The sequence below is a fragment of the Capsicum annuum genome, chromosome 7 (genome assembly GCF_002878395.1).
Source record: "Capsicum annuum cultivar UCD-10X-F1 chromosome 7, UCD10Xv1.1, whole genome shotgun sequence".
Lineage (NCBI taxonomy): Eukaryota > Viridiplantae > Streptophyta > Magnoliopsida > Solanales > Solanaceae > Capsicum > Capsicum annuum.
In genome coordinates, this window is record NC_061117.1 from 111,324,598 (window position 1) to 111,396,686 (window position 72,089).

General features: G+C 37.2%; 1 long non-coding RNA gene across 3 annotated transcripts; it reads left to right on the forward strand.

The window, feature by feature from the left end:
- Positions 1–23,797: 23,797 nt before the first annotated feature.
- On the forward strand, positions 23,798–31,140 carry LOC107876574. Of its 3 annotated transcripts, none has more exons than XR_007042868.1 (3): positions 23,798–23,906; positions 25,523–27,282; positions 27,368–31,140. It is a non-coding gene; the product is annotated as an uncharacterized LOC107876574 (long non-coding RNA). The 3 variants fall into 3 exon arrangements; XR_007042866.1 differs by lacking the exon at positions 23,798–23,906 and adding an exon at positions 24,278–24,432; XR_007042867.1 differs by lacking the exon at positions 23,798–23,906 and adding an exon at positions 24,278–24,432 and having other exon boundaries at positions 27,387–31,140.
- The last annotated feature ends 40,949 nt before the right edge of the window (positions 31,141–72,089 follow it).

The following is a 72,089-nucleotide window of genomic DNA, read 5'->3' on the forward strand; positions in this document are numbered from 1 at the left end:
CCCTACACCCCAGAAATACCACAATGCTACCACTGGGAGGGTTAAAATGGTCAAATCACACATAAATAAATATTTCATGCAATATTACCAAATGTCAGGTAATTACATCATCAACTATAAAGGATCTAGTTCATCTATAAACTAAAGGCAAGTGAAATACCTAAATCTGCAAAAAGCTGGGGATAACTACTATACATATCAGAATTGATCTCCCAAGCAGCCTCATCTACAGGTCGATGTATCCACTTGTCCTTAACCACTGGAATATCTCTAGAACTCAATCGCCTAACATCTCGGGCTAAAATAAAGACCGACTCTTCAACAAAAGAAAATCGCTCATCTAACTGAACTGAATCCCAATGAATGACATGAGACTCATGTAGAACATAACACCAAAGCATAGAGACATGAAAACTTTGATGAATAACTGAAAGATCTAGGGTAATACTAACTCATATGCCATATCCCCAATAGTCCAAAGAATCTTAAATGAGCCGATATACCTAGGGCTAAGCTTGACCCTCTTTCCAAACATCAACACAATCTTAATGGGAAAAAACAAAGAATGAAATGATCACAACATTGAATCTCAAGAAACAAAGTCTACGATCCGTATAACACTTCTGCCTACTCAAAGCCGCTCAAAGTCAATGCTTAATGAAGCAAACCATATCCATGGGATCACGAAGCAAGTTCGTACCTCAAGGTCTAATCACTAAAACATAAAATTAACAAACTAGAGAGTAACAACGCCTACTATACAAAGCCTAAAAAGTATCCATCTTGATACTGGAATGATAGTTATTACTATACGTAAACTCTACCAAAGCTAGATATTGCTCCCACTGATTGCCAAAGTCTATCATACAAGAGCAGAGCATATCCTCCAAAACATAGATAGTCCACTTAGTGTAACCTTCAGTTTAGGGTAAAAAGTTATACTAAGATCAACTCGAGTACCCAAATCCTCTTAAAAGGTCTTCTAAATATGAGGTGTTAACCTCAATCTAAGATGATAGACATTGGCATGCCATGAAGATGCACTATATCACAAAAATTTATATGGGTCAACCAATACGCAATGACCAAAACACAATCAAAACCATTAGACGTATGAGGTAACCTAGTCACAAAGTCCACAGTGATCCATTCCGATTTCCATTCAAGAATGAGTAACCTCTGAAGTAAACCACTCAGTCTCAAATGATCGGGCTGTAGCTACTGTCAACATAGACAATGAGCTATAAAATTGGCTACATCCTTCCTCATACCACCCCTACCAGTAATGTTATCTCAAATCACAGTACATATTAGTACCTCCTGGATGAATGGAAAACCTAGAACAATAAGTATTCTTAAATATCAATCTAATCCAATCACCCATTCTCGGCACACAATTTTGGTTTCTAATCCTAAGAACACTATTTATGTCGAGAGAGGATTCCTTAGCCTCATCACTTAACACTTTATCATGAATTACTCTCAGCCTAACATCATAAAATTGATGAGCCCAAATCTTCTCCATAAAAAAAGACCTAGCCTCCACAAATGCAAAAATACACACAAGTGTTAAAATATCAAGCCTAACCATCTTGTTAGCAAAAGATTGAACCTCAAAGGCCAAATGTCTGTCTTGAGTCAAAAGATGTGTCAAGCCACCCATGCTAGTTGACTTTTAGCTCCTTGCACAGATTATAAAGAATAGTCAAGTCATAATCCTTAGTCAACTAAAGAAAACAGTGCTACCTCTTGTTAAGATCTCGATGGGTGAAGAAATATTGAAGGCTTTGATAATCTGAGAAAATCTCACAACAGACTCTATATAAGTAGTGACTCCATAATTTCAAAGCAAAAACAACCATGCACAAGCCCAAATCATAGTTAGGATAATTTCTCTCATGAGGCTTTAACTAACAGGAAGCATCCACAATCATCTTGCCCTCTTGCATCAACGTAGCACCTAAACCAACACATGAAGCATCACAAAAGATAGTAAAACCTATGCCCTCCTTGGTCAGGGTCCAGATAGGAGCTCAAGTCAACAATTCCTTGAGCTTTTGAAAGCTCACCTCATACGCATCAAACCACCGAAAGAAAATATTCTTATGAGTCAACTCGGTCAATGAATCTATAATTGCTGAAAAACCCTCAACAATATACGATAATAACCCGCTAAATGAATAAAACTCCAAATCTTAGTAGGAAAACAAAACCTAGACCTATCACGAACCAGTGCAATCTTGGTCAGACAAACCATAATACCATCCTTGGTCATCACGTGACCCAAGAAAGAGATAGACTCTAACTAAAACTCATAGTTAGAGAACTAAGCATACAATTTCTCATCCCTCAATTTTTGAAGCATAATCTGCAAATGCTCTTCGTGATCGAGCTTATTCTTTGAATAAACTAAGATATCATCTATAAATATAACAACAAAGGAGTCGAGATAGGATCGAAATACCTAATTTATCAACTCTTGAACACGGCTGAGGCATTAGTTAACCCAAAGGATATGACCAAGGACTCAAAAAGACCAGAGTTCAAAAGGTTGTCTTCAGACTATCCGAAGCACTAATCCTCAAAGATCAAATTAATCTTTGAAAACACCAAAACACCCTAAAGCTAGTATAATAAATCATCCATACAAGGAAGAGGATACTTATTCTTAACCTTCACATTGGTAAACTATCGATAATAAAGAGACATTCGCATCAACCCATCTATTTTCTTCACAAATAATATAGGTACACCCTAAGGTGATACACTAGGTTGGATAAATCTCTTATCCAACAACTCCTGTAACTGATCCTTCAATTCCTTTAAGTCGACTGGGGCGATCCTATAAGGAGGAATAGAAATGGGCTTGGTGCCTAGCTCAACATTAATAGCAAAGTCGATATCATGATCCGTAGGCATATAAGAAAAATCTGTAGGGAAAACATCCATAAAATCACGAACAATCTGAATAAAATCCAAAGAAGAGCAACACTAGTATCATAAATATGATCCAAATAAGATAGTCACCCTCTTTCAACAAAGTAACGAGCTTGAATAAAAGATATAACTCTCTTGGAACCCAAATAAAGCGCATCCTCCCAAGCTATCCTCGGTACACCTAACGAAGCTAAGCTCATGGTCTTAGAATGACAATCTAGAACAACATTATAAGAGGTGAACCAATCCATACCCAAGATAACATCAAAATATGCCATATATAATACAATCAAATCTAACTAGGTATCATGCCCAGCTAAAGTCATAACACAAAACTGGTACACCTGATCCACCACTAAAGTGTTTTCTATGGGGATAGATACATTAATAGGCATATCAAAGGGCTCATATGAAAAATTTAAACCCAAAGAAAAATATGTAGTCAGATAGGAGAAAGTCGTCCCTAGAACAAAAGTCGTCCCTAGAACAAAAAAGATAGATGCAAATCTAAAAAAAATAGGGATGGTACTTCTGATGATAGTATTAGAGGCCTCTGCCTCGGCCTGGAAGGTATAGCATAGCACTAACCACATCCACTACTTGACAGGATAGTAGCTCGACCACCAGCACAGGTACCACTACCTCTGCCTGTTGCAGCCCTAGTAGAATATCTACCTCTCACAGCTTATATGAGAGTATCTCTGAAGACACGGTAGGGACAGTCCCTGGCCCAATTGTCATTCTCATCATATATATACCAAACCATGTGGCTTGTCTCAATGGAAGGAGGTACGACTGAACTAGGACAGCTACCTAAAGTTGTCGAACAAGAAGACCCACTACCTGAGCTTTGCAAGGCTACCTGCACTGGTTTACTATTGTACCTATTAAAACTTCTAAAATCTCTACCTCAAGAGATGTGACCTCTAAACTCACCCTAACAACATATCTTCTTGGCACTTCCTTGAGATTCTCAAAGAATAGATTCATTCATCTTAGCATGATCCATAATACTCTAAAATGATGCTCTGTATACTACCATCTGAGTTGTAGTAATCTTAAGAGAAACGTCCAACCCCTTCATGAACATATGAATCTTCTCAGATTCGATGGAAATACCGTTATAAGAATACTTATACAAGGCATGGAATCATTCCTCCTACACCAAAATTGTCATAGAGAAATACTCCAAGTGATCAATCTTATCTCTCATATGATCCCTCAAATTGGAAGGCACAAATTTATCCAAAATAACCTTTTGTATATTAATCCCAAGTCTTCTCTTGTGAACCAAGAGGTTGGTTACTAATAAGTGACCTCAACCAATATCTGGTTGCATCTCTTAATTGGTAAGTAGTATAAGCAGCCCCATGCAACTCAAACGAGCAAAGTTTACGCAACTTCAAACGATAATCTATCAAGAATTCATAGGCATCCATGCTTACAGTGCCACTAAACCTAGGAGGACCCAAATGATTAAACTTCGCAAACCACTTCTTATCCTCAAAAAACATAGCTACACTCACAACAATAAAAAACATAGTAAATTTGGCTGGATGAGAACCCATCTGAAGAGGCATCATAGAAGAAGGCTAAACCCCAGATCTTGAAAAATCATACACAAATACCGAAACTAAAGGAACCACATTTGAGGTCTGTGGAGTACCACAAGAAGATATCAGTACAATAACAGAATCTAATCTTTAGATTAAAGGAATACAATAAGCAGATCTAGCACACACAGAGGTGCAATACTTGAAGCAAGAGCAACACCAATGGCACTATAGCACCCCAATAATGCTTCCTGAGATGTCATATGGTGGTTAGGGTCACAAGTGATCCCAAGCTAACCCTTCTACTAGCATACTTATAAGCAACTGAATTAAATATATACATCTAAACAAAATTAGTAGAAATATAAAAAAAACTCTTCTGAACTGGATCAATACAAATCTAATTTTTATAAGATTACAACTCTGCTGTTACAAACAAAACAAAAATTAAAAACATTAACACTACTAACTGTCTATGAAGCCTCTACTAGTACTGACTATAGGTAGCTATAGCCGGGTCATGGCTTCGAACTAGCCCAACTCAATATGGCTGAATAAAGAAAATACAATACTTCTCAAGTATATAACTAACTTGAGCCCTTGAATTAAAAGGACTCATCAACTACTGACTGGAAGCTGCGAACTGACTAAATATTGTGTATGCACTACAATTTATACCTACATTATGAGATAATGTATCACACATACGTATATGTAGATCAGTACTTTGAGGATGTACTAAGTATATGGGGGTGTATGAAATAGTTAAACAATATCATCAATCTTTATAGAAATCATGCATGCCATTATAGATGACTCACATAGCTTGAATAAAAACTGAAATCTGAATCTCATGAATCATGAATATAGAAGCATGTAATATAAATTTCATGAGTCATTACACTTTATTCTATAATCTGTATTCTCAAAACTTGTAGGCTCAAGGAAAATTTAAATAATATTTTCAAGACTCATGCTTTTATATTGAGGAGAGTAGAACTTCTTTAAAAGTTAAGGACTTAGAACTTCAGGAACTTTAACACTTGGGAACTCTGGGACTTTTTTGGAATCGGGACACTTGGGAGTTTCTTCTAACCAACATAAACCATATGAGCTACATGGAGTCCAACGTCTCGTCCACATTGGGGAGAGTTGTTCTACCCTTTCCATCGGAATAGGACCTCAACTTTAGTGATCACTATCTCGACCTTGGGCCCACAAATCTCAATCCTACGGTGGCATGTAGTTCTGGAGCATGAAACCTTGGAATCATACCCAACTCGGTGTTAAATACTACTCCCATACTCAACTCAGAAAGCTTAGGAAATCCATCTCAAAATAACTCAAGGGTCTATAATGAAGACCAAACCATGTTTTTCTTGCTTTAAATCATAATTAATGTGGATTCCTTTCTTAACTCAGGTTCAAAACTATCTTTCTTTAAAGTCAAAATGCTTGCTTATTGAATCATGCTAAATGACATAACCTTCAAGAAAACACCAAAACTTATACTTGGTTTAAAGTTTATACACATGCTTAAATAATCTCAATTTCACAATAAAGCTTAAATCATGACATAAATCTTGGAAACATATGAAAACATCAATTCAATTTATAGCATGAATTCTCAATTCAAAATATAACATAGGTGAAATATCACACAATTCAAGACTTGAACACTTTATAACTTCATAAATTCAATTTAAAGTAAATTGGGTACAACCCACTTGCAAAAACAAAATCAGTTGATAAAAATTAAAGCTTTGGGCATAAGAACGAAAGGATTGTTCTCGTTCAAACCCCACATACCTTAATGGTGATGAAATTGTTGAAAGATTGGACCTTCAAGCTTGATTGAAAGAATCCTTGTAGAGAACTTTGGATTCGAAGCTTAACTTCTTGATTCTTCAGAGGTAAACTTAGATTTTGTTCTTGGGAAGATTGGAAGGGATTTGTATTGTAACTTGACTTTTTTAGGGCTTAGGAATTGTAAATAATGTGTTTAAAAATCCCTTAAAATGATTTATCGTGATTAGGGATGGTTTAGGGGTGTGAAAGGACTTCAACACACTTGATATAAGTTAAAACAGAGTGGTTTTGGCACTTAGAACTGACTTAGGTGGTTCCCAACTAATAGCACAAGCTATGTTGGTCGGTGCCTAACCAATCGCCTAAGTTTGGTTGGGCGGCGCCTAACCAATCGCATACCCTTACTGCCTTTCACGAAAATAGGTATAAATTTTCGCTCGGGTATTGGATTAAGGTGAAATTGGTATCATTGGAAAGCTAATTTGATTCTTTATAATTTTTTGGGTCTAAATATGCTAAAATACCACTTATACATCAAGTTATGCTCATTCAAAGATGACCATTGAAAATCAAACACTAAAAATTGATGGATTCAGAAGCTCTTAGCTTGCATTACCTTAAGTGACTCCAATGAACATGTTTAACACATCATAAGCTCTCTTCTCACTAGGATACTCATTGTAAGTCATGTACGCAAATATGAATTACAAGATTAGAGGTTTCACTTGTAGGAAGAATAGTTTGTTTTCTAGTTTCAAAGTATACGAGGTATTACAATATCTCCCCCTTGGAATCATTCATCCTCGAATGATGGATAGGAACTTATTAAAACATTAAAGTATGGAATAATGTGTCTTCTATCAAAGAATATTGTTGAGCTGAAACTTTAGAAATTCTATCATGTAGCTAAATTCTGAGCTGACTTGACTTACTGACCATCAGGAAACTGATTCATGCTAGGAGTTTAGAACTCACTTGAGATTTCCATGATACAATCATCAATATAGAAGTGCGAAGTGATAAATTATTCAGGTACAAATCATGAGACAATGAGACTAAGATTGTACAAGGGGTGCTACACTATCTGAGCTGGTATACTTGGAAAACTGAAGTTATGCTCTGAGCACTTACGAACTGAGTCATGACTAAATAACTAAATCTTAAACATGATGCTTGGACTAAACTAAATTTGCAACTTGCATGGACGTGAATGAATTACCTCAAGAATAGGAAAGATAGAAAAACCATGGGAACTTGTCTGTCTGATTACTAAACTAAATTGCTGGCTATACAGATTGAATTATATTGAAAGCTTATACTCAACTGGAATATTTCTTCAGCACTCTTAGCAAGAAGTTATGATAACATTAGGAAAAAAAGAATCTAGGGTATGATCTGAGTGAGATATCTGAAGAAGGAATTCTCAGTATAGATATAACTTTGTAACATGGAACGTAGGATTCTTAAACATAAACTAGTTTAGAATTTCTAGGCCTTAGACAATGCAACTGCTAGTTTTTCAACCTTAGAAACACATCTCAAATACTCTTTTCAACTACACTTTCTCCTCTTTAATACCATGCTCACATGGGTTCATATAACTTCATATACTAATGTCTGATCTGAACTAAATTCTCTCATCATGTTCAAGCCTAACTTGAATCACAACTTACTACACATAACATTATAACACTAGTATGAACCATGAATTCAATACCCCAAGCATTTGCACAACTTTTACTCTCTAAGATGATTCTTCTTATCACTTCAATGTCTAACTCTAAACTCTTACTATGAATTCACTAGCGTTTATTGTATTCCTACACTTATATGCCAACACGACATTCAATCCTATCATTATAACCATGTATGAACTTCAAGGCAAACACCCATAAAGGCTTGCTCCTCCTAGTCTCTAAACCTCTATCAACAACAATATTCTTGCATTATTCTTAACAACATACACATAAATTTCAACTAACCACAACATGTGTTAAAGACTTGGCCTCAATCTTACTTCACACTTATAGCCTTAGCTAAAATGGGCATACGACGATCTTTTCTCAACAATAAATATTTACTCTCTCCCATCTAAATAACTGTTCATCATCACTATCTTAATGTAGGAAGAGGTCACAGAAGGGCTAACACATAAGGACCTAAAGCACGAAAGAATACTATACATAACTTTAACACTTAACTGTGGCCTGAGGAATAGAAGGTATAGATTCATTAAAGAGATCTAAACTAAGGGCATACATGATATAAACTGGATTTCACTACGATCATGAATTTTTAAGAATTTTCATACTCTGTAACATGAGTTCATACTTATCATGAGTGGTTCAACATAAGATTCGAGTTCATAGATTTCTGAGGAATGACTCGAATCGTAGACTGAAGCTGTTACTTACTTACTAGAAACCAATAATGGATTTGAGTACACATGAAGTGTATAAGCATTGGCCTTTGGCATAGATCTATCACGTATGACATGAATCTGATGTGATAAATATTGAAATCCAAGGAATACTCTAGTGGAAGAAAGGATCAGTATCTCATCGCAACTCTTATTGACATATAACACAATCTAACTCTCAAAACTTGGTTTGGTTCTTCACTCTACCATCTTCCCCTCAGATCAAAGATGACATTCTAAGTCTATGGAACCCTTTAATAACTCTAATCTAAACTGTACCCCTTTTACTCTAGAGTCTAGGGCATAATAATACCCACAAATAATAAATTTACCCTGAAAGTCTACACCTTAAAGTGTAAAACTCACTGCTAATACTTCATTCTATGATACAACTCTATCTTTCTATGTCCCCAATATTCATCATCAAATAAATTAAAAACTTACTAACTTAGAATCTTCAGGAGTATCACCATACTATGAGTTCACACAAACTAGTTCTTCAACTCTACTTTCTATTAGCTCAATCTTTAAAAAACTCAACTTAGGTTCCAACACTTAACACGGATATCTTCAACCCTTAATGAACCATACTACTTTCGTCATAGCCTACCAATATCGCATCTCCAAACTTATCTCTCTAGACCATGAGAATCAAGACCATAATAAAAGGCTTAACACTATCTATCAAAACTCCTTAACTTGGCCATTTAGAACACCATATACCATCTAACTAGTCTTTCTCCACCTAGCAACTCAATGGTACTACTAGCCACACACTACATGTCATAATACTCAAAAATAATGCAGCCTATATTACCTTGGGAATACTTCTACATCATTCATACAACATCATACTTAATCTCAAATTAGTAAACTTACATTCTTGCATTCACTATTTCAAGCCTATTAGTTCACCTCCATATAGCTAGAATCACTAACCAAGCAATCATTATTTCCACCTTGATGATCATCTACTATTCAAACTTAGTGTCTAGTGCTAGGCATGATTAACAACAAAACCTCATATACTATTCTCACTTGGAACCCATAAAACAAAGCATCAAGAAACACTAGCCCACTAGAATCTCATAACCAGAATAATTGATCAATAATCATATGGTCTATCTTATTTACAATCCATCAACACATCCTCCTTCTACACATCATTACTATCTACCCTTTTTATGCAACTAAACTTAGTTCATAGCTCTATAAGTTTCAACTAAATTCCCTCTTGCAATCTCAAAGAAGCCTAAATTAACAACGCTCATCCACCAAGAACCTTCATCAATAACCTATACTTTTCTTGCACAATAATAACCGTCAACAACTCTTTTCATACTTTAAGAAAACAACAATTCACCTTAACTAATAACTCCTTCTCTACCTTTTACTAAACTAACACAAGGATATACCACTTCATTACTAACTCAATCATATGCAAAAAGATTCAGCTATATATATATATTCAATAAATCGCACTTACCACCCTTCTTGTCAATACACCTCTAAACCCCCAGTTCCAACCAACACAAGAACAGCAAGGCGAACAACAAGTTGCTAATGAATCAAAATAGGCCTCACACGGCTTCACTAGACTTTGATTCTTGTGTTTTGAACAAGAAAATGAGATGAATAACAAGGCAACTATGCTAGTGAATAGAAAGAGTCCCACACAGCTTCACTAGACTTTTAGTTTTAACCAACACAATGATAAAAAGATTACAAGGGATGGAAACTTAACACATAATATTCAATGATCTAAGAATACACATCTTACTCTATCTTAACTTATTGACTCATAAGAATGAAGGCATAACTTTAAACTTGAGGGGCTTATAACATATTAGAAGGCTTCTCTGAAACTGCTTTGCGAGACTTCTGAAAACTTCTTGCTAGCAAGTCTGAGAGCATTATCAGGGGAGGAACTAGAACTTGCTGATCATGCTGTCTTAAGAATAATACATGGATAGGGAAGTATAGATTTACATTATGGATTCTGAGAAGGAATCTGAAATCACCTATGACTTGGGCTTAGTGCACGACTTTTATGAACATAAATAAAGTGATCTTTGGAACTCAAAAGCACTGATGGGATACTTTCTAGCTCGCCTACAATCCCATAACTATCTATGGAGACTGTTTGAGAAAGTACTATCTGTAAAGATTTAAGCTTGACAATTTTTTATATCCAAAAAATAAGGCAGAGATAGCCTAAATAGAGTAGGATAAGAATCTGTATAAGCTTCTTAGAGAACCTTTCTCTAGCATGATCTGAGACTTAAAAGAATGGAGACATTTCCTAAATGCCTTGTAGCCTCTCGAAGAAAATTATAGACGTCTCCGTACCATTCCATAAGACTATACTAGACACGACTTGACAGACACCCTAGGACTCTTGAAACCTAGCTCTAATACCAAGTTTGTAACGCCCCGAAAATGCTTCCCTAGATGTCATACGGTGCTTAAGGTCACAAGTGATCCCAAGCTAACCCTTCTACTGGCATACTTACAAGCAATAAAATACATACATCTAAACAAAATTAGCAAAAACATAAAAAAACTTTTCTGAATTGGATCAATACAAATCTGATTTTATAAGATTACAACTCTGCTATTACAAACAAAATGAAAATTAAACACATTAACACTACTAACTGTCTATGAAGCCTCTGCTATTACTGACTATAGGTAGCTGTAGCCAGGTCATGACTCCTAACTAGCAAAACTCAATACTACTGAATAAAGAAAATACAATACTTCTTACCTGTATAACTGACTCGAGCCCTTGAATCAAATGGACTCATCACCTGCTGACTAGAAGCTTCGAACTGACTGAATATGGTGTATGTGCTACAACTTGTACCTATATTATGAGACAATGTAACACACAGACGTATATGTGGATTAGTACTTTAAGGATGTACTAAGTATATGGGGGTGTATGCAATAGTTAAATAATATCATCAATCTTTATAGAAATCATGCATGCCATTAAAGATGACTCACACAGCTTGAATAAAAACTAAAATCTGAATCTCATCAATCATGAATATGGAAGCATGTAATATAAATCTCGTGAGTCATTACACTTTATTCTAAAATCTGTATTCTCCTCTTATTCTCAAAACTTGTAGGCTAAAGGAAACTTTAAACAATACTTTCATGACTCATGCTTTTATCTTGAGGAGAGTAGAACTTCTTTAAAACTTAAGGACTTAGAACTTTAGGAACTTTAAGACTTGGGAACTCTGGGACTCTTTTGGACTCGGGACACTTGAGAGTTTCTTCTAGCCGACATAAACCATGTGAGCTACATGGAGTTCAACGTCTCTCCCACGTTGGGCAGAGCTATTCTACCCTTGCCATCGGAATAGAGCCTCAACTTTAGTGATCACTATCTCAGCCTCGGGCCCACAACTCTCAATCCTATGGTGGCACATAGTTCTAGGGCATGAAACCTTGGAATCATACCCAACTCGATGCATATCTTTTGTCCTAATTCTATTATGCATGCATAGCCATAGTATAAACACTTGCTTAGACTCGATAATGTTATGGCAATAGACACTCCTCCAGGCAACATTTTCAACATCACCTCTCAGCTGTTTATAAGCCTTTGCTATTTGAAGTTTTCCTTGTTTTAGGAGCTAAAGAGTCTTGGCAATGTTTCCTCATTGTAATTAACTTCCTTATCATCCAAGAAGCCTGCCTTGGGATCTTCATGGTTACAACATCCTGCCCTTATATAGTAGTGATGTACCCAATCAATCCACATCTTTTCCTTCTGCTGGCTTAAAGCCCATAGCAACTTACAGATAGTAGCAGTGCTCCATAATTGCAAGTTGAGTGTTTAACCTCCCAGCACCCCTTGGCAAACCTTCTCCCATGCCACTAAGGCTCTCTTAGTTATAGCAGCTTCTTAGTTATACCAACTTCTCCTGACCATAAGTAACTTCTACAAGTGGCCCCGGTTTAATCACTTTCTTAGGTGTTAGAATATGAGTAGGAAAAGGATTGGAATGTATTGTCTATAAATAGGGCCTCAATGTAATAATGTAGTTACAACAATTCAATAATATTTTTCTCCATTATTTCTCACATAGTATCAAAGCCAGGCCCACCCAGTTCATTGTTTTTGATGTTGGGCCCCCCGTCTTATATTTTCCACGCTCCAGATGTTCATCCCTGGGCGTGTGGGGGGTTTTGGAGTCCCACATCGGTGGGTTAAAGGGTCCTTGGTCTCCTTATATGGTCTTGGGCAATACTCCCCTCATGAGCTAGATTTTGAGGTTGAGTTAGGCCCAAGGTCCATTTCTTTAACATGGTATCTGAGCTTCCATGATCTTGGTAAAGAATCAAAGAGTTCCCGCTGCCGGCGGCGGCTATAATCCATATATGTCTCCCGTCTGGCCAATGATTATGTTAGCAAAAGTTGGGTCACTGACTCACTGTGCATTTTTTTAGTGACTATTTTCTCATATCTTTGCGTAGCACCATGCATCTGTCCGGTGACTACTTTTTCATATCTATTTTTCTTAGCACCGTACTTCTTTTCGGTGACTATTTTCTCATATTTGATTTACGTAGCACCGTGTATCTTTTCGGACTACTGTCTCATATCTGAGTTGCATAGCATCATGCATCTTTCTGGTGACTCCTTAGATTTAATTTACATAGTTCCGTACGTCTTTTCGGTAACTCCTCAGATTTTTTTCAGTAGGGTCGTGCCATCATCCGACCCTGCCCATATAATTTCTCTTTTCTAGTAGAATCGTGCTGTCATTCCGACCCTACTCATATAATTTTTATTTCTCAATAGGGTCGTGCCATCATTCCAACCCTACACATATTTCTCTTTTTCAGTTGGGTCGTGTCATCATTCCCACCCTACCCATATACTTTTTTTTGCTCAGATTGTAGTCACTTTTCAGCCATCAAATCTAATAATCCGGCGTGTGAGCGTGTTTCGACTAAGTTTTCGGTGACTTTCATGTTCAAGATCTACTCGTCTCTTGATTTCGAGATGACCCGTATATTTTATATCAGTTTTCGGCAATTTCCAGCGACACATCGACTTTACGACAATATTTACTACTTTTCAGATCATTTTTTCAGTTTGTTCCGTTTCAATTGAGGTCTCCCAGACGTCCAAAGCAGTCCTTATCAGTTTTCTTGCAGATATCTTCACCAAATCCCTCACCGATTCTCATATTAGTTACATCCATAACAAGATTGGTACATATGCCTTCTATGCACCAGCTTGAGGGGGAGTGTTAGAATATGAGTAGGAATAGGAATAGCATATAAAATTCTACTTGGAAGAGGATTGTAATGTAATGTCCTATTAGGAAAAGGATTGGAGTGTATTGTCTGTAAATAGGGCCTCAATGTAATAATGTAATTACAACAATTCAATAATATTTTTCTCTTATATTTCTTCATGTGAGGCTTCAAGAATAACTATGACCAGCAGGTTTGGACACCAAACAACACAAATCTGATAAGTTAAGAGTCGATTAGCATATGTAAGACATTTGGCCATCCAATTTGTAATTCTTGTAGTGATCTTTTCCACCAGAGGTTGACATTGTGGGACAACGAGCCTTTTAGTAGATAATGGAATGACTAAGTACTTAAAAGGCAACTCATCTCTCTCATATCCTAAAGCATTCAAGATGTCGGTCTGCACATGTAATTTCACTCCACCAAAATAAACTTAACTCTTTCTCATATTAGCTTGTAGTCCTGTAGTTGTAGAAAACATGTCAAACTTCCTTTTCAAGAGCAAGTCGGAAGTCAAAACACCTCTAGTGAGCATACGTAGGTCATCAACAAAACACAAATGAGTCAACTTCATTTTATAGCATCTAGGATTGTAGTTGAAGTCATGTTCCCGTTGTAAACCAGCCATACATCTATTGAGATACTCTATGAGTAGGACAAGGACAAATATATAAGGGGACATAAGATCCCTTTGTCTAAGGCCCTTTTTAGCCTGAAATGTATCTGTAAGTGTTCCATTTACAAGGAAGGTATAACTTACAATATGATGTAGGTCATAATCCAAGAGATCCATCCGTAGAGGAAACCCCAACTCCTTAAGATTTTTTTCAACACATGCCCATTCTACACTATCATAAGACTTTTGCAAATCTACCTTGATCATACATCTAGGGGATATTTTCTTTCCAGTGTATCCTTTAACCAACTTATGGCTGATTAAGATGTTATTTGAGACAACAGCTTATTAACACTGCCCCACAATACCATTCAAAACACCTTGAATTCTCCCTGTGATTTCCTTTGAAATGACTTTGTAGATGATAGTACAACAAGCTATAGGCCTGTACTCTCTGATAGTCTCAGGTTTTGAGTTATTAGGAACCTAAGTAATAACTACTGGATTAGCAACACTTAAGATGGTAGTCTTATCAAAGAATTCCTGCACAACTCTATTGACATCTACCTGAACAGTCCTCCAAGTTTTTTTAAAAGAAATAGGCTGAGGACCCATCTATTCCAGAGGTTTTGGTACTATCAATACTGAATAATGCCTCATGTACTTCCTGCATAGTGACCCCTCTACACATATCCCTCTACTACTTCAAAGTAAGTCTTGGTCCCAACCTCATACTAGGTATATCTATTGCTGGTATAGCATCAGTTGCAGAACCCAATAGACTTTTGTAGAAAGACATCACCTCTTCTTCAATCTCTTGAGTTTTATGCAACAACTTTCTACTGTTGTCTTTCAATAAAGAAATAGCATTGGCACTATCTTTGGCCTTTAAACATTTGAAGAAATAATTGTTATTAGTGTCACCTGCCTCAATCCAATGAGCCTTAGACTTCTATTTTAGGACTTTCTCCTGTATACCCTACCATTTATGGAGCTGTTGACTAGCTTCAGCTTCTTTGTCCATCAATTCAGGGTTAATGTGTGTAAAAGATTTTGAGCAGCAATCACACACACTCTAGAATTCTCAGTCCTCCTCTCCAAGCTTCCTATATATGCATTTTTTAACCTTTTCAGTGGCTCCTTAATTGCAGCTTCTTCCACAGTCTGAACATGCAGGTACCATGTATTATAGCACTCCATTGGTGCTCCACTGTTTGCATAAAACCATCAGCATCTGCAAGAACATGAATTAACCTAATTGACTTACTAGTAGAAGCTCCATCAGATATGATCTCAATCTGAATAGGGGAATGATCTGAGAAATAGTTTTCACAAAATTGAGCTGTAATCCCTCCATACTGCAGCATCCACACGTCATTACATAAAGCTCTATCTATTTTGCTTCATACATGCTTATTGGTCCATGTAAAATGCCTTCCCATTGCCTTCATATCCATCAGATTCAAATTGTCCATTACTACTTTAAAATCTCTAGTTTCATTATCATATAGTGGCTGCCCTCCCTTTTGATCTTTACTACCGAGTACAAAATTAAAGTCTCCACATATACACCAAGGCATAGTAATACCACCTCCAATGTGATTTAGACCCTCCTATAACTTCTTTCTTTCCTCCAAGCTGTTGCTTCCATATACTACAGTCTTAACATGTTTAAAATCTGGTTTCTTATCTTGTACCAAACGGTGTATAAATTGGTGATGTATAACCTGTTGAATGACACAAACTTCGGCCTCCTTCCGTAAAACCCAAATCCTTGCATCATTAGTTGTGAGGACGTAGTGCTAATTGACGAGACTCGGGGAGGAGTTAATGATAAGTTGGAAGTTTGGAGACAGACCCTAGAGTCCTAAAAGGTTTAGGTTGAGCAGTACCAAGACAGAGTACTTGGAGTGCAAGTTCAGTGATTTGATGCATGAGGTTGACGTGGTAGTGAAGCTGGATGTCCAGGCCATTCGGAAGAGATATAGTTTCAAGTATCTTGGGTGTATTGGTGCATGGTGGTTGAAATGGAGGCTCGTTTTTTTGAGTGTTCTGTGTGATAAGAAGGTGCCTCCTAAGCGTAAAAGCAAGTTCCACAAAGTGGCAGTCTGACCGGCTATATTGTATGGAGCAGAGTTTTGGTCAGTCAAGAACTCCCACATTCAAAAGTTGAAAGTGGCGGAGATGAGGATGTTGAGATGGATATGTGGACATACGAGGAGTGATAGGGTTAGAAATGAGATTATTCGAGAGAGAGTGGGAGTGACTTCGGTGGAAGACAAGATGTGGAAAGTGACGTTAGATTGTTTAGGTGCACGGATGCCCCAGTTCAGAGGTGTGAAAGGTTGTCTATGGATGGCTTCAAATGGGGTAGAGATAGGCCGAAGAAATATTGGAGGGAGGTGATTAGACATGACTGGAACAATTTCAGCTTACGGAGGACATGACCCTTGATAGGAATGTGTGGGAGATGCGGATTAGGGTAGAGGGTTAGTGGGTAGGAGTGCGTCCTCACTAGTAGGAAGAAGTGCTTTGTGTGTAGCTGTGCCTGTAGTTGTAGTGTTATGCATTTGTCTTGTTCGTGGCGTTCTGGCGATGTTTGTGATTTCGGATAGATAGTTTATAGTATTATCTGCGGATGTCTTGTTTCTTATTTTATCTAGTGGTGTCTTATCCCATTCTGTTGTTGTTTGTTTTTATGTTTGTTATAGTGTTATTTGTCCTGAGTCGGGGGTCTATCGGAAATAGCCTGTCTACTTCATCTGAGGTAGTGGTATGGATTGCGTACACTTTACCCCACAGACCCCACCTCGTGGGAATCCACTTGGTATGTTGTTGTATTAGTTGTAGTATAATTATTTATGTATGCCCAGCCTTTTGCACGCCTAGCTATGCCTTCATGAAATTTGTGGTGCTTTATTTTTGTTTCTACTAGTCTAGGCAAGCAAATACGATGCCTTCTAAGATATTCTCCCATTTCCCTTTGTTTAAGAGGTTTATTAGCCCTCACACATTCCAAAACAACTATTTCATTGAGAAGTTAATTTTGTCCCCTCTCAGGAGGTCTTCCCATGTCCTTAGCTTCCATACCTTCCATTGACAAGGTAGAAAAGAGTTCAATCTTCATTACAGGTCCTCTTTGTCCCCTTACAGAACTTTGCATGACTTAACCCTGCAAAATACATACTCCCCATCCCATTACTAGGAGTGAGAGCTCTACTAGTGCCTTCATCATTCTTAGGACTTGTAGTCCCTGAATTACCCGGAGTTGTATAACAGGATAAGGTGGAGCTGACTGTTGCACAGGTGGTATGATCTTTCCAGTCTCTGGCATGCCTTGTCTCATCTGTTTTTGAACTAGTCTCTTATCCCCTTGATTCTCATGCTTCCTCCTTTGTTGTTGCTCCACTGGTCGTGCAGGCTCTTACTTAGAAGTAGGTGCTTTTCTCTCTTCTCTCTCGACAGACCTGTCCATACATTGAACATGTGGGGCAAAACAACGGCTTCCAGTCATAGCTAATAGGCTGTATAAACGCCCTACCATTTGGCTCAACTATCTCAATCTCTTTAGGCAATGCTTGAGTAATGTTCATGTCAACGAACACCCTCACATAAGACATCCATCAGTAAATAGAGCTCCTCCCAATCTGCAAGCTATCTTTCTCAATAGTTTAGGACCCAGCAGTTTAGAGGAAGGTTATATAATCTAATCCACAAAGAGTTGTGCTAGGGAATTCTGTCTGAAAATCAAACGCAGAGGTCCATTTCTTCAACAGCAATGGCATACCAGTCATGGTGTATGGCCCAGAGGACAGTATGCCACCCCTATCCTGAGCAGTTCTAAATTTAACAATGTAAAAAACTTCTTCATGATAAAACAGCTCTGGCATGGTTGCGTTATTCCAGGTACGTGCTATATAAGACTTCAAATACACAGACTAGGAACCTCCCATAGTGTATAGAATTAGGACATTATTCCATTCCTTCGTACAATCCTCAATCCCCTCCTCCTCCAACGTAACAGTTGTTTCCCATTAATCACCAAAGGAGCTACATAAGTAAGAGCCATACCGTTTGCAGCATTTCAATTTTGTGAAAATAGCCCTGCCCAATTTGTATCATTTTTTGCCCCCTTCCTCTGGTTCATCTGAGGTACATCAGCTGTAGGGCTTTTTGTCGCGATAGTCGGAGCATGACTTGAGCTTCCTTCCTAGTTTCAACAATCATAGCATGCTTTCCCTTATCGCTTTGTTGCATCAGAGTTACAGGTTCATCACGCACTTGTGAGATTGTCACTGTTTCATTGCTTTCATCCAAAACTTCCTCTGCCTGCAGTTATTCCTCCAATTGAGCTTCATTACTGTCTTCCTTAGTCGCAATAAGTTTCCTAGCTTCAATATCCTCCTTCCAAGGTCGGCCTCGCCCTCTTCTCGCCATGGATGCACACGTTAGCTAAGTGAGCTAAATATGCGCCAAGAGCGAAGAATTAAAATTCGATACAATTATTATTATACCGGAAGTTAATTGTCTTCTAATTATAGTTTATTGTGTAGAAAAATGTGTACTTAGGCACATTTGGGTCAATTTAGTTGGACAATATGCTCTTAACCAAGCATTCAGATCTTCATTAGATGAAAATATTCACTTGTACTGCTAAGCAACTGGATTGGCCCTTTAGCAATACTTAGCTAAAATAGATCCCCTTTTGGGTGGATCATAGTGAGATTTTGTTTTGATGGTTTGCGTATTCTCTCGAGTTATAACTTGTTGAACAATCCCTTTATTCCATCTTGCTGGTAGCTTGGGTGATCAGCTTTGTGCTAGTTTCTTTTTTGTTTAATTGATGCTTCAGTGAATGACTAATAATGAGAATGATTCGAGCGTCACTAATGCTTCAATTGAGATCTCTGCGTTGTTATTATGGGGGTGATACAATGATGTTATAGCCAAGTTGTATTTATTAGTTAAGTAGGCACACAATGTGCTGTTGCCCTCAAATTGAATAGATTGCAGTGAAACTATTTAAAGCACTACCTGACTTGAAAGTGCAGAAAATTTAATCATTTTAAAAGATTATCAGGGTTGACTTTCAGTTCTTTTTATGTGGAAATATTTATATATGTATCACATTAAGGATTTCGTGTGAATTTAGTAAAATAGGACATCTTTTTTTTTTTTTTGATAAAGTAACAACTTGTATTTCTATTTCCAAAAAAAAAAAAAAAACCTGCCACAACATTGTTACAGGTTCCTAATTACAAGAGAGAAAGAGTATGTAGATCTTCAACCCTATAGTTAAAATTACAAAGAGTCTAAAATGTTCATAACAGATTCTAAATCTTCCATAGACTCCTGATTACACCAAAAATGAAACAACACCAAGCAATTCATCTTCAACTTCTGGATAGTGTTTCTCTTGTTCTAGAAACATCTAAGGCTTCTTTCTTGCCACACTGACCACCATAAACAAGCTGGAATGATTTTCCATCTATCTTTATCTCCAGAGATGTTGGCATAACTACACCATATCTTCAGGGTCTGTGTTACTCTCCGTGGCATCACCCAGTTTAGTCCCTTCATATCAATGAAAAGATCCCACAAAAGATTGGTAATCCTACAAAGGAGAATGATATTCATTTGTTTGGAAATGGTTGTCTTAAAGTGCGAATTGCTTGTAGTTATATGTTTAAAAATAAAAGAAAGGGTGTAATGGATGATTTTAAACGTAAATGTAAACAATGTGACCTTCCATATAGAAAAGTTTCAAAAGAAATTCCTACTAGATGGAATACTTTGTTTCAAATGTTTGAAGTTGCTGTTATATATAGTAAACCTATACAATTAGTTTATAATTCTTATAATGAGGGATGTTAATTTAATGCTAGATGAAGATGATTGGACTGAAGTAGAAGAACTTTGTAAATTTGTGAAAACTTTTTATCAAGCTACGAACACAATATCTGCTCAATATACTCCAACTATTTCTTCTGTTTTAGTAACTATTACTGCTATTTCTAAAGTACTTGCTGAATATAAAAAAATATGTCCTAACAAAGTGAAGCTATGATTGAAAAGTTTTAAAAATATTATTTTCCTATTCCACAAATTCTTTTAACAACTAATTTATTAAACCCATTTGATAAAGAACATGGTACAGTGATGTTGGTTAGAAAATTATACAACAATTTAGAAATTGGATGTCATGAAAAGCCATCAGTTGAAAGTTGTTGTGCTAGCATAGTATCTACGGCTAGGAGTTTATATAATTTGTATCAAGTTATGGAACAAAATATTGGGCCGATCGAACATCCTACTTCTAGACGTAGATATGATGATTTAGATGACGAGATGGGCGAAGAACTTGGTCTTCAATGTTGTAGGAGTAATGATTTTGATTTGTATCTTTAGCAGGATCGGAAAAATATTAGAGATGAAACTAGAAAACAACAACTTTTATCGTGGTGGAAGACCCGTATCAGACAATTTCCAAAACTTTCAAGGATGGTTCCAGATTTGCTATCAACTCAAGCTTCTTCAGTTGCTTCGGAGCAAGCTTTCAGCACAGGAAGATTTATAATAGGAGATCATCGGTATTCGTTAGCAAGGGATAGTTTGGAGATTTCGGTATTATTTAGAGATTGGATCAATGTCGAACGAAGAAATTTTGGGCTCCCCAAATTACCGCCCCATATTGAAGACGAAATAGATGAAATTTTTTAGAAAAATAGTGATGATGGAATGGAAGCAATGGAGGAACAAGGAAATAGACCAATTTCAGAAGATTTATCCACCGAAGAAATAGAAAAGTTACGCCAAAGAAATTATAAACAATTTAGATATTAATAAGATTCTACAATAGAGATTTAATTCAAACAGAACCCTTCTTAGAAGGTGGCTACGTAGATTAGATTTTGATTTAATATCTTTGTAATAAATGTACAACATACGAAATTTGAGTAAATATAACGGCTATTCGCCTAATTTTGTTTTAAAATTTGTCTTTTGTTTGTTGTAATAATTTTGTTTGTTAGCAAATTTTTTAACTTCTTAAACTTATTAAAAATATTATATTAACTTAAACTTATATTTTTTATGTTAAAATTTTAAACTTTTTAAGATATATTAATAAATTATATAAATTATTATATATATAAAACTTATATATTAATGCCATTAAGTTAAGATATAGATAATTTAAATTAAAATTGTAAAACAAAAACTGTATTACTGTACACTATGTCATCTCTTCCGGTAATTCCGGTATCGCTCCGGTGTCGATCCGGTCCAAACAACGAAAAAATTTGGGTAAGACCGGTTCCGGTAACACCAGTTCCAACAGCAAAAACGGTAAGGAAGTTCCGGTACTGGTTCCGGTATCGTTTAAACCAGTCTGGCGTTCCAGTCCGTTGGCAGCCCTAGAGTGAACTAATGAGAAAATAAACTGAGTGACTCAATACTACGTGAAAATGTAGCATGGGTGTGTTTCTCAAGTTGACACGACTCACAATCTAATGTGGATAAACTAGACAAACTAGGCACCATCTTGGATAGACTCGGATGTCCTAAACGTTTGTGAATAAGGTCGGGAGAATCTATAGCGGAGCATGCTGTGAAGGAATTTGAAGAGGTAAGATAGTAAAGGCCCTGTGATTCATGTCCTATGCCAATTGTCTGTCCGATTTTGCAGTCCTGCATTAGAAAAGAATCATAAAAAAAGGTTATACTACAATTAAGGGGTTTGGCTTATCCAATTCCTTTTGGCTTTGTTCGAATTCCATTAGTTAAAGTAATAGCAGGAAGAGATTGTGAATAAACAATATCAGATATAAGTGATTTGTCACCAAAAATATGGTCAGAAGCATCTGAGTCCACAACCCATGATCCAAAGGTAGGAGATTGTGCTGTTGAGGCTATTGGTAGAAATATATGCTTACTTGTTTGATACTGAAGATACTCATTATATTCCTTGTCAGATAAATATACCCGTTGATCACCTGTGGTGTTAGACTAAGCAATATGAGCATTTTTAGGTTGTCGGCCATGCAAAGAATAGCATATACCACTAGTATGTCCAAGCCTATTACAATAACTACACTTAGGTCGAGAATAGCATATGCCACGAGTATGTCCAAACCTTTTACAATAACTACACCTAGGTCGAGATCTTCCAAATCAACCTTCCCATCGTTGATTCTTCATAAACTCTGACATCTGAGTTTCTGATCTCCTCATTAAGATTCAGATTTAATCATGAAAAAGAAATATTGTTGGAATTTGGCCGGGACAAAGAAAAATCGTCGGATATAAGATTTGATATCCGGAAGTTGCTCGGAATCAGAAAATAATCATATGAGCAGCCTCAGAATGAATAAGCGAGGCTACTAAAAAAAAGAAACTGCCGAAAAAGTCGCTGGAATTTAGGCTCCGGCGATCGGAATCTTTAAAGACTTGTCGGAATCAAGAAAAAACGATCGGTACAACCTTGTAATGAAGTGGCGGCCTAGCTGGAAAAGAGACCTGGCCGGAATAAACCGCACGTGCCAGCGCATGACACGCAAATCTGAACCTTCCGGCAGCACATGATGGCACGTGAATCGTCGAAGATGAGATGCGGTCACTGGGGTTTGCTGGCTTGGGCGTTTTGCACCTCGTGGTAGTGTTGGTTTTCGCATACAACACTTGTAAAATAGACGAGGGCTCAAACTAAACTTGACAGTCGCCGGAAATTGAAGCACGGGGACTGACTGCTCACCAAACCTGCTCTGATACCATGTGAGAAAAGAATGGAGAAAAATTATTATTGAATTGTGTGTCTACATAATTACATTGACACCCTATTTATAGACACTACGTTACAATTCTTTTCTAAGTAGGATTTTGTATACTATTCTTGTTCCTATTCATATTCTATCAATGCTTAATATGTAGAATAAAAAACTAAAGAAATAAATGTGCAAACTGGTAGTTCTCTCACTGGCTAATGTATGATGCAGCTGGGGTGGATCAAGCAGGCCCGACTTCACATGCAGAAGTACTGAAGGTTAGTCTTATGGTTGATTCCAAACTGGAGTATCTTTTTTCACTTGTAAGATTCCATATCTGCGGCTAATTTACTGTACAAGCTTGTTTTGAAAGAGGCGCCTCTTTTGTATAAAACATTAATGCAAAGACTGAGGATTGGTTTATCGATTCCCTTTAGGAGTGGTGCAAAGCCAAAAATTTTAGCAGCTTTATTTTGCTTGGGCATTCTTTTGGAGGATATGTCGCTGCAAAATATGCTCTCAAGGTGATCAATTTTCATAGAACTCTACTTGTCAAAAGAATAAATAAATTAATAGTTCATCGGATTGTGAAATTATTATATAACCAGTCTTTGAGAACATGCGTTGCTCGTTTTTCCCTCATCATTATTATAGAACTTATATATATTTAAAATAAAAGTAGTGTTAGAAAGTAGGAAATATTAAAGTTACCAGTTTTAAAAAATAGGAAATATTAATTTTACCATTTACATTTTATTCATTAAACAAAATTCATAAAAATGGGACAATGTATTGGCCATACAAATATGTCAAATGAATTCCTGCTTGAAAAAATTAATAAATGTATGTAAATTCCTTAAACTAATGTAGCTCAGGCCTTCGTTTTTACCTTTCTCTCCCCTTCTTTCTTTCCCTTCTTGACATTATTTAATTTCTCATAATATCTTGCTTTCTCTCGTCAACACAAATAACTTGTAGGTTGCATTCGTTCATTTTCTGTGTGTGATTGTTTCCATAGCGTGTATGGAAGCTGAAGCTACTTTAAAAGATGTAATTTCAGAACTTTTCCCTCCAGACCTACCCTTCCACCATCCCCTAGTGATATAGTCCAATTGCAATCTTTTTATCTTTTATATATTTATAAACTACTAAATGAATGTTTGTGCTTCCTTTTTAGTGGATTGTAAAATTAGGTGTTGGGTTTAACTCACACCTCAAAAGCTATCTTAAGGAGGAAGGATTGGCCAAGCCTTATAAGACCACCCCCTCTTTAACAACCGATGTGGGACTTCTTCTCATTCTTCAACACTCACCTCACGCCCAGGGTTGGGCTGGAATTTGGAGCATGGGAAATTTATTTTGAGGGCCTAACATTGCCTGACATGGGTCCTATTCTGATACCATGTAAATTAGGTCTTGAGCTAACTCATACGCTAGCTCAAAGAGAGAAGGAATGCCCAAGCCTTATAAGACCTCCCATCTCATTCTTGAGTTTTAAACTGAAGATACGCTTTCTATACATAATGAGGAATTATATATTACAATTACAGAAATTTGTGAAAATAATAAGCTAGTGAATGAAAGTTGCAACCCATTCGAAGTGATATTTGGAAGTATCCTATCATTCCTTGAATATTAACATTGTAAATTATAAATCTGCATTTAGATAGATCAATAGAAAAAGGAACATACCTGATAATTTTGGAGCTCTAATGTTTCTTTCAATGGTGAAGGTTATGCTTACTCCCATAGTTCAATTTATAAGGTTTTTGTTTAAGGCAATTACTGAGAAGAATTTAACATAAATAGAATCTATCAACTTTTAATAGCTGAAGAAAACTAAAAGACCAAAACCTTTGAAAGTTGAAATGTAGGAGGTGACATGTTAATTGTTAAATAAATGTTGAATGTTAACTTTAATGGGGAGTAATTCTATAATTATAGCTTTAAAGAAAATGTTTAATGTCCACTTTTAATGGAGGGTTGTTTTACTTTAAATAAGGGGCTATTTGGTCGTGTAACTTTGAAAGGATATTTGTATAATCTAGCTTTACACTATGGGGTTTCTCACTTTTAGTATACTATGATTTATGTGGGCATGTATATTTTACTGCTGATTGACAATATATTTCTCTTGTAGCATCCTGAGCATGTTCAGCAGTTGATTCTGGTAGGACCAGCTGGATTTTCATCTGAGACTGAACATATGTCCAAGCGGATGACCCAGTTCAGAGCAACTTGGAAGGGAGTTGTCTTGAATCATCTGTGGGAGACTAATTTTACCCCAATGAAACTTATCAGGTAGATGCTTTTCTAAACGCCTTGCTTCTACTTCTAGTCTAACATGCTGCGACCATTGTTTTTGCATATGTTAAGGCATAATACAAGTATTTACATTGACACTTTCATGTATCTGATTTTTCTCATTTGTTCATCTCACTGTACTCTCTGGTTACTGCAAGCTTTTACTTTACTCAGCGAGCATAATTCATTTTAAGTCTAATGCCTACTGCTGTTTATGATTCATCTCTCCTTTGTTCCCCTTCGTCCAATGATATGATCATATGGCGAGCATATTGTACGTTGACTGCAAATGCTTTGCCTGGATTTCAATGTTTTTCGAGGAATGCATGGTAAAGGACCTGGGAAAACCCATATAAGATACTGGCGGATGGTTTCAGTAAACTCTTGGTTTTTTAACTACCTATACTTTACTACTGTCCTGCTTGATTTGCTGTGTCTTATTTGAATTGTCACCTTTCCTTGATTTAAGACATCAAACACTTAATCATGCATCTGTCCGACATTAGTGGCATGATCTATATGAATTCACTACACTGTAAGTAACAACAACTGCCTTATTCAAAAAAGAAAACAAAATATCATATCTTAGGAACCCTCTATATTGGTATATCCCAAGTAATGCAAGATATTGTTTCAAAGGGGAAAAAGGGTAGAACTTACAATTTCATAAAGAAACAATTTGCGGGAGGGAGTGAAAGGTAAGGTCTCATTTATTTGAATTATTTGGTCTTGATTTGGCATTTTCACCATAATTTATCCCATGTTCAGAATGCATCTGTCAAACCTCTTATTTCTTCCCTTTAAAAAGATGTTTGGTAGGGATATCAGGGTAACTTTTCATTTTAGTATGTTAATAGGAAATCAAGAGACTAAACTTCTCTTTCTTTGATTTATCATAGTTATCGTTAAAATTAAGCCATTCATTATGCGTTTGAATTTTACGTGACACGAGGCATTCATGTTTTAAAAATATTTGTAAAGAAAAGACTGCAGTTGTCCTGAAAAATGCTTTCTATAAGTAAAGTTTACCCTTACGAGCTGTGGCTGCTAATCTTTCCCTCTGCCTCACTCTCTCATAATCCTGTAGGTTTTCTGTAACTTAAAGAGTTACCAAGTGCTAGAGCCATTTCTTTCAAGTTTTATCAATGATTTGACAAAAAAGATTCGATTCCACTTACAGTATCAATTTTCAAAAAAAGATTCGACTTCACAGATGGTTGTTTCATATGCTAGATTTTTGAAAAATCATTTTATATGTTGATGCTGTGAATAATTACTTTGTAGAGTTGGTACTGCTCATATTCTTGATATTTGATACTTTAGCTTGCGTATCGACTTTTCTTTGTTCAAAGCTGCACCCTGTAGCTGTCCGGGATCCTTTCCTGGATTGAGGTTTGAACTGGGTTAGTAGTTCTGAAAGAATTTTTTATACGTGACTTTTATTTATCTGGAGAGTGCTAATATTGCTGGCAATTTAATAATGTAGAGGCTTAGGCCCATGGGGTCCAAACCTTGTCCGTAGATACACAAATGCTTGATTTACTGCAGATTCTAATGGAGATGATTTGACTGAGGAGTGGTCTGGACTACTCTCAGGTATGTTGCAAATCTTATTGATTAGCATGATATTTAATTCCTCATGATGGTTGTATACCTTGAACATCTTACTTTTCTAATACAGATTGTTTGTTTTATGGAAGATTATATATATCACACTTTGGCAGCAAAACCTAGTGGGGGAGCTATGCTTAAAATATATATTTTCCTTTGGAGCTTTTGCCAAGAGTCCTTTTTTATACAGGTGATATACCCACTCTCTGTCTTTTTCTCTTTACCTCTCTCAATCTCCCTCACTCCCCTCTCTCTTCACACACAAGAACACCACTTGCAAATCATGCTAATTTTTACTACCGAGTTGCAGAATAAAATGCTGAAAACCTAATATTCCTGCGACTGTAGATCCTAATTGTGTCTAGCTCCGAATTGGTTTAGTATTGTTCATTTTCTGTTTTTTATAATGCCGCTATAATGTCTTCTGCTTGCCACACTTTTCTGGAATATGAGGCTGTCATTAGAATTACAGAGGTAGAACTTGGATTTCTCACATATTTACATGTGATAGGATATGTATCAATTTAGTTGCAAGCACGGAACATGTAAATATTGATTTGACCTATGGGTTCTCTGTTTCTTACCAATCAGCAGCGCACGGTAAATTTATGCTGTACCAGCAGGAAGAGGAAAAACCTTAAAGAGAGAGAGTGTTTTAAGAAAATATGCGCCACTCATTAGTCCTTCTGTAACTTGAGAGGGTGGGATGAGGGAACTAAATGAAAGACTGCATGAACTCTTTGCCGTTACAGTTGATGCAGTTAGATGGACCCTGCCTTCACATCTTTGCAATAAGGTCTTCTTGAAAGCTAATAGGAACTATTCCTCAGCTCATTAAAGAATGCTAATGCAATTGAATTTGCACTGTGTAGACCTTGGGATTTAACAACAACAACAACAACAACAAACCCAGTGTATTCCCACCTAGTGGGGTCTGGGGGGGTAAGATGTACGCAGTCCATACCTCTACCTCTGATGAAGTAGAAAGGCTGTTTCCGAAAGACCTTGGGATTTAAATGAGTAAAAAATTTGGATGGCCGGCTATGCAGTTATTTCACTAAACATAAGTAGGAACCTCAACTACACGGGAATTTATTGTCCAAACGGATGAGGACCATGAAGATTTAGTAATAACCTTGTCTGCCTCGCAGGCAATATAATTTTAAGCATTCAAAAAATGGCTGGATTGATCTGATTTAATAAGTTATTATTTGCAATTGTATACTGACCTTCCTCATTGCGAGGAGCCTCACCCTCTTCACTTATAAAGAAAAGGAAATCCTTGAACTGGTCGTGATGACTAGCAGACAACCATTATAACTTAAACACACTTTTTTTGATATTTTATATTTTAATCTTTGACTGTGTCAAATTGATTGTCATGTCCTGTTTAGTCCTTTATAGGAACATGTAGGTGCAATAATACAGCGAACGAGACTGATAATAGAGTTGAAGGTAGACCTAAAATCAGATTGAATAGAGTTTCAGAAGTACCATATCTCTCTCCGAGTCAATGTAGATCTTAGCTTAGGAACATAACATAATTGAAGCGAAACACCTATCTAGGCTATTCCTACTTGTAAAATTACTGTTTGGTTGTTGTTACGTTTCTCTCTATCCTATATTTGTCTGGAGTCCTTTTATTCTGTTTAAGAGACATTTATGTCCTTATGGAAATGCGAAACTGAAAGAAACTCAACGATCCTTTGAGATACAAATTATTTTGTATTGGAATAAATAGGCTTAAAATGAGCGAAATAGCTATAGAGGGTTTGTATAGTCGATAGCTAGTTTAGGACTGAGATGTAGTTGATTGATTTAGTCTCTGGTAAAGTAGAAGGGAGAATTATTTCTTCTGTTTGATGGAATGAGTATATTTCTGTAACCAAGATGATTAGTCATTATTTGCCGTAGTAAAATGTAGTAGTATTGTGCTGGTGGATGGGGTTCACATTCAATCCTGTTATTTAATGTGTCTGTTAGCAATTGACCTTTTTTCTGCTGGAAGCATTTAATGGCTGTTTTGATATGACCCTTAGAAGTGATTAGTTATGGGTAGTTAATAGACTAAACGAAGGGTCCAGATCAGAAGATTAGTAATGAAGAGGATGGCTCGGATCAGTCTACGTGGCAACTCAAGTGTTTATAAAAGCTCCGGAGGAGAGAGAATTCTAAAAGAGAAAGCCGGTACCCCAACTAACTTCCCCTCTTCACGTTTTCTCTCCTTTCTCTTCCATCTCCTATTTTGATTCCCTCTAATCCCTTCTCTTCTCTTCCGTTCAGATCTGAAGTTCAACAATGGCGACGTAGTAATTATCTTGAATTTTATTTAGTTAGTTACTTGCAATTTACTTTTTTGTAATTCGATTCACTAAAGAGAAAATGGTCCCGAAATTCATTGCTATGTTAATTTCCTGTTAAATTCGCATTTTACAAAGCTAGGTCATAGCATTTGGTATTAGAGCCTTGCTCCTGCGACTATGGTATCACCATGATCCTGAATGAAGGCACCAGGTTGAAATTTGTTGAGGATCGAACCATTAGAATTGAATGGGAATAACTATCAGTGAAATTGGGCAAAATAATAAGGAATTTTACAAATTGCAGAAACATGTATAATGTGTTCGTAACATTGATTGTGAGTGCCACATCTATATTGAGATTGCAGGATGTTGTGTCCACAACATCGATTGTGAGTGCTACATTTGTATCGAGAGTGCAGGATGTTGTGTACATTGCATCAATTGCGAGTGCCACATCTGTATCAGAAGTGATCCTACGTCTCCTGAAAGTGAAGGCCTGAACTACTATGAAACTGAGATCACACGACCTTCCAATTTTCACGTGCTTGACGATCCACAGGTAGAACTTGATGCTTCCATCCTCCGGTACATTCAAGAGCTTGATTTGTCTGGTAATGAATGGCTGGAATGTGTGCAATTTAAGGCAATTAAAATTGCTTCCTACTTGTTTGAGAAAATGTCTGTGAGGGATCATGTCCAAGTAGTACACATGTATACATAAGATTTGAGAGTAATTAATTGCTTCCTAAAGAAAATGTCTGAAAGGGATCATGTCCAAGTAGTACACATGTAGTCATAAGATTTGAGAGTAAATTCTCTCTTGTTTTAGTTGGAAAGGTACGGATTGCTCCTGTATGGGCTCCAGGGATAGGTTTGACGGTGTGAATTTAGTTGGTCACACAATTACTGTTAGATCATTATTGATGGATATTACTACCATGTCGTGTTTGCATAAATCTTCTAATAACATCATTAGAGTGTGGGCTACGAGATGGATGTGGTTTATGCATCCTTCTATTGTGCATATTGGTTATGTATGTTCAGGTGCTACAATTCCAATATATAGCCATGTTTACAGTAGTAAAGTAGACTCCTCTGCTTTCCAATCTCTTGAAGACCCAAGGTAGAATTTGATTCTTTTGTTATTGTTGGAATTAGAGGGCAATACATCCCCGGATATATAGGAATTGTATGATTCTTTTGGGTCTTTTGCTTAATGTTCATTTTGATATTGGCACAAGTCTGTTCAGTACAACTTGTAGCATGTCCTTGTTTCCCATTGGGCAAGAATGTGCAGTTCAATTATTTGAATCAACACATCACAAAATAATTGTTTCTCTGATGATTTCCTGCTATACTAGAGATTTATGGTGTCATGAAGTTGAGAGTATATTTTCTGGTTGTTTGGAGGATATCCAAACCACCACTGTTGAGTTAATAGTGTCATTAGGATGGTGTACATCTGAGTCTTCTCTACAGCCTAAGTGCATGCAGTCCATCATTGTCTCTATGAAAAGGTTGCTGCCCGATTTGTTTCCAAGCTGTGTCAACTGTCAATTTTTATTTGATTTTTATCTTCTCTGCTGCAATGTGTTGGAAAATAGTATATACAGTGGAAGCATACCAGAGTCATATTTCTTACGTGAATTACATACAATAAACATGACACATGGTTCACACAAAGCGTGCATAAAGTTAACCAAGAAATACATCTTAAAGCGTGAGCTGATATCTTGAAGCAAGTCTGTCTTCGAATCTGCGGTCTTCTACAGTGAACCCAAATTTGCAGTCGCACTATCTCAATACTTGGGCGGGCAAGTATTGAATAGAAAACTGAATTTTTAGGCTAGGAAATCCATGTTCATAGAGATACTCTCCTAGTTCAAGGAGGAAAGAAAAACACATGTCTGTTTTTACTTGAACAAAGAAAAGTCGATGAGAGAAAATGGGATTTTGAGTTTTAGTTTAATATGGCCACTGTACCGAGGCTCCCTATTATGGAAATAATTCAAAATACTAAGTTGAATTATTCTTACCCTAATAAATTACAAATCATTCCACTAAATTCGTAGTTGCATTTTTGAACTTACGTAATTTCTCATGTTAAGATTACAGATACTAATCAATAAATTAAATTACTGATGAATCTAATATAATGATTAATTTCCTTTAGAGCAATGCTTTACTTATTTCATATGTCGGTTTCCTAAATTCACCGATCGGGTTTACACATGAAAACTTATAAGCTTCTCATAAAAGGCGTCTCATCAATTTCTTTACTGAGTCATGGATTCCATCAATTAACTTATTATTTCACCAATATATATTATTATCATCCAATCTATCAGGAATATTGACCTATCTAAGAATCTTGCCTTTTAATAAATCAAAACGGTAACTAATATATACATATCATAATATTTATATCAAGATTGAGGATATAAGTACATTCAACAGTTTAGAGAATATGTTTTTATCAGTCAGTCTAAAACAACTTTCTCTACTCGGCCTAGTTCAATACTGTAACGCCCCGAAATCGGATCCCGAGACGTCACACAGTGCTTAAGGTCACAAGTGACCCCAAGCCAACTCTTCATCTGGCATAACCCAAAGCAACTGAATAAAATACATAAAATAGAAGGAATAATACGGAAACAACCTATAACTTAGTCTGACCAACATGAAAGTAAATTTACACGGTCATAATTCTGCTCATATATATACAAATCTGAAACTGAATACACTGACTACTAGTAACTGTCTATGCAACCTCTACTAGCATTGACCAAAGATAGCCGGGTCATGACTCCCAACTACCCCTACTCAATACGACTGAATACAAAAAATACAATACACCTCAAATCTGAACAACTCAAGTCCTTGAATCAAAAGGACTAATCACCTGCCGATCGAGAGCTGCGACCCAGCTGAACATGATATGTGCACTATAGCTTGTACCTACATTTTGGTAAAAATGTAGCCCATGGAAATATGTGGGTCAGCACTTTGAAATGTTCTGAGTATGTGGGGGTGCATGCAACAATATAAATAGTATAATCAATTTCATGAAAACATGCATACAGACAATGATGACTCACTTGGCTTGAGTTATATCAAATCATACTTTTCGTAATTTCATAATAAACAATTCATATGATAAAATCTCGTAATCCATGTAAATCATTATAAATCATAAATTATGATAAATCATCCTAAATCATCATAAATTATCATATCGTCAAAAATCATCATAGGTAATTATAAATCATCATAAATGACCATAAAACATCATAAACATCTCAACTCTTTGACTCAAATCTTGGAGTGACTCGGTAATTCAAGAAACTTAATCTTATGGACACGGGAGTTTCCTATAACTGACAACCCCACGTGAGCCACGTGGAATACCAATGTTTGAAACTCTCGTTGGCGGAAGCGTCATACTCTTTGCCAGGGAGTACGACCTTAAAACTGCAATAATCACAATCGGGCTCTCTGGCCAATAATATCATCATCAAACAACCCTACGGTGGCATATAAGTTTGGGGAAATACCAAATTTCCCTCTCGGTGCTAAGTACTACTCCCCGACAAGCTCAGAACGCGTTAGAAAATCCACCACAACATCACAAGGGTCGATCATAAAGACCGAATCAAATCTCTTTCTCATTTATCAAATCATATCAATTTGTGGATTCCTAACTCAACACATTTTAGCTCAAAACATTTTAATCTTCCTCAACATCAACAAGGTATCAATGCATTGAACCATAACTGACTCGACATTTAGACAAGGATATGAAGACTCAATACGTAATATTTCAACAATTTAACTCATCAAAACCATCCGAAAAATACCAAGACTTATTGCAACTTCGATATCAATATACCCAATAACTCAAATCGTCATAAGGAAGCTCAAAATTTGACACATGGCTCGAAAACACTTGGAAATACCAATAATTCATTCTTGAACTTAAAATGTGGATACATATTCAAAATATATCAATTCTTGATAGAAACACCAAGAATCCCAATATTAAATCTCAATTCATAGAACGAAAATAGTCAAATACTCATGTGATTCAAAACTTACAATTCAAATCTTTATAAAGTTCATAATCGAATTATTTAGACATAATTCAACTTACAGAACCATATGAATCCATTAAATAATCATAATTGGCAAGCTTGAACAATTTACATATATACATAATCAAAATCTCATGGTAGGATATCTTAGAAATAAATTCATTTGCCAAATTCATAATAATCCATAATAAAAATTAAAGATACGGGCACAAGAATGGAAGAATTATTCTTGTTCAAAGCCCCACATACCTAAAAATGGAAGATGAATATGAACTTCCGACTTCGGAACTTTATTCATGAAAATAAAGGGTGCTTCTCGAATCCCTTAACATGATCAACTCGAATCCTACATCAATTTGAAATTTGTACAGTTCAATCAAGAGACATAGAAGGATGAAATTTGGAGTAGTAGGGTTGGGGTTTGATCCTTAGGAAATTTTGGAGAAAAATGAGCTATTGAATGCTCTTAATGGACTTAAATTCATGGTTTACCCGGATGGATTGGCGTGGGAATGACCAAAATACTCTTAAAAATCAAATAATGTCAAATCTGTCCTTTGGTGGACTATTTTGATAGGCTGAAGTAGATCGACCATAACTTTTTGATCCGATGGACAAATTGGATGAAACCAATTTCATTGGAAAGAGAACTCTCAGAGCTTTCTGTTGATATATAGTAGCTCACCCAGATCATTATGTACAAGGAGTTATGATCGTTTGAAGTGGACCCTAAAATTCGCCTGGCCTCGTTATTTTTTTCTGCACATTTACTGTTCACCACTATTCACAGTTAGATCGGAATGATCATAACTCATTGATTGAGTGTCCGTTTTGGATGATCCATATATCTTTGGAAATCTTATTCGATGCTCTACGCGCTGACGGGTCGCATATCCAAAAATTCCATACAGAAAAATTATTAATCACGATAAAGTATAGAATTCAATACATTTTTGTCCGAGATCTTAACGGACTCTTGGAAAGATAAAAAGGCTTTAACGACTCGACACATTTGGGAGCGAAAGTTGTGTAGCAATGGTGGGATGTGTAGCAAAGTTGTGGAAGGTGGTGGTCCCAGGGGGACCAAAACTGGAAACTCATATTTTCCTGAGGTTGGTCTTGGTGACCGTGTGCATAATGTCACACTGTATTTATGGGATATAGTAGTCATACTAAGGGATACTTCCCTGGTCATGCTGATACATGCACTGGAGTTTTTTCAGCAGTGGGAGCTGAATCCATATAGCCCATAGGTGGTTTAGGACAAAAAATCTACACAACCCTGATAAAAGTTTTAGAGGCATGCTAAACTCGGTACCTTTTCCTAGTACAGTTATATATATATATGTATGGTTGTATGCATTATGGATGGTTTTATTTGGTTTTATAAATGACATTATTTTATGCTTACCCTGAGATCGTGCTAGAAGTCACTGGCTAACCCCGTCTACTAGTGGCTGTATACCCACGCTATGCAGGAACCAACTATTCTATTCCTCCTACATAGTGATTAACTTAGGGACAATATTTAGATTAAAGTGGTGAGCTTCCATCTTCTTGGAAGGCTCTATTTTATGTTATGGATATTTGTAGACACCTTGATTTTATTACGAATATTGGTTTTAGCTATGGTTGGGGGTATGTCCCAATCAAATTTTGTTACTCTTTGGGCTAGAGGCTTTGTGGTACTTCTATAGGTTGGAATGAGCGGGGTCGATATTGATGTCAGCCTTGGTATTGGAATAAGATAGGAGGTTGGCATCATCAGACATAATTTCTCACTGTTTTGTCATATTTCATTTTGGGGTTAATTGTATTATTTTGGAACATCCTTGGTTATGTCTTGGTTTATGGCACTTATTTTGGTATGGTTTGGTTTGGTTGGATTGTTGGTATGGGATGGTTGGACTCGGTTGGGTTGGTCACGGTTGTGATCTTATCCCGGAGTCTTTATATAAGCTGTTACACCATCTTGTTACATGATCAAAATTCATCCAACTCAGGGAGGGAACTAGAGGTTGGGTTGGGTAATGGGGGTCTTCTCCGACCCTGGTCAGACTTGGGACACCCATTATGACAAGGCCCTAGGACAGGTCGTTTCAGTATATGATTAGGAGGTTTGAGTCCCCTATGCATATATATATATATTATTATTCTCTGATTCGTACAGCTACATGCACTGGGGCCTGACCAAGGGGTGGAAGTTGGGGCCCATATAGCACATGGATAATATTATATGACGGTTGAGCCACAAAATCCAGGCTAAAGTTGTAAAGTGCATGTTTAGCCTTGTTTCCTACACTAGCATGCGATATATATACATATATATCCATTGATTATGTGCATTGGATTTGAATAGTTTTGAAGTGTTGATCATAGAACTATGTTATCCTTAATTTCTTAGTTACATGCTTATGCTCAACCGCTAACCATCTCCAGACGCTGTATCCCTATATGATGCAGGCATAAAAAATGCTTCTGCTTTTCCTGCACAGTAATAGGGGATCATTGGATAAGTTTGTGAGTCAGTTTAAAGTGCTGAGCTTCCATATTTTGGAAGACCTCATTTCATGATTTGGTTTCCTTACATCATATAGTTTTCTTTGGTTTTGGTTTTGGCTATCATTGGGGCATGTCCTGACATAGATTTAGTTTGGCTCTATCTAGAGGCTTGTGGATTACTATAGATCGGTATTGTGTTGGATTCCTATTTTTATTTGAGCTACTTACTCATCTTACTTATGTTGTTGGTTTGGTTTTGCTATTGTTAGAATATATTGTGTTCTGGTTAACTAGGCAAATAGGGTATTCTCTGGTCCTATGTAGACTTAGGATACCCATCTCGAGTAGCCCCTCTTTAGGTCGTGACAAGCTTGGTATCAGAGCTTAGGTTCATATTCAAATGGGTGTGTATAAAGCCATGGAAAATAAAGTCTCTTTTATGGTTGTGTAGCGAGTCACACTTATAAGGGCAAGACTACAAGGAATTTAGGAATGTTTCCCTTTCTTGTATTCCATTTTTTAGGCTATAGAATGTAAGGTCTTGAATTTCTCTAATTCCTTTTGTTCGCATTTCAGATCATACCTCCTGGAAGGTCTAATGCTCATGGAAACTCTTTATTCCTACCTAAGGACAATATGGAAGGAACACTTCTCATTTATAGAGTATAGACTTGATCTAGGGGTCCAGTTCCTAATTTCCCTTTTGGAGTTCCACCGGTTCCCTCTAGTCCTCCTCAAAATCCTTAGGCTAATGTGTCTAATGCTGAGTTTCATCAGTTGATCTATATACTTGCTCAGTTGGTGGCTTCTTATTTTGAGCGTATTATTTCTGTCTCTCCCTCTTCAAAGGCCATAAGGGTTGGCCAGTTTGTGAGGTTAAGTCCTCCGACCTTTACTAGTTCTAAGGTTGAGAAAGATCCTTAAGGGTTCAAAGATGAGATAGAGAAAATATTCAGAGTGATGCATGCTTCTAACTTTGAAAGTGTTAAATTTGCCTATACCAACTGAAGGATATGGTGTATTAGTGGTATGAGGAGTGAGAGCAGTCGAGGGGAGATGATACTAAGCCAGCTATGTAGGATAATTTTTCTAGTGCTTTCCTTAATTATTTATTTCCTCAGGAGTTAAGGGAGTTGAAAGCTGAGGAATTTATAAACTTAAGGCAGTGCAGAATGATAGTAAAAAAGTATGACTTGAAGTTTCATCAGTTGTCCCACTTGCTCCAGAGTGGGTGTCTTCTATGGGAGCATGGATAAGGAAGTTCGCTTTCGGTTTGTCTGGGTTTTTGGTATTGGATTTCAAGGATGCCTTGTTGAATAAGGACATACATATTTCTAGACTTGTGTTATTTATTTAGGAAGTTGAGGATGAGAAAAAAAAGAATGTAGAGATAGGAGAAAGGTAGAGTAAGAAGTTTCAATATTCTGAACAGGGAGGAGGCCACCAAAATAGTAGTAAGGATGGCAAGCAGTGGTCTAAGAAAAAGATGGGAAAATTCTGGTTCCTACTCTATGGCTAGTTCTCCATACTCAAATCCATTGGCTGATCATCATTTTTAGAATGATAGTAGATTTAGGGCGCCAGGTGCCCGGTCTCAGGCTAATGGGGCTTAGTCAGCACCATTATATCCTTCTTGTAATTTTTGTGGAAAGTTGCACTGTGATTTTTGTGATAAGGGGAGAAATAAGTATTTAAAATGTGGTCAGCTTGGTCACCTGCAACGGGATTGTCCTTTAAAGGTTTCTTTTATAGCTAATAAGTTCCTATGGCTACTTTTTTAGCTCTTGCATCAAAGGGTGCTACTTCTAACTCTAGTACTGGCACTGGCTGGAATCGCCTGTATGCTCTCACTACCCAACAGGACTCTGAGGAATCTCCTAATGTCATTTCTGGTATGTTACTACACTTTTCTCATGATGTGTATTGTCTACTTAGTCCTGGATCTACCTTTTCCTATCTGACCCTTTATGTGGCTATTTATTTTAGTTTTGGTCCTGAGAGTATTCTCAACCATTTTTCTGTGTCTACCCCGGTGGGTGACTCCGTTGTGGCTAGAAGATTCTATAGGGGATGTGTGGTATCTATTTATGGTAGGGGACTATGGTTGGCCCGGTGGAGTTGGACGTGATAGATTTTGATGTTATCTTAAAGATGGATTAGCGACACTCATGTTATGCATCTCTTGATTGTCGATCTTGAAGGATTAGTTTCCAATTCTTGAATAAACCTGTGATTATGTGGGAAGGTGGTTCTGTTGTGCCTAAGAAAAGGTTTATTTCGTATCTCAAAGCACAAAAATTAATTTCCAAGGGGCGTATGTATCATCTAGTTTAGGGGAAGGATTCTAACTCTGAAAGTCCTTATAATAGTCTTTCCCTATAGTAAATAAGTTTCCTTATGAACTTCCAGGTATTGCTCCCAACATGGAAATAGACGTTGGGATTGATCTTGTTCTGGACACTCATCCTATCTCTATCCCTCCTTATAGGATGGATCCAACTGAGTTGAAAGAACTTAAGGAGCAATTAAAAGATCTTCTTTATAAGTGTTTCATCAGCCCTACTGTGTCACCATAGGTTGCCCCTATTCTTTTAGTGCATAAAAGGATGGTTTCCTTCGAATATGTATAGATTACCGTCAGTTGAATAAGGAGACTATGAAGAATAAGTATCCCCTTCCTAGGATTGATGACATATTTGACCAACTTCAGGGTGCTAAGTGATTTTTCTAAAATTCATCTCTGATCGGGTTATTAATAGTTGAAGATTAGGGAGGTGGATATCCTTAAGACTGCTTTTTGTACCCGATATGGTCATTATGAGTTCTTAGTCATGTCTTTCATTTTGACTAATTCCCTGACATCATTTATGGAACTTATGAACTGGGTATTCTATCATTTTCTAGATCTATTCATTATTGTGTTTATTGATGATATTCTGGTGTATTCCAAGAGTGAGTAGGATCATGCCAATCTCCTCCATATTGTGTTGCAGACTCTCAAGAATCAATGGTTGTATGCTAAGTTTTCTGAGTTCTGGTTGAAGGCTGTGAACTTTCGTGGCCGTGTAGATAAGAAGAAGCGAGATCTGGTGAAAGATATTCACCAGTTGGCTAATCTTTAGGTCTATCTTTTGGACTCTAAGGATAGAGGTGTGATGGTGAAAAAGGTGGTATCATCTCTTGGTGCTGTGGTGAAGGAGAAACATGAGTTGGACCCTATCTTGATGCATATTAAGGATGATGTAGGTCAGCAGAGAGTTATCCCTTTTGAGTTTAGTGGTGATGGTATCTTCAGGTACCAAGGTTGGTTGTGTGTTCCTGATGTTGATGGGAGCAAGAAAGGATCTTTGCTGAGGCTTATGAGTTGAGGTGTACTAAAGAGATTTACTGGTGGAATAATATGAAGAAGGATGTGGCAAATTTTCTAGCTAAGTGCATGGTTTGTTAGCAAGTCAAGGTGGAGCACTTGAAGCCCAGTGGTATGTATCAAGAGATTGAGTTGCTTGTGTGAAAGTAGGAGATTATTAATATAGAATTTGTTACCGGTCTTTTGCGGTCTCGTAATCAATTTTATTTGATTTGGGTCATTGTGATAGGATGACTAAGTTTGCTTATTTCTTTCCAGTGAGGACTATCTACTCTGGTAAGGACTATGCTAAGCTATTCATTGAGGAGATAATTAAATTGCATAGAATGTCTATTTCTATTATTTCAGACAGAGGTATACAGTTGTTACCTTACTTTTGGCATTCATTTCAGAAAGATTTGGGGACTACGGTGAAAATTAGCACCGTCTTCCACCCTCAGACGGGTGGATAAGAGGAGAGAAATATTCAAACTTTGGATGATATGCTAAGGTCTTCTGTGATTGACTTTGGTGGTAGTTGGGTTGATCATTTTTCTCTCATAGAGTTTGCATATAATAAAAACTCACTCTAGCATTTAGATGGCTCTATTCGAGGCTTTGTATGGTAGGAGATGTTGTTCTTCTATTGGGTGGTTTGAAGTTGGTGAGGCTAGGTTCTTTGGCCCAACCTGGTTCACCAAGCTATGAAGAAAGTGAAGGTAATTAGGGATAGGCTAAAGACCACCCAAAGTAGCCAAAAGTCCTATGTGAATGTAAGGCAAGAGAGTTGGAGTTTCATGTTGTGATTGGGTGTTCTTGAAGGTGTTTCCTATGAAGGGAGTGATGCGGTTTGGGAAGAAGGGGAAAATTAGCCCCCATTATGTTAGCTCTTATTTGATTTTGAATAGAGTGGGGAATGTTGTCTATGAGCTGGAATTGATGGCAAATTTGGGTTCGATTCACCCTATGTTTCATATGTCTATGATAAAGAAATTCGTAGGTGATCCTTACTTGGTGATGCCTATTGAGAGTGTTGGTATTTTAAATTCCTTGTAATATGAGGAGGTCTGGAGATTTTGGATAGACAAGTTCGTAGACTGAGGACTAAAGATGTAGCTTCAGTAAAAGTTCATTAGCGAAACAAAAAAGGTAGAAGAAGCTACTTGGGAAGCTAAAGAGGATATGAAGGCTAAGTACCTATACTTGTTCTACGTGTTAGACGAAGGTATGAGTTTCATTTTCCCTTGTTACTTTTTAGGTTTGTCATTTGATTGTGGTTTATTCTTGTTATTTCTCATACTATAAGTGTCCTAGCTCATCATTCAGGGATGAATGATCCTAAGGGGGATAACGTAACATCCTCAAAATTTCAAGCATTTTATTTTTGGTCTTCCCGTGTTCAAAATATTGAAATTTTTGACTTAAATTGTGTTTAGGTATGTTAATAGGGTGTCTTAGAAATTTTTTGGAATTTTTGGATAAGGTTCAGGGTCATTTTCAAAATCCTGATGCAGTAAGCCTCTGTAATTTTTTCGTGTCACGGAGGGAGCCCTCCACGATAGGCTGTGTGGCACAGAGGTAGGTGCCTCTAAGATAAGCAACATGTCATGGAGGCTACTCTCTATGATAGGTAGCATGCCATGCTATTGTGTAAAACTCATGTTGTCCTTGTTTTATTTCACTTGGGGTAAGGGGCTTTTGTAAGACCCCGCAAAGTTACCTTGTAGTTTGAGCCATGAGCGTGTCAAATAAAGAGTAATTCCGGCCCTAAAAGTTTAAGAAGAGACTTCCCAAGTGATTAGTGTTTTAATCTTGTTGAATTTTTCTAAAAATGACTTCCTATAGTGTAGAGAATTGAATTATCTTTCCAACGATACTAATTTCGTCCAAATCCGGCATCGGAGTGAGAAGTTGTGGCCGTTTTAATGAGAGTTTTCGGAACTACCAAGGTGCGACGGGCTATCTGACAGACCGTCGAGTCTATGAAGGACCTTCCAACCAAGGTAGTAGCTCCCTTTTCTGGCTCAAGTGCGATGGCCAGGACGATAGACCATCACTGAGACCGTTGCCATTGAGGCAGTGTGGCCTCATCCTGGCCAACATGCGACAGATGATCTGATGGACCATTGAGTTTACGAAGGACCGTCGCTGAGACCGTTGTATCGAGGAAATGTATTCTTTTTTTGGCCAACGTATGATGGACGATCCGATGGACTGTTAGGCTAGCGACGGGCCATCGCTCCGATCGTCGCAGCCCCCGTCCAGTATTTTAAGTCATTTTTAAAAGGGACTCTTCGGTCTTTCCACTCTTTTCTCAACCAGATGTATTCCAAATGAAGAAAATGACTTCATTCATCATTAAAAATAGAAGAAAGCTAGGGTTTTTCCCTCAAGATCAAATCTAAAACCCTTCTCCAATAAATCCAAGAACTTGCCATAGATTCTACAAATTGAGTTGAGATTTAAGTTCCCCAATTTCAAGGATTGCAAGAACCCTCTCTCAAGAGTAATAGTAAAAGTTGAATCAAGCTTGTTCATCCAATTTCATAATCTAAGGTATGTGGGGTTTTGAACAAGGGTAATCCTTTCACCCTTGTGCCCAAAGGCCTATTTAAACTATAATTTTCTGCAATTTATGAGATTTTACATGAAATTGAATTGGGAATTTTCACTCATTGTTATTGGTTGCAAGCTTTTGATGTTTCCCATGAATTGAGAGTCTAATGCCATGATTTTTTTTACATGTTTTCTTGAGAAATTGCAGCTGGGTCTATACCTCATGATTTTAATCCTTGAGAATTTAAGAGTTTCAATGTTCTAGAAATTGAAGTACCTGAGTATGTTGATATTTTGAGACAAACTGCTGTAACATCCAGATTTGGCACCGAGGTGGGTAAGTTACCACAGTTTCTTACCTTAGAACTACATGCCACCGTAGGTTTGAGATTTTTGGCCTAAGGCTGAGATGATTGGGCCAGAGGCTGAGATAAGTGACCACTGAGTTGAGTTTATACTCCTTGGCAAGAGTATGATGCCTCTCCCCAACGTGAGGTTTCTTACTTAGGAGGATAAGACGTTGGACTCCACGTAGCTTGCATAGTTTATGTTAGTTAAGTGAACCTCCCTAAACTAAAGTATTTTCCATTGAGATAGAATATTTTCCCTAAAGCTTTGGGATGAGATATTTTCTAAAATGAATGAACTGCTTTGAATGTTTTCCACAGAAAGAAGTAGTTTTCTCTACTAATACGAGTAGATCACCGATTTTCAATAAAAAGTTATACGATTCCGAGTTCCAAGTGTTTGAGTTCAAAAGAGTTATAAGTTCTTGAGCATTAAAGAAGTTTTACTCCCCATGTGATATATGTATGAGTTGAAAGTATTGTTTAAAATTTCCTTCACCCTATGAGTAATGAGAATAAGAGAAGAGTACAGATTTTAAAGCCAAAGTATAACGACTCACAAGATTTGTGTTACATGCTTCATTCTATATGATTTATGAGCTTTACAGTTTAGACTTATTTAAGCCATGTGAGTCATTCCTATTTGCATGGATGATTTGATTAAAGAATATTGATATTGTTTTATGTAAATGCAGACACCCCCATATACTCAGTACATTCCCAGGAGCTGATCCATATATACTTCTATGTGCTACATTGTCTTATAATGTAGGTTTAGGTGCTCAGTCCCAGTCTCGTCTATGATTCTCGAGTATCTTTATCAACATTTCTCCAGTGGTGAGTCCTCATGGTTCGAGCTATATTCAGATAGTTTAGTATTTGAGTGGTTATGTTATTACTTTCGGTGCAATTTGAGTTAGTTGGGGATATGTCCCAACGGCTCTCTAGTTCATAAAGTAGTAGAGGCTTTGCCAGACTAGTTATCAGATTATGGTTTTATTGAGATTCCCAGTATTGTGGTTATTTGGACCGAGTATCATCTTCGTATTTTCTTTCATTTGATATAACACTGCCAGTGTTTTATATGTTTTTCTTAAATAAGTTATTATGAGAAGTGATAGGCTCAAAGGATTAGCTTGGGTCTACTTGTAGCCCTAAGCACCGTGTGACGTCCCGGGAGGTGATTTTGGGTCATTACAGCCTTTTGGTCTTTTTACCTATGTACAACCCTTATACATAAAATAGAGCATGGCACGCAGTATTCTATTTATCCCGGCACTACCAAGATGTACCGCGACTTGCGGGAAATCTATTGGTGGAATGGTATGAAGTATGATATAGCTAAGTTTGTAGCAAAGTGTGCAATGTGCCAATAGGTTAAGGTAGAGCACCAAAGACCCGATGGTGTGATGCAATAGTTTGGTATACCCATTTGGAAGTGGGAGGTGGTGAATATGGATTTTGTGAATGGGTTACCTCTTTTGCTTCATCATCATGATTCTATTTGGGTGGTTGTAGATAGGCTGACTAAGTCCGCGCATTTCTTGTCCGTGCACACATCTTATACAACGGAGGATTATGCTAGATTGTATATCCGGGAGTTAGTTAGGCTGCAAGGAGTTCCCTTATCTATCATTTCAGATAGGGGTACTCAATTTACTTCTCAGTTTTGGAGGGCGTTTCAGCAGGGTCTTAGTACCTAAGTTCTTTAGAGTTCCGCTTTTCATCCGCAGATAGATGGTCAGGCTGAGAGGACCATTCAGACCCTAAAAGATATGTTGAGGGCGTATACTCTTGATATCAAAGGTAGTTCGGATGAGCATTCGCCATTGATAGAGTTCGCCTATAACAATAGTTACCATGCTAGCATCGGGATAGCACCATTTGAGGCCTTGTATAGTAAAATATATAGATCACCCATAGGTTGGTTTGAAGTGGGTGAAGCTGCTGTGATTGGGCCTAATGCAGTGTTTGAAGCTATGGAGAAAGTTAAGCTGATTAGAGAGAGGTTAAAGATAGCTCAGAGTCATCAAAAGTCATATACCGATGTGAGAAGAAGAGATCTTGAGTTTGAAGTAGGTGATTTGGTGTACTTAAAGATTTTACCCATGAAAGGGGTGAAGAGGTTTGGTAAAAAGGGAAAGCTTAGTCCCTGTTATGTCGGCTCGTATAGAGTTATGAGCTGTGTTGGGAAAGTATCTTATGAAGTTTTGTTGCCCGCAAAGTTGTTATCCATCCATACTATTTTTCATGTCTCCATGCTTAAGAAGCATATTGGTGATTCCGTTGTGGTAGACCCTTTCGAGAGTGTTGATATTCAGAACAGTGTTTCATTAGATGAGATTCCCATTTAGATCTTAGATTTTCATATCTGTAGACTGAGGAACAAAGAGGTTCCTTTGGTCAAAGTATTGTCGCGGAACCAGTCAGTTAAGGGCGCTACTTGGGAGGCAAAAACAGATATGCGAGCCAAGTACCCGTACCTCTTTTTCGACGGTATTATTCTTTCTTAATTCAGCCCTTCTAATCTAAAGTTCATCTGTGTGTCATTATTGCATGAGTTCTTACAATTTCGGAGGTATTTAAGAGTTTAGAAAGATTTTGAGCTCATTTAGCAAATTACTTCAGCTATGTGTACTCTATTTTTCCTGTGTTCCTAGTCTAACTAGCGACATTCGACGACGAATGTTTCCAAGGGGGGATATTGTAAGACCCCGCAAAGTTCCCTTGTAGTTTGAGCCTTGAGCGTGTCAAGTGAAGTGTAATTACGGCCCTAAAAGATTGAGAAGATACCTCCTAAGTGATTAGTGTTTTAATCTTGTTGAAGTTATCTAAAAATAACTTTCTATAGTGTAAAGAATTGAATTAGGTTTCCAACAATACCAATTTTATCCAAATCCGACATCGGGGTAAGAAGTTGTGGTCGTTTTACTGAGAGTTGTTGGAACCGTCCAGGTGCAACGGACGATCCGATGGACCATCGAGTTTGCGATGGACCTTTGCTCGGACCGTCATAACCAAGGCAGTAGCTCCCTTTTCTGGCCCAAGTACGACGGCTAGGATGATGGACCGTCAACGCTAAAATGGACCATCGCCACTGAGGCAGTGTGGCCTCATCCTGGCCAACGTACGACGGATGATCCGACGGACCATCAGGCTAGCGATGGACCGTTGCTCCGATCGTCGCAGCCCCCGTCCAGTATTTTAAGTTATTTTTAAAAGGGACTCTTCGGTCTTTCCACTCTTTATCAACTAGATATATTCCAAATGAAGCAAATGACTTCATTCATCATCCAAAATACAAGAGAGCTAGGGTTTCTCCCTCAAGATCAAATCTAAAACCCTTCTCCAAGAAATCTAAGAACTCACCATAGATTCTACAAATTGAGTTAAGATTTAAGTTCTCCAAGTTCAAGGGTTGCAAGAACCCTCTATTAAGAGTAAGAGGAAGAGTTGAAGCGAGCTTGATCATCCAATTTCATAATCTAAGGTATGTAGGGTTTTGAACAAGGGTAATCCTTTCACCCTTGTGCCAAAAGGCTTATTTAAACTAGAATTTTCTGCAATTTATGAGATTTTACATGAAATTGAATTGAGGTTTTTCACCCAATGTTATTGGTTGCAAGCTTTTGATGTTTCCCGTGAATTGAGAGTCTAATGGCATGATTCTTTTACATGTTTTCTTAAGAAATTGCAGCTGAGTCTATACCTCATGATTTTAATCCTTGAGAATTTAAGAGTTTCAATGTTCTAGAAATTGAAGTACATGAGTATGTTGATATTTTGAGACAAATTGTTGTAACTTCTAGATTTCTACATGAATTATAAATCTATATGATATCTATTATGCATTATGAGGAGTTTTAACTTGAGATTTAAGTATGGGTCATTAAGCCCTACTTGAGACTTGCAATTTTATAAACTATTGTGCTATAAGCACCTATGATTTGAGTATTTTGAGATTATTGAGAAATGTTTTGGCCTAATGGTCATAGAGTTTTGAAATCCACTCTACCACATGAGATTACAAATTTGATTATTGGGTTCTTATGAACGATGAGATTATTTTGAAAGTGGATTTCCATGAGATGAGCGAGATAAACTAAAGGGAGTAGTATTTAGCACTGAGTTGGGTAAGTTACCACGATTTCTTACCCTAGAACTACGTGCCACCGTAGGTTTGAGATTTTGGGCCTGAGGCCGAGATGATTGGGCTAGAGGCCGAGATAAGTGATCACTGAGTTGAGGTTATACTCCTTGGCAAGAGTATGATGCCTCTCCTTAATGTGAGGTTTCTTCCTTAGGAGGAAAAGACGTTGGACTCCATGTAGCTCGCATAGTTTATGTCGGTTAAGAGAACCTCCCCAAACTAAAGTATTTTCCATTGAGATAGAATATTTTCCCTAAAACTTTGGGATGAGATATTTTCTAAAATGAATGAACTTCTTTGAGTGTTTTCCAAAGAAAAAAGTAGTTTTCTCTACTAATACGAGTTGATCACCGGTTTTCAAACCAAGGTTATATGATTCCGAGTTCCAAGTGTTTGAGTTCAAAAGAGTTATAAGTTCTTGAGCATTAAAGAAATTTTACTCCCCATGAGATATATGCATGAGTTGAAAGTATTGATTAAAGTTCCCTTTAGTTTATGAGTAATGAGAATAAGAGAAGAGTACAGATTTTAAAGCCAAAGTATAACTACTCACAAGATTTGTGTTACGTGCTTCATTCTACATGATTTATGAGCTTTACATTTTAGACTTATTTAAGCCATGTGAGTCATTCCTATTTGCATGGATGATTTGATTAAAGAATATTGATATTGTTTTATGTAAATGCATGCACCCCCATATACTCAGTACATTCCCAAGTGTTGATCCACATATACGTTTATGTGCTACATTGTCTCATAATGTAGGTTCAGGTGATCAGTCCCAGTCTCATCAGTGATTCTCAAGTACTTTGTATATATTTCTCCAGTGGTGAGTCCTCATGGTTTGAGGGCCTATCTTCAGATAGTTAAGTATTTGAGTGGTTATGTTATTACTTTCAGTGCAGATTGAGTCAGTTAAGGATCTGTCCCAAAGGCTCTTTAGTTCATGAAATAGTAGAGGCTTTGTTAGACTAGTTATCAGATTGTGGTTGTGTTGAGATTTCCAGTATTGTGGCCGATTGGATCGAGTATCATGTTCGTATTTCCTTTTATTTTATTTGATAGTGCCAGTGTTTTGTATATTTCTTCTTGAATGAGTTCTTATGAGAAGTGATAGGCTCAAAGGACTAACTTGGGGCTACTTGTAGCCCTAAGCACCATGTGACATCCCGGGAGGTGATTTTAGGTCGGTACAGCTTTTTGGTCTTTTCACCTATGTACAACCCTTATACATAATATAGCCTATTCCTTTCAGTTTTAAGAGACTAAATTCCCCAATTTCACTCTAAACCTCAAAACCCCAAGAAAGCTTTAGGATTTCATCATACGTTCATCTTCTAGGCCCTTTGCTCTGAATCACTTTCAAATTCTCATGTATCTAAGGCCTTTTAATCTTCCCCATCTATTATTTTGTAAAAACATGTGTTTTAAATATTTATTCATGAGATTTTGATGTTGGTTTTGGTATATGGGTTGAGGATTTTGAATGTTTGTTTTTGAATAATGTTTTCCCATGGTTTACATATGATTTGTTCATGCTTCATTCATGGTTTTGAACTTGTGGGGTGCATGGGTATGGATAATAAATTAGGGGATTGTGATTTTCCCCAACTTGTGAATTATGACCATTGAAATGATAATGACCTCAACCCCATAGTGTGAAACTGGTTTTGAATATGAAAAGTATGCACATTGAACTACTCTTGAACTATTGCATAATGTGAAAAAATAATAAAGCATATTGATTTTGAATTGAACCTTATGGGATTGTTTAATTCTCCAAGCTAATGTATAACTGAACCAAAAGGGTTGTGAATAGCCCCAAGTGATGATAATTGGTTTGGCATATTGATGTTAACTTACAAGTGTAGTTGGTGTTATGATACCATGTATTAGCATTCAATGAATGAGAATGTGGGATAAATTTTTTAATGAGGCTTAAAAGAGGGTTGTGAAACTAGGTCGTGAAAGTAGAGGTCTCGAGGGACCAATACCGGAAACCGTGTTTCCTTATGCGAGGTCTAAATTGCCTGGGGTTTGAGTCCCCTTGCTTATGACTAGGTGGTTTATGTCCCCTTATTATATGATTGGGAGGTTTGAGTCCCCTCATATTAAATTACATGATTGGGAGTTTAAGTTACCTTTAGTATATAATTGGGAGGTTCGAGTCCCCTGTGCATTTATATAAGATTATTCTTCTAGTTGTGCATCTACACGCACTGTGGCCCGACCAGGGGGTGAGAGATGGGGCCCATATAGCCCGTGGGTACTATTATATGACGGTTGAGCTACACAATCTAAGCTAAAGTTTTAAAGTGCATGTTAAACATTTTTCCTTATCCCAACATGTGATATATATATATATATATACGTATATGTATATATGTTATATATGCCTTGATTATGTGCATTGAATTTGAATGATTTTGAACTATTGATCATGGCATTATGTTATTCTTTGTTCCTGAGTTACTTGCTAGTGCTTAACCCACTAACCATCTTTGGATGCTATATCCCCACGCGATGCAGACACTATAAATACTTCTTCTTTTCCTGCACAGTGACAGGGGATCATTGGATAAGTTCATGAGTCAGCTTAAAGTTGTGTGCTTCCATATTTTGGAAGACCTTATTTAATGATTTGGTTTCCTTATGTCATATGCTTTTCTTTAGTTTAGTTTTGGCTATCGTCGGGGCATGTTCCGACATAGATTGAATTTGGTTCTGCCTAGAGGCTTGTGGATTACTGTAGATTGGGATAGTGTTGGATTTCTATTTCATTTGAGCTATTTACTCATCTTACTTATGTTATTGGATTGTTTCTGCTGTTGTTAGAATATATTATGTTCTGGTTTACTAGGAAAAAAAATGATGGTCTCCGGTTCTCTGTGGACTTGGGATACCCGTCACGGCCAGGCCCTAGTTCGTGTCGTGAAAAGTTGGGTACTCAGGTGGGTCTTAGTACAACCTTCTATCCTCATACCAATGGCCATTGAGAGCAAACTATTCAGGTTCTCAAGGATTTGCTTCGAGCCTATATTATGGATTTTAGAAGTCAGTGGGAGCAACACTTGGACTTGGTAGAGTTTGCTTATGATAACAATTATAATTTGAGTATAGAGATGGCACCTTTTGAGGATTTATATAGTAGGCAATGACGTTCCCCAATTTGATGGTTTAAGAATTTAGAGGTTAAACCCCGTGGTACTAACTTTCTTTAAGAGTCATTAAATAGAGTCAATTTAGAATAGGTTGAGAGTAGCTCAAAGTAGGCCGAAGGCTTATGCAGACAACAGACTTCGTGCCTTAAGATTTGGAGTTAGTGATCAGGTATTCTTTCGTGTGTCGCCCATGAAGGGTTGATGAGGTTTGGGAGAAAAGTCAAGCTCATACCTAGTCAAAATTCTTTAACCAATTGGTGAAGTCTCTTATGAGTTAGCCTTACCTCCAGAATTTACTACTTTTTATTGGTTTTCCATGTTTTTATATTACGGTGATACATTCCTGATCCGTCTCATGTGCTTAGATGGGATTTTGTTCAGTTGGATGAGCCGTTGACCTTCTTAGAGGAGCCTGTGCTTAAATTTAGACAGTGACGTCAGGCAGTTGAGAACTAGGGAGATTCATTATGGTTTAGTGGAGGCACCATCCAATGGAGGATGCTACTTAGGAGATTGAGAGCAAGATACGTACCCAGTATCCTCACCTGTTTGAGACTTTAGGTACATCCTAATGTTGACTTTCACGAATGAAAGTCATTTTAGTAGTGGATATTGTAATGACACTTCAGGTTATTTTTTGTATTTCCACTTATTTTTGCCATTAAAGCTTTCCTATAGTTGGCCCAAGTCATTTGTGACATGTTGGGACTGACTATTTGGTTACCGGGCAGTTTGTTTGCATTTTAGACCCAATTCTATATTTTGAAGTCTTCGCTGGTTCAAATTGGCTACTGGGTGGAAAATTAAGTCAAATGATCTCGAATGCTAATTTTGATAGTCCCAACAGCTCCAGAATGTTGATTTTTTGCTAGGTGGACTTTTGGCTTAGATCCTGAGGTGCCTGGTCTCATTTCGGCCTATTGGTCATAAAGTTAAGAAAATAAAAGATGGGTGTGGGACCCATTTTTCATCAAAACAACCTCAGATGGAAATTTTGACTTTGCCATTGAGTCTGAAACTAGGGTAGCAAGTCCGTTTGCATATACGAGATTCTAGATGAATCTCGAGGGATTGGCGAAGACTTAGTCCATTTTCATGTCTCACCTTGTAACACCCCACATTTTGGGTTAGACTTTGAACCATCATTCCTATGTATGTAAGCTCTAATACCATGATTTGTATGTGACTATATGAGTCATTATCTTTATCCTAGTGTGTGAAGTGCTTAGGAGGTGAAAAATGTTCATAGAAATCACTTAGAGCAAAGTTTAGCTAAGATCCTTTGATTCAGTCAAATTTTGGTATTCAATTCTACAAGGGTCGACTTTGAACATGTATAACTTTTTATATAAATGGAATTTTTCAGCTCAAGACCCACCAAATGATACATAATTGACTTATTTTCCCAACTATACCAATTTTGCCTTAATCCGATAACCGATCAAGAAGTTATGGCATTTTTTGTGAGAAAAAATAAGGGTCCATGATTTAGCCGCGGTGCGTCGGTCTCTCCCCGAGATAAGGGGTGTAACGCATCGCTCTCTCAACGTAATAAGGGACGTGATGCTAAGCTTATTCCCCCTCTATTTTAGCTTCTTAACGTTCAAGGGGCACTTTGGTACTTTCCCCTCAGCCCTAAATGTCCAAGGCACAATTAAAGTACCCAAAAGGGTATTATTTGCACATCTTCTTCAAATCAACTCACATAAAAATTCTCCTTTCTCCAAGAACAATAATTCAAGCTTCTTCTCTCAAGAACACAAGGATTTAATTTTTGAATTCAAGATTTCTTCTAGAATCCAAGAGTTCAAGCTTCCAAGTTCAAGAAATCTTTAAGAAATATCAAGAATAGGGTTTCTTTCACAAGTTCATCATTCAAGTCCCAAGCTCCAAGCCCTCTTCACAAGTCAAGAAACTTAAGGTATGTGGTATTTATGAACAAGTATATTCTTCCATCCTTGTGCTCGGAACTTGTTTAAAAGTTTAAGTTATACGATTTGCAATTAGGGTTCATACCTATGTTATCTTGTTTTAAAATTTAGAAATTGTCATGTAATTGATGTATTAAAGTGCATACATGATCTCTTCTATTTATGTTTTGACTTAAAGATTCTCTATTATGATTTGAATATCATAAGTTTGATTTGAAACATTGATTAAAGATTTCTGATTGAGTTTTAAGAATGATATTGTATTACAAGTTATATTGTGTTTGCTTGTGATTATATTGGTGTTGCTTTATGATTCTAAATCGTCTATTTCTTATGCACGATAGTATTGGCATGCGTTGATTCCTTATGTTATATTGTTATTCTGATAGATAATACTTGTTATGTACAATGATATTGGCATGTTTTGATGCATTATGTTACATTGTTATTCCGAATTGTTTACTTATTATATACAGTGATGATGGGGATGATTCAGGTCCTCCGATTCTGTACCTTGACCTAGTTATGATTATCTTGCACTTTATCATTCTTATATCAGGAATTAGCTCAGTTGGCCGATGATACCTACTGAGTACCCATTATTTTGGTACTCATACTACACTTCTATACCTTTTTAGTGTAGATCCGAGTATTAGCTACCGCCGTTGATCGTGGTTCATACGGTGCTTTATTTGTGGAGATAGGGTGAGTTCTTGGAGTTTGTGGCACCTAATTTCCTTCTATCTCTAGTATTCAGTCTTTAGTATTCGAGACAGATATATTGACTATTCTAGACTTAGAGTTGTATTGATACTATTAGTTGCTCTTGTACTAACTCTACCAGGTTTGAAATTGTTATCTTGTATGACAGTTTATTCTATCTAGAACCCCTGTGTTTACAATTGATGTTCTTGAATTTTGACTATGTTGGGCCTTTCTTTCCTAATTAACCCATTGTGATAGCTCTGGATTGTGGTATTGGCTTAACTACTAGTGGGAACTAGTAGGTTCCATCATGAATCATAAATTGGGTCGTGACACAATAGCTTTAGGACATTGAGTTTAGGCTAGGTGAACCCTTGGTTTGAGTCTCAAGGCTTCCGAACTCATATCGATTATTGGAAAAAAATTAAGAAGATTGGCACATGGATGTGGGACCTAATTTTTATCGAAACAACCTCAAATGGAAATTAGATTGCGCCATTGAGTTTGGAATGTCAAGTTTGATAGGATATCGTTTATGTATGCGAGATTTTGGGTGAATCCAAAAGGGTTGGCAGAGACTTGGAATGCACCGCTTAAGCACCCTTTTGGGGCAGGTTAAGAAAAGGGGCCACTAAAGCAGAGACCCATCACTTAAGTTACCGGGTTGCCCCAACGGAGGTCAACTTAAGCGTAACCCCTACCTCTTAAGTGGTAGCCTCTAAAGCATTAAGAGAATGATTAAGCAGTACCTATGTGGACGTCTATTGTCGCTTAAACGACACTAGGTCACTTAAGTGCTGACTGTTTAAGCGACCCAATGCCCGCTTAAGCGACACCCGTGGACTTGGTAGAGGTATAAAACCCCACTTAGCAAAAATTTTCCTATTTTCATCTATTCCCAAGGATATTGAACCCTAAAAAGTGAAAAAACTTGGGAGAATCATTTGTGGTTGATTTTATAGCTTTGGTAAATTTAAGTTATGTATTTCTTCAATTTTGTGGTAAGCTTCCATCAATTTCTTGGTTTAGTTCTCCATCTTTTCTAAAATCTATAAAGCTTGGTGGCTTGATTTTAGCGATGTTAGATCTTGGAATTTACCCATTTTTTGGGTAAATATTGCTTGAGCATAGAAGCAAGTTGTGTTAGTTTCAAAAGCTTGATACTATAAATGGACCCCATTTGGGATTTTTACGTAATGTTGGATCTGAAGTACAATAGTGCAACATGTGTATCATTTTCTCGTTTTGATGAGTAGATTGTTATTTTGATAGCATGGCACCTTGCAAACGCTTCTCAAAGGGGGAAATCGGTGGTTTAGTGGATTCTTCAGGATTTTATTTGGCATCCATGTAGGCTAGGTTTACCTTTTTCACAGATTGAGCTAAATCATTGTATAATTATGATATTATGCTAGATATCGAATGGTATTTAGGTATTAGAAGTATGATTGGTATGATTTTGTCTTATTTGGACTCTTTAGGCTATCTTGGAACTATAATAGGTAAAATTGACCTAGTTGCTCATAGTTATTGGTAGAAATTGACTTAGTTGCTTATGTTTAGGAAGAATTGTTATCTTAGGGCTAAGTATGGATTATTTAATATCCAAAAAATAATTTAGATACCTTAGCTTAGTTTGGGGTATAATTTGCCTAAAAATACATTATGGAGATTAGAAGTGGGTCTCTACGCCCACCTTAGGTCATGACTTATATTAGATTTTGTAGACTTGTTTATTTATATTAAACTCTTATTAATGATTCTTTATGACTTTGTGTTGATTGAAGACCTAATGAGTATGCTAGTTTTGTATATTGGAGTTTGTGCTAATTCTGGATAAAAATTCAGTGGTTTATTGGTATAGATTGCTTATATAGTAAATTAATATAATTTTATTATATGGCTTATCGACATGGCTTGGATATAGGTTATTGGTGTGGTTTATTGATACAATTGAAACACCTTAGGTTTTTGTAATAACCCAATTTTCTGGAATCGGAACGTCACATGGTGCTCATGATCCCGAAGGACCACAAGCCAACCCTCTACTGATATCTGTACCTGAACACTGCGCAATATAGTTAATAAATACGGAAACTGACCATAAGGTTCAAAACATCTAAAAATACTCAAAACTTAAAACAGAATACTGATAAATCTGTCCAAAAAGCCTCTAAACTGTCTGAGCTGTGGAGTTGATGGGATATGTCCCCAACTAACTCCCTCTACTGAAAATAAACAAAATCTGATGCAATAATGATAAAAGGATTATCCTCGAATGACGAGGACTCATTGCTATGTCTACTGCTGCTGACTGGGACTGAGCTTCTAAGGGTACTCTATTTCTCGTACCTCTGAACCTATGGTGTCAAATACAACACCATAGCACAAATGCGTCAGTACGGGAATGTACCAAGTATGCAGACGAGGTAAGGCTAAATGCAAGGGCTTATGTATGAACAATTACTTAATTGAATAATTATGAGAGTACTGAATGAGAACACATGCATGAATGCACAAACCATAACCGAAATTATCATGACTCAAAATACTGGAACTCAGATACTGGTTAACTGTTATCTGAACTCACTACTAATACTGAGATATTGAACAACTGAATCTACTCATATCAATGACTGAAAGCTGAGCTTTCTACTCTCGACTAACTGCATCAGAGATCAAACCCCTCCAACGGATGATTCTGGAATCTACTATGAATGATAAGAAATGATCATGTCCAAATCTGACAACAAGAATACTCAACTGAATCTGAGACTGAGATCAAGCCTATCTGATGGGTGATCTCTAGATCTGATAATAAGAATACTCAACTGAATCTGAGACTGAGATCAAGCCTATCTGACGGGTGATCTCTAGATCTGATAATGAGATTACTCAACTGAATATGAGACTGAGATCAAGCCTATCTGACAGGTGATCTCTAGATCTGATAACAAGAATACTCAACTGAATCTGAGATTGAGATCAAGCCTATCTGATGGGTGATCTCTAGATCTGATAATAAGATTACTCAACTGAATATGAAACTGAGATCAGGCCTATATGATGGGTGATCTCTAGATCTGATAACCAAAATACACAACTGAATCTGAGACTGAGATCAAGCCTATCTAATAGGTGATCTCTAGATCTGATAACAAGAATACTCAACTGAATCTGAGACTGAGATCAAGCCTATCAGACGGGTGATCTCTAGATCTGATAATGAGATTACTCAACTGAATATGAGACTGAGATCAAGCCTATCTGACGGGTGATATCGGGATCTGATAATGAGATTACTCAACTGAATATGAGACTAAGATCAATCCTATTTGACGGGTGATCTCTAGATATGATACTGAATAACTTTACATGGGACCAAGCCTATCTGATGGGTAGTCCATGAATCAATGGAACTATCTGAGTTCCATACTAAGATACATGACTGTATTTGACAGTCTTGATTTCTGAAGATTGATACTGAAACTGTAACTGTAGGAAGTAGTCACTTAACCAACATGCCTCGAATCTCAACTGGTAGGGTCCAACCTGTAACCCCAGCTGAAAGGGTGTCAATACCGTGCCACAGGTAAATACCTCTCTGGTTAAGCCTATCTAATGGGTGACCCTTGCAGGAATTCAAGCCTAAGGCAATATAGTAGTCAAGCCTATCTGACGGGTGACTAGCCTTTCCTAACGGGTGACTCCTACATCCTGTGCTGGCTACACAATTTTGGAGTTCAGGGATTGCTCCTAACGACTCTTCCTCTAACGGGGAGCCGCCATCTCTTTCCTCACTCGGTGCTAGCTCCTACTCCCAACTAAAAGACTCTGAACTGATTCTTAACTGACCACAAACTAAGCTAAATCTGATACTGATCATGTTTCTTGAATGATCTGACTGAGTTAAGATGAATTCACTTGGTTTCGTATCTGACGGAATACTACCGAATCTCGTTATCTGTCTGAATGACACTGAGTTTTGAATAGAGTACTCAATTACTACAGAGATCAGACCTAAACACTTGAATACTACTAGATCTAAGCTGGGTACAGGACTGACGCTAGATTACTAGTGATACTGAGATTATGGTGATTACAGAGATTACTGAGATTTCTTAAGTTCTATATCTATCTGAGAATACAGAGTTCTATAACTTGTTGAGTTCTGAAAATCATGGATCGACTGGAATTATCATGAAAACTAACATGGGCTCTAGAAAACAACTAAATTATCGGGTATAAATACCCCAGGACTCGATAACATAAAAGTAAAGGACAACCATTCTTGAATTATCAAGACTATGGACATTTTCTCACCATCACAATCACTACAGTATCTCTTCAAGCATTTGTGAATCATAAATATGTGATAATATAGGGAGACATGCTATTGGCTCATACTCTATTCAACAAGATCTTGCATCAAACACTTAGCATGTATTAAAGTCTTACCATATACCAAGGAGCACATAATTGGGGAATTTCATGCTATCATGCCACAATTCATTCACTAAGGCTTTTCAACAAACACTTGGCATGCATTGGCTTGCACACAATTGGGGATTTCTAGGCAACATACTATAATGGCTCTAATTCCTTCACATAAGCATTTTATTAAACATATGAGGAGCATGCTTTTCTTATTCAATGATTTCTACACTTAATTGACATAAACACACCACTTAACAAACCACTTGAAGAGGGTTTATCATGAACATTACATGAATATCACATACTAGGGTCAAAGTTTGAAAACCTTGTAAACAAACATGAATTACAACTCAATAATATCATGAACATCAATTTCAACTCACATGAATCATGAAAACTCATAAACATAAAATATTTGAAATTTAAAAAAAGGGTTTTTGATCTTCTTGGATGAAAGGGACCCAAGAATCAACATCTACATAACTTAGAGAAACTCTTTCTTGAAAGCCCTTCGAGATATTCTTGATTTCTTGGTTTCTCTTAAACAAGAAAGAAGGGTTTTCATTTTGTAGAAATCCTAGCTCTTGTTCTTGAACAAATTTGAGAGAAAACAATGATATTTTAGGTGAAATGAGGATAAATCCCATGTTAAGGAGTATATATAGGGATTGGGAAACGACCCTTTTCGCCTCTAGAAATAAACTGAAAAATCCTAATTTTACATGCTGGCACGACACGAAATAATCACGCCAGCTTATTGGAAACTGGACAATTGGGAAACTGCTTGATGGCGCGATGCGGTGGAAATTGCGTTGCCACCTTGGTTGCAAATTGAAAAGGCACCGCGATGCGGTGAAATCGCGTTGGTGCACTGGAAATTGACAATTCTGAAATTAATCCTTAGCGTGATGCGCCATAGTCATGGAGGCACACTGGATTTTGATGATTGCCATTTTGGCTGGCTCTGCGATGCGCTAATATGCCAGGTGGCACACTGTCTCACTAAAATGGCTCTAACTCTTTGATCGAGTGTCGGATTTGGGTGAATTTAGTATTGACGGAAAGCTTATTTAATGCTCTACATGACAAAAAGTTGATATTAGGGAAATTCTATGTGGTTAAAAATATTTCTCACTTGGGAAGACATTTCTCAACCTTTTTAGGCCGGATTAACACTTTACTGAACACACTCTAAGGTTAAGACTATGAGAGAATTTTATGGGGTCTTATCATCTAGTACTTAAAAATTTATTGAGTCTTGAGCTTTTTGATCATCATATGACTCACCATACTAGTTGTATAGTATGGGTAAGGGTCAGGTGACCCAACTCATAAGGTATTTAGTGTTTGGTGCTTGGGTTTCTATTTTGGTTAGGGCTAGTGGTGATGAGTCATATGTTAATATGATGAGAGGGTTGAGTCCAATCATAGGTTGTTCAGTGTCTAGCGAATATATTTTACTTAGGGTATGATTTGAAGGATACTAGTCGTATAGTGATGGTACGAGTTAGGCCAAATGAGTCATATATTGGACAAAATATGGTGTCAAATTTTTTGATCAAGATATGAGCTGAGGGTACCACTCACATGGTATGGATTTGAGTTGCGGGGTCCAACCGTACTCTCCCACCCCTTACACTTAATACCCCATGTCTTATAACATAATTTGGTCCCTTAATCCACACTTTAGATAATCAAAACACTCTCTAAAAATCTCTTAAGAAGATTGGACTAGGGTTTCCTCAAGGTGGTTATCTAAAGGTTTAAGGATCAAAATTTCTCTATGAATTTTAGTGAATAAGGCATGTTACTCCTTCCTTATTGTTATTTCAACTAAAAGCATGTTTTAAGGAATAGTTTTCATGGTATTATTTTGGCAATGTTTGGGTTTAGAAATATATATTTGGGGTTTTGGTGGTTCTTGGTTTGATAATGTTTTCCCCATATTTTTCTTATGGTTTTCATGTTATATTTGTTGTTTGAACATGTGGTTGCATAGGAATGGTCAAATGATACATGATTTTTGGTTTTGAAAATCTTATGCCATCAACATGTTTGTTGAAATGCCTATGAGAATGATTTTGTCACATAGTTTGATTATTATTGAAAACTTTTAATTGGATAATATGGTAATGGATCCTAAATTGGTTTGGTTGGTTTTAAATAGTTTGGATAGGCCTTAGTGGCCATGGAGTTAGTTTAATTGAAAATCTTATGGGGTACACAGGAATCCCCTAAGTGTTAGCTTGTGACATTACCTGCAAGCTATAGTCGGTATGACGATACCACTTCATAATGCCTTGACACTTAATTCTAGTATTGGTGGTTTGATTTTGTGCAATATATTTTAATTGGGCAATAATGGTGGGTTGTGATAGCTAACTGTGAAGGTGAGTCTAATGGATGGACACTGGGAAATTATGTTTTTCAATATGAGAGTTGGTCGTGGTGACCATATGCTTATGGGGTACACGGGAATCCCTCAAGTTTATACTTGTATATATGTATCATGGTACACGGAAATTCTCGGCCCCTATGATATCTCTAGTTTGTGCGATTACACGCACTGGGACCCGTTCATGGGGTAACACTGGACCCATATAGCTTATAGGTGGATTATGAAGGTAAAGCTACACAAACCCAGGTTAAATTTTAAGCACATGCTAAACCCAATTCCATTTCCCGAAATGATATATATGTATGCATGTGGATGTACATAATTATTTACTTTGATTTTAATTGATGGAATTATTTTATCTTTATTCCTGAGCAGATGCTAGCGTTCACCTGCTAACTATCTTCAGATGCTATTTCCCCATGGGAAGCAGGAACTGACCATACTACTCCTCCTATTCAGTGACTTGGATTCAGGGACAACATTCATGTCATATTGAAGTGGTGAGCTTCATACTATGAAAGACTATATTTCATGCTATGGACTTCCTTATGGTATTTTTATTTCTTAGACTTTTTCTTGGCTATGGTTTGGGCCATGTACCGACTGGATATTCTTGGTATTTAGATAGATGCTTTGCGTGACTACTATAGGCATGAGCAATGTTGGTATTGGTGTCAGCCTTGGTATTGGTACTGGCATTGTGGTTGATTTGGTTGGTTATTGTTTTGAACTTCTTTAAAAATCTTTCAATTGATTTAATATATCTTATTATATGTTTGGACTCATCCGACATATGTTGCAGTGCGGTTATGGTTGGGTCTTGGGTGTGGTCTCTGATCCCAGTTGGGCTATAGGCACCTGACACGACTAGGCAATGGTTTGAGTCATGTCAGGTTGGTATCAGAGCCCTAGGTTCATAGTCAATCGGGATTCCATAAATTCGTGTTGAGCAGAGTCTCTTTTAAGGATGTGTAGCGCGCTACACTCATAAGGGAGATACTATGAGGGATTTAGGAATTTTTCTCTTTCTTGTGTTCTATTTTCAAACTGTAGAGTCTATGGTCCTGAATCCTTCTCTAATTTCTGTTTGTTTGCTTTTTAGATCAAGACTCCCCAATGATCTAAAGCTCACAGAAACTCTTCTATCCCACTTAAGGACAATATTGATGGGACACATTCTACTTATAGTGTCCAAACTCGGTTTAGGGGTCTAGTTCCTGATTGCCCTCCTGGAGTTCCACGATTTTCCTTAAGTCCTTCTCGAGTTCCTCAGTCTGATATGATGAATGTTGTGTTTAATTAGTATATTCATATGTTGGATCAGTTGGTAGTTTTTCAGTCTGAGCATAGTATTTCTATTACTCTATCTTCTAAGGCCACAAGGGTTGGCTAGTTTATGAGGCAGAACCCTTCAACCTTTACCGGTGTTAAAGTTAATGAGGACCCTCAAGGTTTTCTGGATGAAATGGAAAATATATTCCATGTTATGCATGACACTAATGTGAAGGGCATGGATTTTGCTGCCTACCAGCTGAAGGATGTAGCGCACCAATGGTACGAGGAATGGGATCAGTCAAGGGGTGACGTTACTGAGTCATCTCCTTGGGAAGATTTTTCTAATGGTTTTCTGGACTATTTCTTTCTCCAGTAGTTGAGGGAAATAAAGGAGGAAGATTTTTATTAATTTGAAGCAAGGCAAGAGGTTAGTCAAGGAGTATGCCTTAAAGTTTCTCCAGTTATCTTGGTATGCTCTGGAGATGGTTTCTAGCATTACTGCTAGTATGAGAAAGTTTTCTTTTGGGTTGTCTCAAGACTTAATATAAGAAAGTAACACTGCCTTTTTGATCAAGGACATAGATATCTCAAGGTTAGTTGTGTACATATAACAGGTAGAGGAAGAAAACAAGAAGCAGGCTAAGTGATAAGCGGTGAAGTTACCATTTATTTATGCTTGAAAATCATGCACATTACCATATTTCAAATGAATAAAAGAGACCTATGAATAATTAAATGCACTAATATCCACCTTTTCAGGCATACATGTTATAAGATAAAAACATGTGGACTTGAGCTAAAAAGGATCAAAGGAAGAGAAAGAAAGTACAACTGGAAGACCTAAAGTAGAAATAAGACTCAATTACCATGATCTCAGTTTGAGGGATGAGATCGCGGCTAGTCAAGATAGTCAACAATTGCGATTGCATTGATCTTCATGCAGTTGTGGTAGCCGCGATCGCGCTAACAAGGGATTAAGCTCGGGGGCAGTTTCTTAATTTTCAACAACCGACCCCAAGTCTTTTAAAAACTTAAAATCCTTTCTCATTTTGGGCATTCGAGAGGCTAGCAAAACTTTGAATTTGAAATTGAAACCCTAAATTGGGAAAGAATTGTAAATTTGATTTGGAGAGTTTGGTTTTGTTTTTTGTGAAGAATGGATTCCTTGAACAACCCATTTGGTATATGTTTCTCTCTTTTCTTCATGAGTAGCTAAATATTTTAGTCTTGGGATTATGTTGAAATAAGGTGTAAATTAGTTATGGGTTGTGATGTATTTGTGTACATTCTAGTTAGATGATAATGGGTTATACTATTGCTTGATTAAATTGGTTGGTAATTGTGGGTGAAAACCCCAAATACCCAGATGGGTTTATGGGCGAAAACCCTATTCTCTTGAAAGCCTAAACAATCCTTAAAAGAGGGGTTTGGGTGAACTTTTGTAATCCTCATCATTCTTGAAAGAGGGTTATGGGAACCAAGGCACTAGTATACAATTATTAGGTTTAGTTTACTAATTTTCACTATTTTTGACATAAGTGTGACTTTGTAGTTGAGTTTACCTTGGGTGTTATCCTAGAAATAGAGATACCTAAATTGAGGTAGTAGGTGAATATGATTGTCACACTAGTTCGATACCCATAAGGGTCAACAAGTGAAATCTTTGAGGTTTTATTGACAAATTAGCCTCAAAGGTCCTAGACCTAGCCTACCACATTAGTAACCTACTAGCATATGCAGTAAATCTCACACACCCACACCTAAGTTGCCCTTAGGTAGACATAATCCTAAGATTTTCCTAATAATAAAGTTACATTAAAGTTTGTTGCTTAGTTTGTGAAATCAAGTTACTAGTGATATACATTCTCCCTTAACCAAGAATCCCCCCATATTTAATTGTGCTATTTATTTTAATAACACTTTGGGTATTATCTTAGTAGGACTTAAGTACCCATAAGATTAGAACTCTATCTTTCACTCCTTGTGGATTCGATCTCAACGCGAGTTGGGATATTGAAAATGACCGTCCTCTACAACTTTAAATGGTATAGGTGAGCATTTTCAAAATGGCACTATTGCCGCAGAGTGAAATTTAGTTTTCATTTATGCGCTGTTGGTTCTTATTTAGGGTATACCTATTGTGGTGTGTATTTATTTTGGTTGTTGTTTTTGCTTCTTTATAGGTGATCTGCATAGCATACACGGAGCCATGAGAGACAATTCTAGTCAAGCTAGGTCTTTTGATATCCCACTTGATGATGAGGGGTAACTCAATAATGTAGGTCATTCAAGTGCCATATGGATCCCACTAATTCATGGTAACCATGTCTTTGATGTTACAAACGTCAAGTTGCACATGTTACAAATGAAGGGACTTTGGGGGGGAGCATGCTTATAAGGACCCAAACCTTCATTTAAAGAATTTTGTTGTGGTGTATGCACTAAAACACTCGAGAATGCGACTTTGCAAAATTTTTAGTCGAATGGTAATGATCATTATATGTGTGTTGTATTGTGTCTTTGTTGTTTGTTGAACTTATGTAAGGACTACTTAGGTGAATATTAGGGTGTTAAATTGGATCTGTACTTACCTATCTATGTGGGAAAGAATTGGAATACTTAGACTTGAACCCTTGAAGAAGACAACAACCTCTTTGATGTCTCTGGAGTGGATACGGTTGGGAGTACTTGATTCATACCCTAGGTCTCAACTCGTACCTTCCATGACCTCCCATTTCGTACCTTAGACAATATGTTAGGTTAGGTTAGTATAATTTTCACTATACGACAAGGTCATCCCTTGGTCGTAACCAAGCTCATGAGTCATAAGCTGCCCATCCATATATAGTGAAACCTAACCTAAAGTAGGCTGTTTTAGTTATGGGTGGTCTAAACGAGTTAGGTCACGAGTTCTAACCTTAGGATATGACTTAAGGGTTCCTAGTAGCACCCTAACCAGTGTGGTTGACCTAGGGGAAGCCTTGGGTATGAGGTAGGGTACCACTCGTACCCTAGGTTATGATTGCTAAGTGAACCATGATGGGGAGTCGTACCCCTACACGTGTGTGTTTTCCATCTTTTAACCAAGGACCTTTTAGTTATTTCTCTTGCTTAAAACCCTAAATCCCTGACCTATATAAGTCTTGGTATCCTCCCAAGTCTTTATTTATAAGACTTAAACATCCTAAAAACTCTAAAGGCTCTTGGAAACAAGATTGGAGGCTAGGGTTTGGAGGTATTCATCTTGTGGTAAGGAAGAAGAGTGAAGATTGTTGGTGATTCAACTTGTTTAAGTCATGTATATCTTCCCCACTTTAAATAACTCTAAACCCATGTATTTCACACTTGAATTAGTAAGTGTACGTAGTGGTTTTGAATCAAATAAAAAGGGTTTTGACACCTAACAATGAATGATGATAATTCTTGTATATACTTATGTTGATACATGTATTTGATGGTAGATTGCATATGTGGATGCTTGTTGTATGTTGTTTAACATGAGGGTCTTGAGTAACCCTAGTGTTGATGATCTCTACCATAAAAATAACCTTGTTATAAGTATGCACAAAAGGTGTTTGTTAAAATATCTAAGTGAAATGACTAGTTGCACATTGATAATGTGTTGAGATAGGGCAATGGCCCAACTGGCTATGAATGATTGTTGAATAACCTTGTGAAGGTATTATGAACCATTTATTATAAAATTGGTAACCTTGTTGTTTGATGTCTAATATGAGTGTAAAGTCTCTAGATATAGGGATGAACTTGAATTAAGTATAGAACACAAGGTGTCGTAAGAATATAGTAATAGATTGCTAATGAATGTGAATAGATTGTGTGGGTCTTAATAACCATGAATGGCATTGTATAGTTGAACTAAGTGAAAGTATTTTCCTATTGAGATATTGAGCAATGAAGGATCCCATAATGGCCATGAGGTCTTGTATAGTGTTGAAATTTGTTAATGGCTAAAGTCCCTAAATATTGTATTGAATATGTGTTGGTGCATGGACAAGAGGGTAAAGTCCCAAATGTAAACCCATGATGGTTGTGATGGATTAAGGGTAAAGTCCCTTGACTTATGTGATGAGTCAAGGGTGAAGTCCCTTGCCCAATAAAAATGCAAGGTAAAGTCTATTGCTTAAAAAGAGCTCAATCACCTTGCCTCATGAAGAGGCTTGTGGTAAAGTCCACCCATGGCTTATGGTGAAGTCCACCTATGTGTGTGGTTAAAGTCCCTAGTTTGAATGGACTAAGTGTTTGGGTAAGGTCCCTCATTGAGTGATGATGTGTGTGGATAAAGTCCCTTAGCATAATGAACATGTGTACATAGAGGAAGTCCCCAGTCTAATGATAAGGTGAATATAGCTATAGTCCTTGGTGTATTAAACAGGATGGATCTATAAGTATGGGAGGTGGTAGTCCTCTACGCTACGTCTAATGAATGAATGTATGAGAATGTTGATGAACCTTGATAGCTAGGTTGATATATGGCATATGTATATGTATGGATAAGTGGATGAATATGATACAAGATAATATAATTATTTTTTGTTGATTGCTGATGTTATCTTATCACTTATACTTGAGTTACATGCTAGTGTTCCAACTGCTAACCATCTCTGAATGCTACACCCCCACGTGACATAGGCATCGGAGCATCTTTTTCTTTTTGTGTGCAGTGAATTATAGATCAAAGAAGTTCATGCATTGACTTGAAGGGGTGATCTTTCCTACATATGGAAGACATTCATCTTTTAGTCCTTATCTTTAGACTTAGTCTCTTTAAGATGTGGTTTGGCTATAGTCGAGGCTTGTTTCGACATAAACTTTTATTGACATTGGTCTTGTATAGAAATATTATGAAAAACTATAAACCTGGGCATAGTTATTATAATGAATCTAATGCTGACTTATGTTATTATTTCTGCTATTTTGATTTGTGAGTTGGATCTTTTCCAACTCCTATGGTATGTTGAGATGATTAGGTTGGTTTATCAGGGAGACTTATAGTTCATGTGAGCTTGAGGTGCCCATATGACATGGTCTGATGTTCGAGTTATGTCAAGTTGGTATCAGAGCCTAGGTTCATAGTCAGTTGGGTGTTCATAATGTCGTGTTAAGTAGAGTCTCTTTTGGGGGTGTGAAGCACGCCACACTTATAAAAGAAAGGCTATGAGGCATTTTAGGAATGTTTCCTTTTCTTGTGTTTTAATCTCAAGCTATTAAGTCTAAGGTCTTAGATTTTCTCTGATTTCATTTGCTATATTTCAGATCATAACTAAAAGAAGATTTGAGACTCAGGCTAACACTACTGAGGTTCCTATGGACGAAGCTCGTCCAACTTCTGGAGTTCAGACCCGGGATAGGGTTGTGGCATCTAGCAATCCTCATAGGGTTCCACCTACCAACCTTGCTCATGAGAGTGGCATTCTTTCTTAGTCTCCTCAATGGGATACTCTAATACGGAGTTTTATCACTCTACAAACCCCTTGACTCAATTGGTAGCATCTTAAGCGAAGTGTGGTGCCTCAGCTACCGTTTCTTCTGAGGCCACAAGAATTGGCCAATTTATGAGGTTGAGCCCTCCTATGTTCTCTGGTACCAAGGTTGAGGAAGATCCTCAAGGCTTTATTGATGAAATAGATAAAATCTTTCGAATTATGCATGCTTCAAAAATTAAGGGTGTTGAGCTTGCTTCCTACCAATTGGAAGATATAGCGTACCAATGGTACAAAGGGTGATATTTATCTAGGGGTATTGATTCTAGTCCAGCTTCTTGGGTGGATTTCTCTGAGGCTTTCCTTGACCGCTTCTTTTCTCAAGAGTTGAGGACGGCAAAGGCAGAAGAGTTTGTGAACTTGAAGAAAGGGAGAATGTTCATGCAAGAGTATGACTTGAAATTCAATCAATTGTCAAGGTATTCTCCGATATGATTTCTAGCATGAGGGCTAGAATGCACAAGTTTGTCTCAAGATTATTCCGTGAGTTAGATCTTGAAAGTAAGGCAGCTTTGTTGATTGAGGACATGGACATATCTAGGTTTATTGTATATTTGAAATAAGTGGAAGATGAGAAGAAAAAGCAATTAAAGCATAGTGAGAAACAAAGAAGGAAGTTTAGGCCTACCAAGAGTTATGGTGAAAGTAGTGGAAAGTGTCTATAAATGAAGTGGAGGAGTTCAATTTCATTCTCCTCAGCTAGTGTTTGCTCTCCTTACCCAATATTCTTGGGTGGTCATCGATATTAATTCAGTAGTGGGTCCTAAAAACAAGGTGCCTGATTTTGGACTAATGGTGCTCAGTCGGCTCCACCCCGCCTTCCTTGCAAATTTTATGGTCTGAGTCATCATGGTGAGTATGAGAAAGGGGGAGACAGATATTTTCATTGTGGTCTGCTTAGGCACATGCATCATGCCCCCCCCCATTTTAGCAATTTCTTAGTCTAATAGGGCCTCTGGTGCTACTCCCTCTACTCCCACACGAAAGGATTCTATGTCTACTATTGCTTCTATTTCTGGCACCGACACTTGCTGGAACCACTTGTTTGTACTTGCTATTTGCTAGGATTCTGAGGTATCTCCCTGTGCTGTCACGGGTATGTTGAGACTTTTCTCTCGTGATGTGTATTGCTTACTTGACCCAGGGTCTACTCTTTCTTATATGATCCCATATATGGGTATGTATCTTGATTGTGATCCTGAGGGTTTGTCTATTCCTTTTTCTTTTTCTACCCAGTTGGAGACTCTGTAGTTGTTAAAAGAGTCTATAAGGGGTGTGTGATATTGGTTTGTGGTAGACATACTCTTGATGACTTGATAGAGTTAGACATGGTTGATTTTGATGTCATCTTAGGAATGGATTGGTTGCACTCCTGTTATGCTTCCTTAGATTATCGGAACTATAGGGTCATGTTTAAATTCCCTAATAAATGGATTATTGCATGGGAAGGTGGTTCCTTAGTGCCTAAAGAAAGGTTTATTTCTTATCTTAAGGCTCAAAAAGTTGATTGCAAAGGGGTGTTTGTATCATTTGGTCTGAGTTAAAGATTCTAACTCTGAAGAGCATTCTCTAGAATTCGTTCCCATGGTAAATGAGTTTCCCGATGATCTCCCCAGTGTTTCTCCCAATAGGGAAATTGATTTTGGGATTGATTTTGTTCCGGACACTAGTCTGATCTCTATTTCTCCTTCTAGAATGGCTCCGACAAAGTTGACAGAACTTAAGAAGCAATTGAAAGATCTTTTAGATAAAGGTTTCATTCGGCCTAGTATGTCTCCTAGGGGTGCTTCCGTGTTGTTCATTCACAAGAGGGACCGTTCCCTTTTCATGTGCATTGATTATCTTTAGTTGAACAAAGTAACCGTAAGGAATAAATATCCTCTTCCTAGGATTGATGATTTGTTTGACCAACTTTAGGGTGCAAAGTATTTCTCTAAGATTGATCTTAGATCAGGTTATTATCAACTTAAAATTAGGGATGCGGATATACCTAAGCCTGTCTTTAGAACCCGGTATGGTTACTATGAGTTTCTTGTCATGATCTTTGGGTTGACCAATGCCCCGGTGGCATTCATGGATTTAATGAATAGGGTTTTCAATCCATTTTTGGATATGTTTTTCTTTTTCTATATTGATGATTTCTTGGTCTATTCTAAGGTTGAAGTGGACCATATAGATTACCTCCGTGTTGTGTTACAAACTTTAAGGGATCATCGTTTGTTTGCCAAGTTTTATAAGTGTGAGTTTTGGTTGAAAGCCATAGCTTTTCTTGGTTATGTCGTCTCTAGTACTGGGATCATGGTTGACCCCCAAAAGGTTACGATGGTTAAGAAGTGCCCCAGTCCTATGACTCCAACTGATATTCAGAGCTTCTTGGGTTTAGCTTGTTATTATAGAAGGTTTGTGGAGAGTTTATACACTATAGCTACCCCATTAATCAATTTGACCAAAAATAAGGTCAAGTTCTTATGGTCCGATATGTGTGAGGGTAGTTTTGAGAAGTTGAAAGATAAATTGTCCTCAACTCATATTTTGACCTTGCTTGAGGTTAGTGATGGTTTTTTGGTCTATCATTATACTTCTCATATCAGTCTTGGTTGCGTGTTGATGCAACATGGTAGGGTGGTGGCCTATGCTTCAGGCAATTGAAAGTTCATGAAAAGAACTACCTCACCATGGTCTAGAATTGTTAGCCATGGATTTTACTTTGAAAATTTTGCAGCATTATCTCTATGGTGTTCATGTTGATATATTTTTGGATCATAAAAGCCTCCAATATGTGTTTACTAAAAAAGAGTTGAATCTCTGACAAAGAAGGTGGCTTGAGATATTGAAAGACTATGATATGAGTCTTCATTACCATCCTGGTAAGGTTAATATAGTCGTTGATGCTTATAGTAGATTATCTATTAGAAGTTTACCCCATGTTGATGTAGACAAGAGGGAATTGGTGAAAGATATTCATCGATTGGATAATCTTGGAGTTTGACTTATGAACTCTAACGATGGTGGTGTATTTGTGCATTTGATATCTCATTCGTCTCTTGCTGTTGAGATAAAAGAAAAGCAAGTCTTAGACCCCGAATTTATAAAGATTAAGAGTAAGGTGGATCAACACAAAGCCACAAACTTTGTGATTGGTGGTGATGATATCTTGAGGTACAAAGGTAGGCTATACATTCTCGACATCGATGGATTGAAGGAAAGGGTCATGGTTGAGGCTCATGGAGCCCGTTATGCTATCCATCCTGGTTCCACCAAGATGTATCATGACCTTAGAGAGTTCTATTGGTGGAATAATATAAAGCATGATGTTTCTAGCCATGTGGCTAAATATCTGGTGTCCTAGGAAGTAAAGGATGAGAACTTAAGGCCCGGTGACCTATACTAAGAGATTGCGTTGCTCGAGTGGAAGTGGGAGTCGATTAATATGGATTTTGTTACCAGTCTTCCTAGGTCTTGGAATCAATTTTATTCTATTTGGGTCATTGTTGATAGAATGACTAAGTCCGCCTATTTTTTGCCTGTGAGGACTAATTTCTCAGTGGAAGATTATGTTAAGTTGTACCTTGAGGAGATCATGAAGTTACACGGTGCCCCGGTGTCTATTATCTCGGATAGTGGTCCTCTATTGTCACCCCACTTTTGGAAGTTGTTCCAAAAGGGTGAACTAAAGTGTGCCTTAGTATAGCTTTCTACCCACAAACAGATGGTCAAGCAGAGAGGACTATCCAAATATTGGAGGACATGTTGCGGGATTGTGTAATTGATTATGGTGGGAGTTGGTATAACCACTTTCCTTTGATTGAGTTTGCCTATAATAATAGTTACCACTCTAGTATTAGCATGGCACCTTTTGAAGAATTGTATGGTAGGAGATATCGATCTCCTATTGGGTGGTACAAAGTTTGCAAGGGTAAATTACTTGGACCGATTTAGTTCATGAAGCATTAGAGAAGGTTAAGGTGATTTGTGATAGATTGAAAACCACAATAAGTTACCAAAATTCCTATGCGGATATAAGACGTAGGGACTTAGAGTTCAATATGGGAGATTAGGTATTCTTGAAAGTGTCTCCTATGAAGGGAGTGATGCGGTTTGATAAAAAAGGGAAGCTTCGTCCCTGATATGTTGGTCCTTACTTGATTGTGAAGAAAAATTGGCAATGTTTACAATGAATTAGAGTTGCCTCCTAGAATGAAATCCATTCACCAAGTTTTCCATGTGTCTATATTGCGGAAATGTGTGGGTGATCCTTCCTTTGTTGTTTCCTCAGAAGATATTGGTATTTTGGACTCTTTATCCAATAAGGAGATCCCGGTGAGGATCTTGGATCGGCATGTTCTCCGGTTGTGAACAAAAGAGGTGGCTTCGGTGAAGGTTCTATGGAGGAACTAAAAGTCTAAGGAAGCTACTTGGGAAGTAGAAAAGGATATGAAAACCAAGTACTTCTATTTGTTTCCCATTTCGGAAGCTTGTGATGGAGGTATGTGTTAATCTCCTTGTTTTCTATTATGTCATTGATAAGGCAATGGAGTAAAGTCCCCAAAGATTGAGATTGATTTATGTCTTTTTTAGACAATGGGTTAAAGTTCCCAATGTGTTAATTGATTGGTGTCTTGTTAAACCATAGATTGAAGTTCCTAATACTATGAAATAATGTGTGGCTTTTTGCGATTGGTATAAGTCTCTAATACTTTGAATTGGTTCATATCTTTGATAGATGATGTAGTAAAGTTTCCAATGCTTTGAGTTGCTTTATATCTTTGAAAGTCAATGGGATAGAGTTTGTGATTGGTCTAAGTCTCTAATACTTTAAATTGGTTCATATCTTTGATAAATGATAGAGTAAAGTCTCCAATGCTTTGAGTTGCTTAGTATATTTGAAAGTCAATGGGATAGAGTCCCTATGTTATGAAATGAATAAGTGTTGGATAAGTAATGGATTAGAGTCCCAAGATAAATGAAATGAAATGGTTGAACGATGATGATCATGATATGTGTTGTGTTGTATCATTATTATATGCTTTTTCTAACTCATGTAATGGTTGGTTAGGTGCATGTTGATATGTTAACTTGTCTTTATGCTTACTTTACCCATCATTAGCGGACGAATGATCCCAAGTGGGGGAGAATGAAAAACCCGAGAATGTGACCTTACAAAATTTTTAGTCGAATGACAATGATCATGATATGTGTGTTGTATTGTTTCCTTGTTGTGTGTTGTTTCCAACTTGTGTAAGGACTTCTTAGGAGCATATTAGGGTACTTGTATTTATACTTACCTATCCATTTGGGAAAGAATTGGAACACTGAGACTTGAACCATTGAAGAAGATAACAACTTCTTTGATGTCTCTAGAGTGGATACAATTGAGGGTACTTGAGTCATACCCTAGGCCACGACCCGTACCCACCATGACTTGATATTAGAAAGTAAGGCTGCCTTTTTGATCAAGGACATAAATATCTCAAGGTTGGTTGTGTACTTGCAACAGGTGGAGGAAGAAAAGAAGAAGCAGACTGAGTGATGAGCAGTGAATTTACCACTCAACCCTTTTTGGGTTGTCATAAAAAAGGGCCCTAAGCCAATTTCAGGGATCAAGGAAAAACAAAAGGACAAATATAAAGAATCCAGTAGTATTGACATGGAAGATCTTGAAAATTTTGATATTACCAAAGAGAAATAGGAGTCAATTCAAACAAATGCACGGGCTATAAGTTTACTTTTGTGCGCAGTTAGCGGAGAAGAATACGACAAGATCTCACGTGAGACAATAAAAGAAATATGGGACAAACTAGAGGTAACCTATGAAGGAACCACAAAGGTCTAGAAGTAAAAAATTGTTGCTCTTGTAAATGAATATGATCTATTCAAGATGGAAGAAAATGATGATATTGAATCAATGTTCACCAGATTCAGTAAATTTATATGTGAACTGAAATCATCGGGATGATTTATCCGTATTGATTACAAGTCCAGAAACTAGTATGATGTATCCCAAAGATTTGGGAAACCAAGACTGCCATTCTAGAAGATGGAGAGCTCTATAATATGACATACGATAAACTGCGAGGTAACCTTATTGC